The sequence below is a fragment of the Pituophis catenifer genome, unplaced genomic scaffold (assembly GCF_029215685.1).
Source record: "Pituophis catenifer annectens isolate HBS135680 unplaced genomic scaffold, rPitCat1.0.hap2 SCAF_15, whole genome shotgun sequence".
Classification (NCBI taxonomy): domain Eukaryota; kingdom Metazoa; phylum Chordata; class Lepidosauria; order Squamata; family Colubridae; genus Pituophis; species Pituophis catenifer.
Window position 1 is genome coordinate 5,055,090 of NW_027256895.1, and position 64,577 is coordinate 5,119,666.

The 64,577-nt window shown below is 46.5% G+C and overlaps 2 protein-coding genes across 4 annotated transcripts; both read left to right on the top strand.

Moving 5' to 3' along the window:
- The first annotated feature begins 969 nt into the window (after positions 1-969).
- CUNH14orf93 (chromosome unknown C14orf93 homolog) lies at positions 970-29,853 on the top strand. The gene is made up of 7 exons (XM_070954453.1): positions 970-1,008; positions 9,171-9,768; positions 11,388-11,654; positions 12,606-12,667; positions 15,233-15,336; positions 16,089-16,201; positions 29,452-29,853. The coding sequence occupies exons 2-7, from the start codon at positions 9,262-9,264 to the stop codon at positions 29,851-29,853; spliced, it is 1,455 nt and encodes a 484-aa protein (XP_070810554.1). The 5' UTR covers positions 970-1,008; positions 9,171-9,261.
- Positions 29,854-36,891: 7,038 nt separating this feature from the next.
- On the top strand, positions 36,892-58,709 carry HAUS4 (HAUS augmin like complex subunit 4). Of its 3 annotated transcripts, none has more exons than XM_070954326.1 (10): positions 36,892-36,948; positions 38,610-38,657; positions 38,776-38,918; positions 44,479-44,595; positions 46,768-46,908; positions 47,641-47,737; positions 50,164-50,309; positions 51,800-51,930; positions 53,869-53,937; positions 58,448-58,709. In XM_070954326.1, exons 2-10 carry the CDS (start codon positions 38,633-38,635, stop codon positions 58,623-58,625), a joined length of 1,047 nt encoding a protein of 348 aa, XP_070810427.1. In that variant the 5' UTR covers positions 36,892-36,948; positions 38,610-38,632; the 3' UTR covers positions 58,626-58,709. The 3 variants fall into 3 exon arrangements, with proteins under 3 accessions (XP_070810427.1, XP_070810429.1, XP_070810428.1); XM_070954327.1 differs by lacking the exon at positions 36,892-36,948 and adding an exon at positions 37,316-37,735; XM_070954328.1 differs by lacking the exon at positions 46,768-46,908.
- Positions 58,710-64,577: the final 5,868 nt, after the last annotated feature.

Sequence of the window (64,577 nt, forward strand, 5' to 3'; positions counted from 1 at the left end):
GGGGTGGGGGGTTTGCCCTGGGTTCAAAGCTCCCCTTGCAAATAGGTCTCGGCGTACGGCTGCAATTGAGCCCCAGATTTCTGTCGTTCGGTGAGTTTTGCCCCCTCTTACGACCTTTCCTGCCACTGTCGTTAATGTGAATCGCTGCCGTTGATAAGTTAGGAAGCCGGTTGTTCGGTGATGCTGGAAAGGTCGTAAGTGTGAAAAACGCGTAAGTCACTTTTTTTCAGTGCCGTCACAACTTTGAACGGTTGTTAAATAAAGTGTTGTAAGTTGAGGACTACCTGTCCAGGTAGCAGTTCATTTAGCAACCGTTCAAAGTTACAACGACACTGAAAAAAACGACTTATGACCGTTTTTCTCATTTACGGCCATGGCAGCATCCTCACGAGTCACATGATCAGAAGTCAGATGCTTGACCATCGACTCGTATTTACGACGGTTGAGGTTTCCCCGGGGTCACGGGATTCCCCTTTTGCAGACCTTCCGACCGGCAAAGTCCACGAGGAAGCCAAATCCGCTGAACAACCGTGTACTGACTTAACGACAGGCAGGGATTCACGGAACGCCTGTGTCAAGAAAGGTCGTAAACATGGGGCAAAACTCACTTAACAACGGTCTCGGCAACAGTATATTCCGGCCTCGATTGTGGTCGTAAGTCAAGGATTCACTTGTAGTACTGCTGGTTAGAGCTAGCAAGGGAAGCAATCTAAAAAGCACCCAGAATTAGAGGTGAAATGTTCGTGTCAAGGAGAAGAGAAAAAAAAAAATTGAAGGTGCCCAGATTTGGTAGACATTCCCTGTAGGGGCCCTGCTTAGGAATCCGTGTGCAGCTCTGGCGTGTAATTGTGTGTGCGCGCGTGCAGGAGACTGGCCAATCAGGGCAGGAGGGGGGAGAGCACGGGGGTGTGGCGGTTGGCAACAGGATGTACAACGCCCCCTCCTTCTCTTTTTTTTTTGCACACATATGGACACGCAGGCGAATACAAAGAGCTGTACGACCTTCGCGTATCCTTTGCCCAGGGATGCGTGTGCATGCATGCATGTGGGGGGAGGGGACGGGATCAAGGGGGAAATGGAGGGGGGGATGATGGGAAGGAGAATCCTCCCCTGTCTGCCCTGTTTTTTGGCCTTGCCAATAAGAAAAACAACTAGGAAGCAGAATGAGGGCAGGGGAAGAATTGGCAGGAAAGGTGTACATATGTGTGTGTGTATATACATACATACATACATACATACATACATACATACATACATACATACATATATATATATATATATATATATATATATATATATACATTTGCAAAATGGCTAGACAGGTTGACGTGTACCAGAGAAAGCAGGAAGCTAACCAAAAGGGGGAATTTGGAAGCAATAAACCGGCCGTGCGTAGAAACTCGATCTAAATAGGCATTCGATAGGATAGACGGAACTTGAATTGCCTTGTTGGGTTTCTTGAAAAAAAAAACAAAACGGGGTGCAGGAGATCAGGCTCTGCAGAACCTTTCCTCGTGAGCGTGCAAAAGATTTGTGGTGGATCTGCAAGGATTCTTCCGAATGGGAGAAATTGATCTCCTAAGGATAGATCGATCAATGTCAGGGACGCGGTGGCTCAGCGGCTAAGACGCTGAGCTTGTCGATCCAAAGGTCGGCGGTTCAGCGGTTCGAATCCCTAGTTCCGCGTAACGTGGTGAGCACCCGTGACTTGTCCCAGCTTCTGCCAACCTAGCAGTTCGAAAGCTCGTAAAAAAATGCAAGTAGAAAAAATAGGGACCACCTTTGGTGGGAAGGGAACAGCGTTACGTGCGCCTTTGGCATTGAGTCATGCCGGCCACATGACCACGGAGACGTCTTCGGACAGCGCTGGCTCTCCGGCTTTGAAACGGAAATGAACACCGCCCCCTAGAGTCGGGAACGACTAGCAAGGGGAATCTTTACCTTTTAAGGATAGGATCGTCGGGGTACCAGGCACTGTTCCCCAAATGCTAGAAAAGCGAGGAAAAAAAGTCAATGATAGCAATAAGGCCCAGGGTAAGATTTTTTTACGAACAACAGCAAAGCAATGAAGAAATTTTGGGGCGATATTTCATGAAATCTCCCTTTTGGGTTTTCATTTTGGATTGGCGGGAGGCGATCTTGGGCTTATTCAGTATTATAATTGTCATTTTCATCCTCAACTCCTCAGCCCACAAAACTACCAAACTTTAAACCAGGGTTTCTTTCTTAGGCTGCTTATTCTAGCCCCTCCAGAAATCCAGAAGCCTGGTTAACAGAGCTTTTTCCGAGCTTGGTTTCCATCGCCCGTTAAAAGAATAAATAAAGGTGTTTTTAAGTGGAGGTAACCTGCAGGGAAATGGCAATCTTTAGCCGTAGGAAGCGGCGCCTGAGTGATGAAGGGGGATTGACAGGGAGGGTCCGTATGATTTTATGCGGCAGGATTTTTTGTTGTAAAAAAATGGGGAAGGGGTGATTTGAGGCCTGGAGCCAGAAACCCCCCCCCAAAAAAAGAGAGAAAGAAATAAGCGAATGGAGCTTACAGGTGCAAATTACATTTTAGGGCTTGAAAGCTTTACTTGGTATCCCTCAGGGACTCTTCAGAAATGGGGGAGATCCACTGAGGGAGATTGCAAAGCGGGAAAAAAAACCCCCTCAAAATCATGAATTTAAATAGGATTTATTCATCACGAGCGTCTTTGGCTCATTCTGGGATAGCAAAGCAAGCCCCCCCCCCCGGGGGGGCCGTGGAAAGATCCTTCGCTAGAAATCAATCACTTTGCAGCAACCAATCAAGGCAGGATTTGGTCAGAATAGAGCTGGATGCAACCTTGGAGATCTGGCTTGAGAACCTTTGGTCGTGAGCGTGCAAAAGATTTGTGGTGGATCTGCAAGGATTCTTCCGAATGGGAGAAATTGATCTCCTAAGGATAGATCGATCAATGTTAGGGACGCGGTGGCCCAGTGGCTAAGCGCTGAGCTTGTCGATCCAAAGATCGGTGGTTCAGCGGTTCGAATCCCTAGCGCCATGTAATGGGGTTAACCTTTTTGCCGTTGCATGCTGAAAGCGGGGAGGGGGGAGAGCGCACACGTGTTCCCACACCCATAATTCAGTGACACCCCGAGCACCATGTCCCCTCGCACATCCGCACGCAACTCCCCCGTGTTCCCCCTGCTTTTGGTACGTGACGGCAAAAAGGTTACCGATGGGCCCGTTTTTTGCCCTCCTCAGGCTCCAGACGCTTTCTTGGAGCCTGGGGAGGGCGAAAACAGCCTTCCCATCCACCCACCCCCAGAGGCAGGAAATGGCCCGTCTCTCGACTTCTGGTGGGCCCAGAAAGGCCGGAAAATCAGGCGGCTGCCGTGCACATGCGCACTGGAGCTGAGGTAACGCTTGCGTGCCCACAGATATGGCTCCAGTTGCCACCTGTGACACAGATGCCATGGATTTGCCATCATGGACCTATGCCATTTCAGACAGTTGGCCGTCCAATCTTTTCTTAAAACATCTCCAGCGATGAAGCAGCCACAACATCTGGTGGCAAGCTGTTCCACGGGTTAATTGTCCTCACTGTTTGGAAGCTTCTCCTTAATTCTTGGCTGCTTGATGAGTTTCCATCCCTTGTTTCTTATCTTGCCATCTGGTGCTTTGGAGAATAGCTTGACCCCCCCCCTCTTCTTTGGGGACAGCCCCTCAAATACCGGAATACTGCTATCATGTCACCCCCTAAGTCCTTCTTTTCTCTAGACGAGCCATTCCCAGTTCCTGCAAACCGTTCTTTGCATCTCCAGGCCTTTAAATCACCTCAGCCGCTCTTCTTTGCACTTTTTCCAAAAGCCTCAACATTTGTTTTGTAAGGCGGTGACCAACACAGGTGCGGCCTTACTAAGAATTTACAACGCGGTACTAATACTTCAGGCGATTTAGATTCTGTGCCTCTGTTTATACAACCAAGGACTGTGTTCTGGGGTTTTTGGCCATTTGTGGAAATGTTGCACGGACCCTGGTCTGCTTTATTTCTGATGCAGAATAGAATGGAATGGAATGGAATAGAAAATATGGAATGGAATATATGGAATAGAGAATAGAATAGAATAGAATAGAATAGAATAGAATAGAATAGAATAGAATAGAATAGAATAGAATAGAATAGAATAGAATAGAGTAGAGCATACAGAAGAGAAAAGAGAATAGAGAATAGAATATAGAATGGAATGAAATGGAATAGAATAGAACATAAAATATGGAATGGAATATATGGAATGGAATGGAGAATAGAATAGAAGAGGAGAGGAGAGGAGAAGAGAGAATAGAATATAGAATAGGATGGGATGGAATAGAATAGAATAGAATAGAATAGAATAGAATAGAATAGAATAGAATAGAATAGAATAGAAAATATGGAATGGGATATATGGAATGGGATAGAGAATAGAATAGAATAGAATAGAATAGAATAGAATAGAATAGAATAGAATAGAATAGAATAGAATAGAATAGAATAGAAAATATGGAATGGAATATATGGAATGGAGAATAGAATAGAATAGAATAGAATAGAATAGAATAGAATAGAATAGAAAATATGGAATGGAATATATGGAATGGAATGGAAAATAGAATAGGATAGAATAGAATAGAATAGAATAGAATAGAATAGAATAGAATAGAATAGAATAGAAAATATGGAATGGGATATATGGAATGGGATAGAGAATAGAATAGAATAGAATAGAATAGAATAGAATAGAATAGAAAATATGGAATGGAATATATGGAATGGAGAATAGAATAGAATAGAATAGAATAGAATAGAAAATATGGAATGGAATATATGGAATGGAATGGAAAATAGAATAGGATAGAATAGGATAGAATAGAATAGAATAGGGGAATATAGAAAAGAGAATATAGAAGAGAAGTGAAAAGAGAAGAGAGAATAAAATAGAGAAGAGAATAGAGAATAGAAGAGAAATAGAAGAGAGAAGAGAAGAGAGAAGAGAAGAGAAACTTTTACCTGTTATCTTATATATCCTTGACAAAATAAAATAAATAAATAAAAATAAAGAATTGAGAATAGAATAGAATAGAATAGAATAGAGCAGAGCTGGAAGGGGCCTTAGAGGTCTTCTAGTCCAGCCCTCTGGCTCAAGCAGGAGAAAGGAGGAGGGAGGGGGAGCAACTAGGAAAAGCATCTGAGCCTTGAACTCATCGCTTGCAAGTTGGAACCCTCTGGCCGGCTCAAAGCAGCAGAGAGAAGCCGAAAGTCCCGGATTGCAGAGGCAGCCTTGGGAAAAAGAAAAAGAAAAAAAAAGCATCCAGCCTCGCGAACCTCCCTCAGGCGGCCCCTTTTTTTCCCCTTCTTGGGCTTCCCATTTTTCTCCCCTCTCCCCTTTTCTCGTCTCCGAGGCAAGGCGCCAGGTCTCGGAGCCAATCAGACGCGTCCGGCTCCACCGCGCCGGCCAATGGGAAAGAAAAAGGGGCGGAGAGCAAGAAGCCCTTCACTTTGTGTACACGGCGGCTGGGCGGGTTCGTATGCGCGCGCGCGCGCGCGCTTCTTGCTTCGCTGTACACGCGGGATGGAACGTTGGACGCCGCGGCGTTCCATTTCCCAGGCTTTGAAGTCGGAACCCGGGTCGAGCGCGCGTCGTGTGAACGGGTCGACCGGGATGGGTTTTTTTTGTTTTGTTTTTTTGTTTTTTTGGGTTTTTTTTCTGACAGAACAATCACAGCTTGCCTTTCAGAAGCTGTGGGAAGCTTCATCGTTGGAAGATTCTCACATGGTTGTCCCCAAGGTGCTTTTTTCAGAAGGCAACTGGACATTTCTTGGTGGGTTTTTTTCTCTTTTTTTTTGTTGAAGACTTCCATCATGGGGAAGGCTTTCAAGAAGAGACTGGAGTGCCGTCTGTCAGAAAGAACGTAGGGTCTCCCGGCCGGCCGGCCGGGTTGGACTAGATGACCTCAAAGGTCCCTTCCAAGTCTGTTGGTTGGTTTTGTAAAGCTGTCTGTGGATTTTTAATCCCAGTTACACACACACACACCGAAGATGGACCTAGCATTCCCACGACCTCCAGTGCTTCGGGAAGCCGTTCAGGGGTTCTTTTTTAGAGCCCGTCTTCCCCGATTTAAGATTTGTTTTCACCGCTGTTAGTTTAGACCGCAGCCTGCCGTGTCCGCAGCCAGGAAAAAAATCGGTGAACCCGGGAGTCAGGTTGACTTGATCAAAGGAGAGATTCAACCTAGAAATGAGGAGAAATTTTCTGACAGGGAGAACAATCGACCGATGGAATGGAAGTTGCCTTCGAAAGTTGTGGGAAGCTTCGTCCCCGGAAGCTTTCAAGAAGAGACTGGACTACCATCTTGTCAGAAAGGGTGTAGGGTCTTCTGCTTGGGCAGGGGGATGGGGTTGGACTGGATGACCTACAAGGTCCCTTCCAACTCTGTTATATATCATGCAGGCGAAAGGTAACGGGTCTACCCTTCAGCCAGTTAGTTACGGCCTGGAGATGTTTTACAAGATTAGTGAATAAGAGGCAACTTAAATTGGGGCTGCTCTTCTCACAGATTCACTCAAAGATCGCTCACTAATTGAAATGTTTTCAATTCTCTGGCGCTTTTCATCAAAGCAGGGAGAAAATAAAATCACAGGAGAGAGAGATGGGGAGAGAGAGAGAGAGAGAGAGAGAGAGAGAGAAAAGGAAGAGAAAGGAAAGGAAAGGAGAGAGAAAGAAAGGAGAGAGACAGAAAGCAAAAGAAAAGGGAGAGAAAAAGGAAAGGGGAGAGAGAGACAAAGAAAGAGAGAAATAAAAAAGGAAGAGGAAAGGAGAGAGAAAGAAAGAGAAAGGGGAGATAGGAGAAAGGAGAGAAAGAAAAACAAAAAGAGAAGAGATGGGGAGAGAGGGGAGAGAAAGAAAAACAGACGAGAGGAGAGAAGGGAGGGGGGGAGAGAGAAAGAGGGGTGAGAAAGAGAAAGAAAGGGGAAAGAAAGAAAGAGGGGAGAGAGAAAAAGAGAGAGAGATAAGGGTCAGAGTGATCCTGAAGGCACAGTAAAGGTAGTCCTCAATTTACAACTATTCATTTAGTGACCAAAGTTACCATGACACTGAAAAACGTGACTTAGGACTGGTTTTCGCACTTATTAGCAACTGGCGAGAAAGGTAATAAAATTTTGGCCTCAGTTGTGGTCGTAAGTCGAGGACTATCTGTACAGGTAGTCCTCGACTTAACAACAGTTTGCTTAGTGACCATTCAAAGTTACAACGGCATTGGAAAAAAGAGACTTATGACCATTTTTCACACTGATGACTGTTGTGGCGTCCCCATGGTCATCTCATCAAAATCTGGATGCTTGGCAACTGAATCATACTTATGACAGTTGCAGTGTCCCGGATCATGTGATCAACTTTTGCAATCTTCTGAGAAGCATGGTCAATGGAAAAACTAGATTCACTTAACAACGGTCTTACTCATTTAACAATTGCAGTGATTCACTTAACTAGTGGGGCAAGAAAAGTTGCAAAATGGGGTAGAACTCAACTGGGCCCAATTGTGGTTGTAAATCAAGGACTACCTGCATTACCTTTGAACTACAATGCCCATAATTTTGCTAATATCAAGCTGGGGCAGCCAGATTTATTCAGAATACATTGTAGTCCTCGACTTACGACCATCATGGAACTCCAACATTTTGGTTGCTGAGCGAGACTGTTGTTAAATGAGTTTTGCCTCATTTAACGACCTTTCTTGCCACCGTTATTAAGTTAGGAACACGGTTGTTAAGTGAATCCGACTTTCCCCATTGACTTTACTGGTCAGAAGGTCACAAAAAGGGGATCACGTGACCCCGGGACGCTGCAACCATCATAAATATGAGCCGGTTGCTAAGCGTCTGAATTTTGATCATGTGACCAGTGGTCATTAAGTGTGAAAAACGGTCATAAGTCACTTTCCCCCCCAGTGCTATAGTAACTTCCAATGGACACTAAACGAATGGTTGTAAATCGAGGATTATCTAAATGTGCTAATATGGCAGACATTTAATCAAAGCTTTATCCGGGTTTTCTGATAAGTTTCGGACTGTCCCGGAAGCTGCCGAATATTCTGTTAAGCGGGAAAATGCTTGTTTTTGAAAATCCCACTTCTCGTTCGGTAGTTCCTCCGCCGTCTCCCTCTCTGCTCTGAGTTAATTGCGAGAGTCCATTGACAAGACACTCAGGAGGCCATGAATAAAATTTACAAGAGGTCAGCAGTGAGTTAATAGAGTTTCCGATGCTGCGGAGTGAGAGCCAAGACGACACTACAATTCAGGTGAAACGGCAAAGCGAGAGACGCTGAAGGATCTGTTTTGAAGGAGTGTTTTCGGCTTTGAAGAGCCACTGAATCAAGCCTTAAGATGGAGGTGGCTTCAGCCACTTTATTAATGTTGATTAATTTATTTCTACGCCGACTTTTATTATTTTTACAAATAGCTCAAGGCGGTGAAACATACCCAACGCCCCTTCCTCCACCGATTTTCCCTACAACAGTAACAACCCTGTGAGGTGGGCTGGGCTGCGAGAAAGGGCGTGGCCCAAAGTCACCCAGCTGGTGTTCATGCCTACCGCAAGATTAGAACTCAGAATCTCCTGGTGATTGGGCCAAAGTCACCCAGCCAATTATCATGACTAAGGCAAGACTAGAACTCACAGTCCCCTGGTTTTTGGTACAGTCACCCAGCCAGCTTTTGTGTCTAAGGTGGAACTAGAATTCACTGTCTCCTGGTGATTGGTTCAAAGTCACCCAGTGACTTCATAATTAAGGCAAGACTAGAACTTGCCATCTCCTGGTGATTAGTCCAAAGTCACCCAGCTGACTTTCATGACTAAAGCAGGACTAGAATTCACAGCCTCCTGGTAATTGGCCCAAAGTCACCCAGCTGGCTTTCATGCTAAAGCTGAACTAGAACTCCCAGCCTCCTGACTTCTAGTCTGATGCCTTCACCATTAAACCAAGCTGGTTCTCTTTTGCTCCATTTGGCTGGTTTTTGTGTCTGCCTGGCTGGCAGAAATTGGTTAGAGATCCTGATTCGAAATCTCGGGGCTGTTCCAGAAAAGCCACTTGGCCAAGTTGCATGGCCAACGCTAAGCTACGCTCATCCAGCTACTTTATTTTCCTTGATTCGTTCCTTCCGCAGCCTGGTGTCTACAGGCCGAGCCGCATCCTGAGGTTTTCCACTCCGCACCGGGGTTGTCCTCCCTTGTACTGTCTCTGAGATCCCGGTCTTGATGTCGTTCAGCGCCACCATCTTGTTCTCTCCGCCCCACACTAATGAAGCCAAATGCTGCTGTTGCACTTGCAAGCAGGAGCCAGGGGCTCCTGTCACGGCCCCACCACCCCCGCCTCCGTCGTCCCCTCCTTGCACCCCCATCACCATCACGGGTACGGGGCTGACGGTCCAGTCCTCGGAACAGCTGCTCCACGTCATCTACCAGCGGGTCGAAAAGGCAGTCAGCTTAGCCGAACTGGCCCTCAGCTTGGCGAAGGCCAACAATGAAGCCCTGAGACGTCTCGAGGAAGACGTGGCGGGCCTGCGCCAGGGGCCTGTTGTGGCCCTCAAAGCCAGCCCCCTGCAGGTCTCTGAGGAGCCCGAAAACGAGGAGGAATTGGAGGCTGAAGAGTTCGGGAATGGCGTCCAGGTGGTCATCGAAGAATTGAAGCAGTTGGGTGCCGCGTCAGCTGCAGTGGGGCGACTTGAACCTTTGGCCTTCTCGCCCGTGCCAGCCCTTGGCGGAGTACGTAGCCTAAAATCGTGGGCCTCCATCTCTCCCGCCCCATAAAAATCCACGCCATAATCCCGTCCCTCCAGTCGGGCACAGATGGCATCATGAATAGTTGATGGCATTTCTCCCGGTTCTTGCCAACCAGCTCTCCAGAGAGGGGTGGTCTGGGAGCCACGCCAAATCTGGGCTGGAGAGGCTGCAGCAAGAACTGAAAAGAGTGGCATAGTTGGCAGCGCCATCCCAAGCCGAACTGGAACTGGGTTTGGTGCTGTTCGGGGCAAATGAAGAATTTGGACCAAGCTGGGGGGCGGGTAGGGTGGGGGTGGGGGTGACAGCAAAAGAGTGCAGAAAATATTCCAGCGGGATGAGGAAAAACGCCTCCCGGCCTCCGGTGCTCATTTGGGCCTGGCACGATTTTCATTCGCGGGCAATCCGAAAAGGTTTGCTTTGTAAATGCGTGCTCAGAGCATTTAGCATGTAGATTTTGCATTTGTATTCATAGTCCTCGACCTGCGACTGTAATTTCTATTGCTCAGCAAGCTGGTTGTTCAGCGCCCAATTTTACGACCTCTTTTCACAGTTGTTAAGTGAATCTGCTGCAGTGGTGGGTTCCTCCAGGTTCGGCCCGGTTCCGCCGAGCTGGTAGCGGTGACGATATGACATCACCGAACCGGTTCTGCCCCCCCAACCCCCCCTGCATTATTCTTACCTTTTATTTGGCCCCACACCCAATCTATTGCTGCCTCCTGAGTCCCAGCTGATGGCTAGAGGGAAAAAAACTGTTTAAATCTTGCCCCGGGACTTCAAAGGGCCGCCCTACAGCTGATCAGTGTTAAAAGAAAACAAATGAGACCGGTGCCTGCAAAAATAAATGGGTAGATCGGTACAGCTCTGCAAGCAGTTAAAAGCCTGGTAGACCAGTACCTCTGCTAAATCCTAAAGAATTGTCACATGATCATCAAGCCACGCCCACAAAATAAGCCACGCCCACAGAGCCGGTAGTAAAAAAATTTAGAACCCACCCCTGATCTGCTGCAATTGTTAAGTGAATCATGGTCATTAAGCAATCCCGGTAACCCCACTGATTTACTTGTCGGAAGCTATCTAGGATGGTTACAAAAGGCAATCACAAATGACTGGGGTGCTACAACAGTCGTAAACACATGCCAGTTGCCGAGTGTCCATACAGCTAGCGCTCGACTTACAACAGTTCGTTTAGTGACCGTTCAAAGTTACAACGGCACTGACAAAAGTGACTTAGGACCATTTTTCACAGTTACGACCATGATGTCCTGGACATCAAAATTCAGATGCTTGGCAGCTGGTTCATACTTATGACCGTTGCTTTGTCCCAAGGTCACGGGATCCCCTTTTGCGACCTTCTGACAAGCAAAGTCCATGGGCAAGAAAGATCGTTAAACAGGGCAAAACTCACTTAGCACATGTCTCCCCTTAACAACAGAAATCCTGGCCTCAATTGTGGTTGTAAGTAGAGGATTACCTGTACTCATACTCATCAACTGTCTTGCTTAGCAATGAAAATTTGGGGCTCCCTCGTGGTCATAAGCCGAGGACTTCCAGCAAAGGTGATACTTGTTTGCAGACGTGTATAATTGTCCCTCTCCCGCCAGGTAGCCGAGGAATGTCCTTCAGGAGACGCCCCAATGCCGCCGGTCTATGTTCCTCCTTCCTCTCCTACCCCACAGATGGCCCATCAGCCAACTCTCCAACCTCTGGATGAGCCCCTCTCCTGTCCAGAGGGGTCCCCCAGCAGTACGATGCACGAGGAGGCCACGAACGGCGAACCCCATTTCTGTGTAGGCTTCGCTGGTCTCCCTTGCAGGAGCAGAAACCGCGGGCAGAAGAACGCCAGGCGCAAAAGGGATCTGGTCTTATCCGTGAGTCGATTCCCTTCCTTGGGGTGAGCTTATGACCCACAAGACACGTACCGTTCAGACCCAAAAAGCTTGTCTGAATTGTGTTTTTCATCACTTGGGACCAATGACATAATACCGTGTTTCACCGAATATTTGGACCAAAAGACCCATTAGGTCTTATTTTCAGCCGCCCACCCGCTCCCTCCCACCATCTGCTTGCTCGCAACCGCAACAGCTTACAGGACACTTTTCGCCTGGATGGAGAAATGACGGAATATTGGAATCTTTGAAGCTTTGAAGCAAGCAGTCAAAGTTTCGTCTCCCTCTGGGTGAAAAATGTTTAGCGATTTTCTCCGTTCCCAAGCGCCCCATAAGTGCCCAAACACTTTTCGCCCGGATGGAGAAGTGATGGAATACTGGAAGCTTTGGGACTTTTAAACGGAGCTAATCCCAAAAAGTATGCGATGGAGTCAGACGGAGGCTGAGGCGGGGGGAGGCAGGTGATCTAATGCGCCGCCCACTCTGTCCCACCGTCTCTCGGCTTCCCCGCGGCTGTACCAGGGCAGGCGCCCGTGCAGGGCGTCGGAATCGCCTGCCTCCACCCCCGTGCCTCTGTGTCCACCTGCTGCCAGTGCCACTGCGCAAGCCTTCCACAATGCTCCCATGAGCCAGGTAGCCATGCAGCACATCTGGATCGGTTGTCTTCCCCCCCGCTTCTGCCTCCGCGCTCGGACTTATCTGCGCTGCGCCAAGGGGCCGATGGACTGCAGCAGCTGCCAACCACCGTCGGCCCTCGCATGCTCTCCGCCTGTTATGCTGGCCACATCGATCCCCAGGTTTATTTTTGGGGTAGGGTTTATATTAGGCCCACCCTAAAAATCAGGCTATGGCTTATTTTCAGGGTGGGTCTTCTTTTCGGGGAAACACGGTAGTTCAGCCGATCCTCACATTCTTCTCTTTTTCCCTTGGTAGAAATTGGTCCACAACGTTCACAACCACATCGCCAACGAAAAACGGTTTGACGGTGCGGAAAGGTGAGGAAAAATCAGGCGTTGCTAACTACAAGTAAAAAGAGTCGTGGTGGCGCAAGTGGTTAGAATGCGGTATTGCAGGCTGACTCTGCCTGCTGCCAGCAGTTTGATCCTGACCGGCTCCAGGTTGACTCAACCTTCCGTCCTTCCGAGGTCGGTAAAACAAGGACCCATGTTGTTGGGGGCAATAGGCTGACTCTGTAAACCGCTTAGAGAGGGCTGTAAAAGCACTGTGAAGCGGTATATAAGCGCTATTGCTATTGCTACAGGTAGTCATGGACTTACAACCATGTGTTTAGTGACCGTCCGAAGTTACAATGGTCCTGGAAAAAGGGATTTAGGACCGTTTTTCACACTTACGACCATTGCAGCATCCCCGTGGTCACATGTTCAAAATTCAGACACTAGGCAACGGACTCCTATTTATGATGGCCGTATGATGAAAGTAACGAGTCCATGAAGCAAGGAACAAAGCATTGAGTCCACGAAGCAGGGAAGAAGAAAGCAGTCCTGCAAAAGCCAGACTTGTATAATGACACACAAATGTCATTAATTCAGTACTTGTTCCCGACAAATGCCCCTCCCCACAACATCCCCTTAAATCTCAGTCCCCAGGCGTGCCTCCCAAGTTGTCGGGTCGGCCTGCCCTGTTCTCGCCTTCCCTCCTCTCTCCATGCTTGTGGATCAGGAGGGGGAAGTCCTTGCTCATCTCCTGAGCTCCATCGCTCCTCGTTTCCACTCCTTGCCCTCTCTCGGTCGTCCCTGCTAGCAAGCCGTCCCAATCCTGAGGGGCCCTGGGATGCCTCGTCCTGCTCCTTCTCACATTCCTCCAAAGCCATCGAAGCTGCCCCCTCGATCTCCCTCGGCTCCAGCTCCGGCTTGTCCTTCGCAGATTCAGGCTCCAACGGGGGCATGACATACTGATAGTGTGGTGTTTTTTTATCACTTGTGAATGCTGTGGGTCACAATGAGTGTTTTGTTGTTGTCTAATGCACAAGCCCAGCAAACATTTTTCTTCCATTTATCTGGCTGCCTGCTTCCGTTAAGAAAATGGATCCCGTAATCCGTTGTTATCAGCAGAGTCTGATTTATTGATTATGTCCAAAAAGCATTTTATCAAAGGAGAGCAGTCCTTTCCTGTGAAAAATGTAAAAATTGCACAGTTAGTCCTCGACTTAACGACTACAACTGCGACCCAAATTTCCGTGGCTAAGCGAGACAGCTAAGTGAATTTTGCCCCATCTTACGACCTGGCTTGCCACGGTTGTGAAGTGAATCCCTGCAGTCAACTTAGTCATGCGGTTGTTAAGTGAATCGGGCTTCCCTGTTGCCTTCGCCTGTTGCAAAAGGGGATCATGTTAACCCTGGACGCTGTGACCGTTGTAAATATGAGTCATTTGCCAGGCGTCCCAGTTTTGGCCGCATGACTGCAAAGATGCTGCAATGGTTCCAAGTGTGAAAAATATCCATAAGTGTTGTGGTCCGCCAGCAGCCTGGGGAGCTGGCAGTGGAGTCGGACAGTGAGGACGCTGGGAAGGAACATGGGACAGTCCTGGAGTCTGGGGAAGGCCTGGATGAGGGCTCTGCGTCGGAGGCAGAGATGGGGCCAGGGCCATCTGGGAGTTATGCGCGGACTCTGGAGCCTCCAGAGTTGGACAGCAGAGGAACAGGAGGAGCCTGTTCCCAGTGCGCGCATGTGCAGAGCTGCCAGAAGGCAAGAGCAGCTAAAGCAAAAGGGATGACTCGGGAGTAAGGCCTGGAGATGATTGGCCCCTCCCATAAGGCTTAAAAGAGGAGCAAAGGCACGTGGGCCCTTTGCAGGAAAGCAACGTTGTTAATTCTGTTCCCAGTCGGCATCTCTGTTTGATTCTGGGCTCTGTGTGGCTTTGCCAAGTAGGTCTTTGGCAGCGTGTCAAAGGAGATAAAAGGTTGGTGATTATCCCGAAGGACTTCTCCCGAAGGACTTTTTGTAACTAATTGGGACTCAGCTGTGAATGAAAGTAATTCACAGCTGTTGCAATAAAAGAGCTTTTTGGGACTACTTGTGTGTTTTAATGACTCAGTAAGCCTAGGTCACAACAATGAGTCACTTTTTTCAGCGTTGTAACTTTGAACAGTCACTAAATGAACTGTTGTAAGTTGAGGACTAACTGTATTTCATTCCGTAAAGTCATGTCCTTTTCCTGTGCATTGTAAGTACAGTATTGGTCTTTTACTGATACTATTGTGATTTTATTCTAGAGTGCTGCTGTGGCCTAGAGGTGGAACTCTTGCCTCACAAACAGGAGGCTGTGAGTTCGATCCTAGGTAGAGGCAGATATTTCTCTGTCTGGGCATGTTGAGAATATATCTGCTGAATATATGTAACTCCGCATTGGCGACAGGAAAGGCATCCGGCCAGTAAGCATTCAGCTCCATTCAGTTGCCCAGACTCCACCTGCAAGGGATTAAAGGGTCGTTAAAAGGAGATGATGATGATGATTGTGGTTTTATGCTAATTTTTTTAGTACTATTTTTGAAGTTCCTCATTCTTAATCTGAATGTTTAACTCTCTTCCCTCTTGTACAGTATTAAATCATCCTGGAATATCTCGGTAGTGAAGTTTTTGCTGGAAAAACTCAAACACGAATTGGTCTCCAATCACCATAATTACACAGATAAGGAACTAAAAGGTGAGTTGAGGTATTTTTTTTTTAATTTTTCAATGCTAGAATGTACAGGTACTCCTCATCTTACGATGCTTCGTTTAGTGACCGTTGGAAGTTACAACGGCACTGAAAAAACAGGACCGTTTTTCACACCGTTGCAATATCCCCAACGATCACCTGATCAAAATTCAGATTCTTGGCAACCGGTTCTGATTTATGACGGGTTGCAGAGTCCCCGGGATCAGGTGATCCTCTTTTGCGGCCTTCCGACAAGCAACGTCAATGTTAAGCCGGATTCGTGGTGGTATACAGCCGGTTTGGACTGGTTTGGGGGAACCGATAACGGAAATTGCGGATGGGTGGGCCTGCCCCGCCTCTATGCCTGGCCAAATTCACTTAATAACGGCAGTCAGTCACTTAACAACTGTGGCGTAAAACGGAGCAAAACCTCCCTGAACGCCTTGCTCACTTAGCAGCGGAAATCTGGGCCTGGAATCGTGGTCGTACGTTGAGGACTGACTGCATTCCAAATTTATCCCCCTTGTCCCACTGAAGAAAAAAAAAAAATTAACATCTCTGTCCTTCGCTAAGCCGAAAAATTTCTTCGGCTTTAGCAATAGCTGCCGGCGTTTAGTCCGCAACTGATGGATGATATTTGAAATGTTGAATTGTGTACGCAGAAACGCATTTATAGCAGCCTCTGGCTATTCTAGCCCCTAATTCTGGATTGCTGATTTCTGCACACTTGTGCACAGACAACATTTTCTCCTCTTTAGGTGCTTGCGTGGCCTACTTTCTGACCAAGCGACGCGAATATCGGAATTCTCTTAATCCCTTCAAAGGGCTTAAGGAGAAAGAGGAGAAGAAATTACGCAGCAGGCGGTATCGGGTAAGCCTTGGCAATTCCACATGTTTTGGGTATGTCTAGTCTCGTGTAAAGAAGGACTTGGGGTGTGTGTGTGTGACATGATAGCAGTTTTCCAATATTTGAGGGGCTGCCCCAAAGAAGAGGGGAGGATTTTCCACCTGTTCTCCAAAGCACCTGAAGGAGAAGAAGCAACGGATGGAAACTAATCAAGGAGAGAAGCAACCCAGAAATTAAGGAGAAATTTCATGAAAGAACAATTAATCCGTGGTTAATTCAGTCGTTGTGGGTTCTCCATCATGGGAAGTTTTTTTTAAGAAAGACATTGGAGAACAATTTGTCTGAAATGGCATAAGGTGTTTGAGTAGGGGGTTGGACTAGAAGACCTCCAAGGTCCCTCCCAACTCTGTTATTTTATTATTTTTGTTCACCTTTAAGCCTTTTTACACATATATATTACATCCAGTTCTGGTAATCCCCAGTGGTGGGTTCCTCCCGGTTCGGCCCGGTTCGGCCGAGGGTCTGAAACGCTCTTAGGGTCTCCTGCTTGAGCCGGGGGTTGGACTAGAAGACCTCTAAGGTCCCTTCCAGCTCCATTCTGATTGAATTTCCATTGCTGAGCATGAGAATTGTTGCAAGTGACTTTTGCCTCATTTTACGACCTCTCTTGCCACAGTCGCCGAGTGATTGTTAGGGTAGTAACCCGGTTGTTAAGCGAACCTGGCTTTCCCCGCTGACTTTGTTTGTCAGGAGGGTGCCAAAGGGAATCATGTGACCACAGGACACCTGCAACGGTCATAAATACGAAGCACTTGAACTTTGATGCCGTGATCACAGGAACGCCGCAAAAGTTTGTGGAAAATGGGCCTAAGTCACTTGCTTTCAGTGCCATTGTAACTTTGAACAAGTGGTGGTATTTGGCTAGTTCTATACAGTTCAGACAAACTGGTAGCGGTGGCGGAGGGAGGCTCCACGTAGTCACGTCCCATTTTTTACGATCTGCGTATACAGCACGCTCACCAGTGGTGGGTTCCTCCTGGTTCGGCCCGGTTCCGCCGAGCTGGTAGCAGTGACGATATGACGTCATCGAGCCAATTCTGCCCCCTGCCCCCCACCCCCCCCGCGTTATTCTTACCTTTTGTTTGGCCCCACCCCCAATCTATTGCTGCCTCCTGAGTCCCAGCTGATCGTCTAGAAGGAAAAAAACTGTTTAAACTCTTGCCGCGGGGCTTCAAAGGGCCGCCCTACAGCTGATCAGTGGTAAAAGGCAGTTTGGTGGTAGACCGGTGCCTCCAAAAACAAATAAGTAGACTGGTGCCTGCAAAAATAAATGGGTAGACCAGTGCCTCCAAAAACAAATGAGTAGACCGGTGCCTGCAAAAACAAATGAGTAGACCGATGCCTCCAAAAGCAAATGAGTAGACCGGTGCCTCCAAAAACAAATGAGTAGACCGGTACAGCTCTGCAAGCAGTTAAAAGCCTGGTAGACCAGTACCGCTGCTAAATCCTAAAGAATTGTCACATGACCATCAAACCATGCCCACAAAATAAGCCACGCCCACAGAACCAGTAGTAAAAAAATTTAGAACCCACCCCTGGTCATCACACTATAAAAAAGATGTTGAGACTCTGGGAAATGTGCAGAGAAGAGCAACCAAGATGATTAGGGGCAGCGGTGGGTTTCAGATATGGTTACCACCGGTTCGCCACACGCTCGCTTCGCACCCACAGCTTCCGCGCCCACAGCTTTCGCGCATGCGCCCAGCCTCGAAAACGTGGTTAAATAGGACATCATAGCGACAGGGCAGGTGGGCAGACCCACCCGAGATCTCAGCTACCGGTTCGGGATAAATACCACCTCTGATTAAGAGACTGGTGGCTAAAACATATGAAGAATAGATGCAAGAACTGGGTTTAATCTAATGAAGAGACAGACTAGGGGTAACATGATAACAGTGTTCCAATATTTGAAGGGCTTCTACAAAGACGAGGGGGGTCAACCTATTCTCCAAAGCACCAAAAATATAAAAAGAAACAAGACAAGGAACAATGGATGGAAACTAAGCGAGGAGAGAAGCAACCTAGAACGAAGGAGAAATTTCATGAAAGAACAATTAATCAGTGGTTAATTCGGAAGTTGGGGTTCTCTATCACGGGAGATTTTTTAAGAAGACATTGGAGAACACTTTGTCTGAAATGGCATCAGGCTGTTCTGTCCCCGTCCCACACGCACACACACCAACAGACGTCCAAGAGTTAAAAACCAAACCAGCCGACAAAATCCTTTTCCTTATGATAACGGAACTTGGCAGCAACCTAGTGGCTGCCTGCCAAGAGTTTATTACTCGCGAAGGGAAGAGATAACTTCTCTCCGCTTCTGGTACATCAAAGTAAAATGTTCAATAATTACAAAGTAACTTAAGTCCAAATATAATCCAGCAAAGTCTATAGCAAAAGTCCGGCAATGCAGAATGGCGTGGAAGCTTTCAGCTTTGTTCGTCATAAGGTTTGACTGGCCACCACGCTCCTTTTTATACCCTGTGGGGTGTGGTCCAGTGACTCAGCCTAATCTCGGGCACGCCTTTTCTTCCGTTGCACGCACTTATCTCTGCCACGTTGTCGAGGATCCAGCCAAGACTCATTACCCTCATCACTGTCCATCTGTGGCTGCATGGACGTGCTTGGCCCCGGCCCTATCTCTTGCCCTTCGGCGGACATCGAAGGCATTGCCAGAGAGGAGGGCCCTGGAGAGGGAGGCCTTGACAACTCCTCTCCTTCACTCTCGGAGTCCTCTCCTGCCGATGACACAGGCTCAGGTAACGGAGCCACAGCACAGACCCTCAATTTGAATAGGGGATTGGACTAAAAGACCTCCAAGGTCCCTTGCGACTCTGTTATTCCATTATTTTTATTCATCTCTATTCTATTATTATGTTATTCCATTATCTTTATTCCCCTCTAAGCCTTTTTACACATATATCACACCCAGTTCTGGTCACCACAATATAAAAAAGATGTTGAGATTCTGGAAAGAGTGAAGAGAAGAACAAAAAGGATGATTAGGGGACTGGAGGCTAAAACATATGAAAAACGGTTGCAGGAATTGGATAGATCTAGTTTAAGGAAAAGAAGGACTAGGGGGGAATGATCATAATCATAAGTTTATTTGTCAAGCATATATAAGATAACAGGTAAAAGTATAAACATAATTTGAATACATGAAAAGAGTAAGTAAAAAGGAATATTAGGACAGGGACGGTAGGCACGCTGGTGCACTTATACACGCCCCTTACAGACCTCTTAGGAATGGGGTGAGGTCAACAGTAGACAGTTTAAGGTTAAAGTTTGGGGGGTTTGGGGAAGAAACTACAGAGTCAGGTAGAGCATTCCAGGCATTGACCACTCTGTTACTGAAGTCATATTTTCTGCAATCGAGTTTGGAACCTTGAGTTTTTTGGGCCCCAAAAGCCCCCAAAACGGCCCAGTAAATGCCTTGGAAAACAGCCCCAAAACGACCCGGAAAACGACAGGTTTTTTTGCCGTTTTTCGGGCCATTTTCAGGCCGTTTTTCGGGCTGTTTTTTACCTGAAAAATGGCCCGGAAAATGACTGGAAAAACGGCCCCAAAACTCTCCAAAAAACTCCCTGGTTTTCGGCCATTTTTTTGGCCGTTTTCAGGCCATTTTCCAGCACTCCAGCACCCGCGAAGACTAGCTGACTGGCGTGCGCATGCTTGTTTTTTGGCCGTTTGGGGGGACCAGTTTCGGACCGTTTTCAGGCTGTTTTTTGGGCCGTTTTCAGGCCATTTTTCTGGGGTTTTTTGGCCTGAAGGATGGTCCAGAAAATGCCCCCCAAAATGGCTCCAAAACAGCCCAGAAAACACCTCAGAAAACGGCCCCAAAATGGCCCCGAAAACGGCAGGTTTTTTTGCCATTTTTCGGGCTGTTTTCTGGCGCTCTGGTGCCCGCGAAGACCAGCTGGCATGCGTGCTGGAAACCAGAAGAGCAACTGGCGATGGCGCACATGCCAACAGAGAGGGCTGTGCATGCCACCTCTGGCACGCGTGCCATCACAGATATAGGGGAATTCTCCTTCTAGACTCCATAAAATGTTGGGCTCTTTTTCAACTCCAGCCTTAACCGTATTTATTTTCAAATGCAAACTTCTATTTTTACGACCTCTCTTTAATTGTATTTACCGAACTGTTGGCTCCATTATCTGCCAGGGCTGATATACAATGAGGCTGGCAGTCTATCAACATTACGGTGAGATTAAGCCTCACTGGATTTAATTTAGATTTAAGTTTTAGTCACTCCGCTTTGCAGTTAATCGCAGTGTAAACATGCAAGTAATCCTCGATTTACAACAGTTCATTTAGCAACTGTTCCAAATTACAATGGCATGGAAAAACGTGACCTACAACCATTTTTCACACTTACGACCGTCGCTGCATCCCCGTGGTAACACGATCCCCTTATGCAACCTTCTGACAAGGAAGCCAGATTCACTTAATGACCCTTAATGACTAACTTCACAAATGCAGTGATCCACTTAACACCGCAGTCATAAAACGGGTCAAAGCTCACCTAACAAATGTTTCACTTAGCAACGTCAATAAAGAGGAATGGTGTCGTATTGTATCACACCAGGGGCCGATCAAAATTGTGCTGCCTGCTGCCTGAGGAATTCTGGGAATTGGAGTCCAGGCGACATAAAGTAGCCAAAGTTGAGAAACATGGCCTAGACCCGTGATGGCGAATCTATCACACGTGGAGCCATATCTGTGGGCACGCATACGTGCTTCGGCCAGCTGATTTTCAGGCCTTCTGCAGCCACCGGAAGTCAGGAAAAGGGCTGTTTCCGGCCTCCGGAGGGCCTCCGAGGGGGGGGGGGGCGACTGTTTTCACTATATTGTAATGCTGTCTACATGGGGCTCCCCTTGAAGAGCACTCGGAGGCTCCAGCTGGTCCAGAATGCGGCCGCGCGGGTGGTTATTTATTATTTATTTATTTATTTATTTATTTATTTATTTATTTATTTATATTTTTATACCGCCCTTCTCCCGCAGGACTCAGGGCGGTGCACAGTCAAAATAAAACATAGTATACAAAATTTAAAAACAATTTAAAAACAATTAAATAATTTTGGCCCAAATAATTTAAAACAACCCAATTAAAACCGAATCAATTAAAACTGAGACGATGGGATCAAGCCAGCCTGGCTAGATGGAATAAGTGTGTTTTCAGGGCCCGACGAAAAGTCCAGAGGTCTGATATCATGCGTATCTCAGGGGGTAGGTCATTCCAGAGGGCTGGTGCCCCCACAGAGAAGGCTCTCCCCCTGGGGATCGCCAGCCGGCACTGTCTGGCCGACGGCACCCTGAGGAGGCCCTCTCTGTGTGAGCGAACCGGTCAGTGGGGGGCTATTGGCGGCAGAAGGCGGTCTCGCAACCTGTTGTGCCCGCGTAATACCCCTCCTGCGCGAGCTGCACTGGCTCCCAGTGGTCTTCCAGGTGCGATTCAAGGTGTTGGTCACCACCTTTAAAGCGCTCCATGGCATAGGACCCGAGTACCTTCGAGACCGACTTCTGCCACAAACAGCCTCCCACCGGCCAGTTCGCTCCCACAGAGAGAGTCTCCTCAGGGTGCCATCGGCCAAGTTATGTCGGCTGGCGACACCCAGGGGGAGGGCCTTCTCTGTGGGAGCCCCTGCCCTGTGGAATGAACTGCCCCCGGAAATGCGCAAGATCTCCGACCTCCATGTATTTCGCTGTGCCCTCAAGACCCTGCTGTTCCGCCAAGCCGGGCTATCAATTTAATGATTTTTAAATTGGATTTTAAATATTGGGGGTTTTAAATTTCAGCCGAATTATGTAATAATTTTAATTATTTTTGATCTTTGTGTTTTTAATAGGCTGTACACCGGCCTGAGTCCTTCGGGAGAAGGGCGGTATAGAAATAAATTTATTTTTTTATCTATCTATCTATCTATCTATCTATCTATCTATCTATCTATCTATCTATCTATCATCTATCCATCCATCCATCCATCCATCCATCCATCCATCCATCTATCCCCAGGCTCCAAAAAAGCCTCTGGAGCCTGGGGAGGGCGTAAAACGGGCCTACCGTGCCCACCGTGCCATCGCATGCCAAAAATGGGAGGAGCGCGGGGGGCGAGCCGCATTGAATTATGGGTGTAGGCATGCACATGCGCGACCCCCCCCCCTGCGGAATCCCCGCTTTTGGCACGAGACGGCAAAAAAGGTTATAGAGATCACTGGCCTAGACGCTTGAAGTCAATGGGATTTTGAGCTAATAATGATTGTTCTTTCTTAATCTAGTGGATCTTCCATAGATAATTACCTATTTTGGATTCAGATCATTGCTGTTATCCATGCTTCCGTGTAACACGACAACAAGCTGCAGAGTCAAAAGAAAACCACAACGGTATCACATAAGTTGTGATATCTCTGTAGAGATGGCCTAGCATTTTTTTCCCCTCCTTGTCTCCCCTCCTTACCGATACCGGGGAGAAAGTCTATTTTCATCCTGGTTTATTTGGAGGTAAACAAACTTAATTCAGTAGGGTCTTCCTGCCAATTTCAGCTTTTTTCCCCCACCCAATAATTCATTTAACCCTCAGAATAGGATCATCCTCTTTTAACGACCCCGTAATCCTTTTTGGGGTGGAGTCTGGGCAACTGAATGGAGCTGAGTGTTTGCTGGCCAGATGCCCTTCCTGTCACCAATGCGGAGTTTTTCTCCCCCCAGCAGATATATTCTCAGTGTGCCCAGAGAGAGAAATATCTGCCTCTACCTAGGATCGAACTCACAACTTCCTGATTGTGAGGCGAGAGCTCCACCTCTAGGCCACCGCACCACTCAACCTGTAGAATAGGATAATTTTGTAAAAAATAATAATTCAACCGCCTCTTAATCATCCAATTCAGGGCCAGGAAGCAATAGCAGGCTTATAATACTTTTTATGTTGGAAAAAACAGCATAAAAATTCCAAAATGAACCTTTTACAAGACTAGACATGATTTAATTTTTATCCTTTGCTTAAACAAGCAAGGTCTTTAATCGGAAAATGTCTCTGGGATCTTTTTTTACGGTTATCATCTTGTTAAGTTATGAATGGACGTCTCTGAGAAATAAATTTGATTTTTTTTTTCCAGAGTTAATCTGCCTAAGATGACAGGCGAGAGGCTTTCGGCTTCTTAAAACAACCTCCGCTAAAAATATTATTTTCCCAAGCAGCAGCTCACCTCCCGATTTGCTCCCAGAATTCCCTGCTGTCTGAGGAATTCTAGGAGTTGGAGTCTGGGAGCTGGAGTTGTGAGGTGATCAAAATTCAGACACTTGGCAAGGGGCTCGCATTTATGACGATTGCAGTGTCCTGGGGTCATGGGATCAAAAGTTGTGACATTCTGACAAGCAATGTGAACGGCGTAGCCAGATTCACTTAACAACCGTGTTCCTAACTTGCAAAAATGGCAAGGATTCACTTAACAACGGTTAAGGCTCAATTCTGGTCGTACGTTGAGGGATACCTGTATTGAATCTTAATGGCCCCTCCCAGATCAACACTTAACAACTATCTTGGTTCAATTGAGGTTGTAAATCGAGGAGTATCTGTATACAGGTAGCCCTTAACTTACAAGTGTTCACTTAGTGACGATTCAAAGTTTGCTGGAAAAAGTGACTTATTGTTGTGACCTAGGCTTATTGAGTCATTAAAACACACAAGTAGTCCCAAAAAGCTCTTTTATTGCTATGTGAGTTAGGACCATTTTCTCACGCTTTCAGCATTCCCATGATCACATTCTCAAAATTCAGACGCTTGGAACTGGCTCGTCTTTACGATGGTCGCAATGTCCCCGGGAATAACTTGGTCCCCTTTTTACGACCTTCTGAGTAGCAAAGTCAAGGGGGAAGCCAGATTCACTTAACAACCGTGGTCCTCACTTAACAACGGCAGTGGCCGCTGGGGCCCGAAAAGTTATCAAATGGGGCAACACGTAAAAACCGTCTCACTTAACAGAAGGGTTGGGTTCAATTGGGGTCGTAAGTCGAAGGCGGTCTGTATATTTCATTTTAACGGCCCCCTCCCAGATCAGGAGAGTTTAATTCCCCAAAGTGCTGGTAGACGGTCAGCAGAGAAAAACTCCCGAAACATGACAAACCCTCTGAAGCTAACTCAAAGATTCCTTTAATTAGGAGCGCCGGCAACCCCATCCAGCAAAAAGTTTCTCTCTCACCTCAGGCTAACAAATCCGTCTGTCCAGAAGATGAATACTTGTCTGCCACATCTATTCTTTTTTTTTTTTTATAATACTTTATTGATTTTTAAAAAGTTTTTTTAAAAAGAAAATATCAAATCTCAGTTAACATCTGAGGTGTCGTGTGGTTACATATTTACATTATGTACATATCAAGTATCTTCAAATCTATCATTATTAGAGATAGACATATCCTTATAGTCTTGTTCTATTATTCCACCATTTGTACCACCTTTCCCATAATGCCTTAAATTTTGAATTCTCATCGTCTTTAAGAACACTAGTTAATTTTGCCATTTCTGCGCATTCTAGGATTTTATTTATTATTGTCATCTCTGGAGGAGTTTGTTTATCCTTCCAGTATTTTGCAAAGGTTAATCTGGCCGCTGTTATAACATGTATAATTAATTGTATCTTGTCCTTAGAGAGTCCATCTCCCATCATTCCTAATAAAAAGATTTCGGGGGAAAGTTTTATATCTTCTTCCACTATTTCTCGTAGCCAAATTCGTACTTTTGTCCAAAACTTTTTTGTCTCCGGGCAGGACCACCACATATGAAAGAAGGTGCCGACTTCCTTTCCACACTTCCAACAAATTGCTGAGGCACTGGGAAATATTTTTGCTAGTCTAGCTGGGGCTAGATACCATCTGTGAAATATTTTATAGTGGTTCTCCCTGTAAATTGCTGATTTAGTAAGATTATAATTTCTATTCCAAGCCTCCTCCCAGTCATTGAAATTTAGTCTATAGCCAATATTTTTTTCCCAAATGCTTAGTTGATTCCTAGCTATTCCTTCTGCTCTGCCCTCGCCTAATAAGAGGTTGTAGAATCTCGCTAGCATTTTCTTTTCAATCCCCAACATAATTTTATCCAAATTGTTGTACTTCGTCTCTATACCAAATTGATCCCTATCTTTTTGATATCTAAAGCTTATCTGCATGTAGCTCCACCAGTCTAAATTGAAACCTTGATTACTTAGTATTTCTCGTGATCTAAGAATACCATTTTCATCTAATATATCTTTGTACGTGCCAAATTTCAAAATATCCCTTTTATTAGAAGTAGTCAAAGCCTCCATAACTGAGAGCCAAATCGGTACTTTCGTATAAAATCTTTGTCTAATTTCTTCCCATGTTTGAATCAGGGTCTCCCTTAATTTGTGTCTATGGAAATATGAGTTCTTTTTATTCTTTGGGCCCCATAAATAAGCGTGCCAGCCTGCCTGTAGATTGTGGCCTTTTAACGTCAGGATTCTCTTATTTTGTAATGAAACCCATTCTTTGATCCATACTAATTTGGCCGCTTTCTGATAAACTTGCCAATCGGGTAATCCGAAGCCACCCATGCTTTTTTTCCCTTGCAGTGTTTTATATGCAATCCTTGCCTTCTTCCCTTCCCACAAAAAGTCTCGCACCTTCCTTTCCAGATCTAGGAAATATTTTTTATCTATGTTCACTGGAATAGTTTGAAATAGAAATATAAACTTGGGGAGAATATTCATTTTAATTGCTGAAATCTTACCTGTAAAGGACAGTTTTAACTTCTTCCATCTGTCTATGTCCTGCTTTATTTTTTGTAGTAATGGACTGTAATTATCCTCTTTTAAGGAGGAATACCTTGCAGTAATCCATATTCCCAAATATTTTATTATTCATCTCCGCCCCCTGCCTTTTATCCCCAGAGCTAGGGTGGTACTTCGATAGCAGCGGTGGCTTTTCCGTCCCAAGGACCAGCCCAACGATGCCCTTGAAGTGATGTCCCGGTGTCTGGAGGCCGTGCGGATCTGGATGGGGAGGAACAGGCTCAGGCTCAACCCATCCAAGACCGAGTGGCTGTGGTTTCCGACGTCCCGATATAGTCAGTTGACGCCATCATTCACCATTGGGGGCGAATCGCTGGCCCCCACGGAGAGGGCTCGCAACTTGGGCGTCCTCCTGGATTCACGGCTGTCTTTAGAAGAGCATTTGATGGCCGTGACCAGGAGGGTTTTTCATCAGGTTCGCCTGATCCGCCAGTTGCGTCCCTTTCTGGATCAGGACTCCCTACACACAGTCACTCATGCCCTCGTCACCTCCCGCCTGGACTATTGTAATGCTCTCTACATGGGGCTCCCCTTGAGGAGCACGCGGAGGCTCCAACTGGCGCAGAGTGCGGCCGCGCGGGGTGGTTATGGGAGCAACGTGGCGCTCCCGTGTGACACCTCTCCTGTGCGAGCTGCACTGGCTCCCTGTGGTCTTCTGGGTGCGCTTCAAGGTTTTGGTTACCACCTTTAAAGCGCTCCATGGCTTAGGACCTGGTTATTTACGGGACCGCCTACTACCACAAATAGCCTCCCACCGGCCGGTACGCTCTCATAGAGAGGGTCTCCTCCGGGTGCCGTCAGCCAAGCAGTGTCGACTGGCGGCCCCCAGGGGGAGGGCCTTCTCTGTGGGGGCACCCACTATCTGGAATGAGCTCCCCCCGGAGATACGGAGGATCCCAGATCTGCGTACCTTCCGCCGTGCTCTTATGTACTGAGCAGGTTCCCCAGGTTGTGCCCCCTATTGGAACGGATAGTAGGGTAATGCTTTGTGATTGGTTAACCACGCTGACAGCCGGTATATAAGAGCTGTCAGCGATTATTCGAGTTGAGTTCTGAGTTCTGAGGAGATCGTTCAGAGTCTCCTGTTCAAGTTAATAAAGAAGTTACCTCAGAGGTTAATGTCGTGTGAAGAGACTATTTGTCAGTATTTATTAATACCACTTCAGTCAAATGATTATCCAACCTCTTCTTAAAAACTTCCAGTGTTGGAGCACTCAAAACTTCTGGTGGCAAGTTGTTCCACTGATTCATTGTTCTCTCCGTCAGGAAATTTCTCCTTAGTTCTAGGTTGCTTCTCTCCTTGATTAGTTTCCATCCTTTGCTTCTTCTCCTGCCCTCAGGTGCTTTGGGGAATAGCTTGACTCCCCCTCCTTTGTGGCAGCCCCTGAGATATTGGAACACTGATATCATGTCTCCCCTAATCCTTCTTTTCATCAAAATCGACGTAATCAGTTCCTGCAACCGTTCGTCATATGTTTTAGCCTCCAGTCCCCTAATCATCTTTGTTGCTCTTCTCTGCACTCTTTTCTAGAGTCTCCACATCTTTTTTTACATCGTGGCGACCAAAACTGGATGCAGTATTCCAAGTATGGCCTTACCAAGGCATTATAAAGTGGTATTAACACTTCACATGATCTTGATTCTATCCCTCTGTTTACACAGCCTAGAACTGTGTTGGCTTTTTTGGCAGCTGCCGCAGACGGCTGGCTCCTATTTTAGTGTCCCCAAGGTGGTTTTTCAGGAGGCAACTGGACTTCCTTGTTGTTGTTTTTTTTCTTTTGAAGACCAGGAGCACTACTCAGGTAACCCTGAGGACACAGATAAACCTCCAAGTGCTTCAACGACCCTCTAAAAAGGATGCAAGTGAACAGCTGTCTGCAAGGAATATCAATCCTTCCATTCCTCACCATCCTGTCAGAGCCGAAGAAGCTTCTTGGATGAGAAGCGAAACGTCTTCAAAAGAAAAAATAAGAAAGTCCAGTTGCCTCTTGAAAAACCATTTTTGGGACAAAGGTGACCTGGATGACTGAGACTCTCTACAGACTTTTTTCTCCTATTTAAGCGATTGTCCACTAGGTCTCCAAGATCCTCCTCACAGTTACTACTAGTGAGCGAGGTAGCATGTCAAGGTAATAATTTAAGAGAGCTGACCAGCTGGAGCAACGGTCGGAATGACTCCGCAGGATTTTTGGCTGTTATCCCTTTAAGAGCCTGTGTAATATAATAATAATAATAATAATAATAATAATAATAATAATAATAATAATAATAATAATAATAATTATTATTATTATTATTATTATTATTATTATTATTATTATTTTATTTCTATACCGCCCTTCTCCCGAAGGACTCAGGGCGGTGTACACCCTATTTAAAAAAACAGACAAACAGCAATTTAAAATTTAAAATAATTAAATAAATTGGCTCAGATTTAAAACCCCCCAAAATTTAAATACCCCAATTTAAAACTATTATGTTGATAGTCCGGCCTGGCAGAACAACAGGGTCTTCAGTGTGCAGCAAAACACCCGGAGGTCGGAGATCTTACGTGTTTCCGCCCTGCTCTGGTGGCTCAGCAGACTAATTAACATCCACTTATATCTGCTGCCTGCAATTACTGCAAGTTCAAATCTCGCCAGGCTCAAGGTTGACTCATGCTTCCATCCTTTCTAAGGTAGGTAAAATGAGGACCCAGATTTTGGGGGCAATAAGCTGACGCTTTTATTTTATTTTATTTTATTTTATTTTATTTTATTTTATTTTATTTTATTTTATTTTATTTTATTTTATTTTATTTTATTATTTTATTTTATTTTATTTTATTTTATTTCCAATTTATATACCGCCCTTCTCCCTGAGGACTCAGGGCGGTGTACAGCCAGAATTAAGAACATGAAATACAAATATTAAAAACAATTAATATATATATAAATTTGGCCCCAAAATTAAAACTCACAAACCAATTAAAACATTTAAAAATTTCTTCTTAAACCAGCCCGGCTTGCTGGAAAAAAGTAGGTTTTAAGGGCACGGTGGAAGGCACTGAGGTCTTGGATGAGTCTCCGGAGAAGGGCGGAGAAGGGCGGCATATAAATAAAATTAAAAATAAAATAAATAAAAATAGAGTGTTCGCAGTTCGTGGAGTTTCTTCCCTGCTGTAATTGCTGTTTGTTTAGCTACTGCTTGTAGCACATGTATGTATAGTATCCCTATATTCCTAGTGTAGATAAAGACCGCTATTTGATACAAACCACTGTCGGTTGTTCTTGCTGCTCGGTTGATACACGTGATAGATCTGCGCAAACTCTTGACATAACACCTCTACTGTACCTGTGCATTGTGTTTTTCTTGCCGAAATAAATCGGAATCTCCTCTTTTTTTTCTTTTTTTCCTCCCTTTCCAAGCTTTTCGCCAACCGTTCGGGGGTGGCCCAGTTGTTGGGCTCGGAAGAGCAGCGATTGTGGCGAGGGGTCACCGAAGAGCTGATGTCGGATGAGGAAGACAGCGCCCGCGAAGCCGGCGTGTGGGTGGCGCGGCCGCCCCGCTTCCGAGCGACGCCTCTCAGCCAGCTCTGCTACCGTCTGGATGCCAACTCCAAGCACGGCACCAAAGCCAATCGGGTCTACGGGCCGCCTTCCGAACGCCTCCCCTCTGCCGAAGTCCAGCTTCTGCCCCCGCAGCTCTACAACCCCCACTTCCAGGAGGAAGACCCCAAAACGGGCACCCTGGCCCACGTACCCACCCACAAAGCTTTCGATCCCGAGCTCAGCTCCTTTGTGGAGATCAAAGTAGAAAAGGACCAGTAAGGACTCTCGGGCTCCTTTGTACGACGGCCCGCTGAATAAAAAACACCAGGAAAGGAGCTGGGTTGTGTATAGGTAGTCCTCAACTTACAACCATTCGTTTAGCAACCGTTCGAAGTTACATGGACCCTGAAAAAAAAGTGACCCGCCTCCAAATTTTGATCAGCTGACTGTGGAGATGCCTACAGTGGTTGTTAAGTGTGAAAAATGGTTGTAACTCACTTTTTTTTCAGTGACGTCGTAACGGGTGAAATGCTCCCTGATCGGACCAGATCGCTTGATCCGGTAGTGATCTTGGCCGGTGGTTCGGCGATCCAGTAGCGATGGCGGAGCATAGCTCCGTCCACCCGGCCGGGTGTCATTATTTCCTGGTTGTAACCAGGAAGTAATTTTTTTTTACCTTCTGCACATGCTCAGAAGATTTTGCACATGCGCAGAAGGTTTTTGGCATGCGCAGAACATTTTGCACATGCGCAGAAGGTCTGCCCGCGCCTGTGATGCGCTTGCTTGCTTCCGAACCGGTAAGGAAGGTAAATAGATTTCACTCCTGTGTAGTAACTATGAATGGTCACTGAATGAGGTGTTGTTAAGTCGAGGACTCTCTGGGCGGGCGGTTAGTGACTGTTCAAAGTTACAACGGCCCCGAAAAAGGTCCCTCATGGCTCTTTTTCACATTTACGACCTGGGCAGGATCGCCGCGATCACCGGATTCAAAGATTCTGACGTTTGACAACTGGTTCAGACTTAACGACGGTCGTTGCAGTATCCCGGGGTCACGTGATCCCCTTTTGCAACCTTCCGACGAGCAAAGTCAATGGGCAGGAAGCCAGATTCGCTTAACGACCGGGTGGCTAACTTAACCACGGCTGCGATTCACTTAACAAGAAAGGTCGTAAAACGGGGCCAAAGTCCCTTAACAAATGTCCCGCAGAGATTTTGGACTCCATTGCGGTCGTAAACCCGGGGAATACCTATCTATTTGTGCCTCCTGAATGGTAGCTGTGACAGATTTTGGACACCGATGGACGATCGTCAATGAGTTGCAAATCCTTTTGGCTGCATTCCCGTAGATCTCCGTTTGATTTGCAGAAAGATTAAATCAGTTGTTTATAAGAGAAAAAAGGATCCGCTTAAAATCATTTCCGTGTTTCCGGCAGTCAGACGGGTGTCTTGGTGAGCCCTGGCTGCCCCCTGGTGGTTCTTGTCAGTACTACAAACGGAGGAATGGTCCAAGTGTATGAAACGGGATGTCCTTAACTTAGGACGGTTCGTTTAGTGACCGTTTGAAGTTACAAGAGGCACAGAAAAAAGGACCGACCGACAGCCGGCTTCTTCGCACTTACAACCGTCGCGGTCAGACGATTGAAAATTTGGGCACTTGACCAGGGTGGATTTGATTTAAATCGAGTCGATTTAAATCATGATTTAAATCATGATTTAAATCACTAGTAAAAAGACTTGATTTAAATCAACTCGATTTAAATCATATTTTTTAAAGAGCAACTGTCATCTCTGCTATTCCTTTGACCCGCTGTTGACTCACCGATAGTCCCAGTGTTGCAGAATATACAGCCTTGTGCTACATAACTAAACTCCATTTCATGCTGAATAAACTACATTATTTATGTATCTTAAATAGAAAACTATCTTACGATAGATTTTTACCCCAAAAGTTTTTTATTAAAATAAATTCAATAAAAATCAAAAAAATCTGATTTAAATAAAAAAAAAACCGATTTAAATAAAAAAAAATCCGATTTTTTTTATTTTTTAAAAAAAATCATTTATTTTTATCCACCCTGCACTTGACAAAGGGAATGTATTTAACAGAATAACGGAACTGGAAGGGACCTTGTAGGTCATCTAGTCCAACCCCATTTGCGACCTGGTCAGCCAGCTTCTGACAAGCAAAGTCAATGGGGGGAATGCCAGTTTCAGCTAACGACGGCCTGGTTCACTGCCGTGATTTGCTTATAGGTCATAAAATTAAACATGACACACTTAACAACCTCCTTGCTTAACAACGAAATTTCCGGTCACCGTTTTGATCATGAGAAGGACCTGGACCTTTTGTTCGTGATTGTTTTCAATGTTGAAAAAAAACCCAACAAAAATCTTTTTTCTTTCATCCTGCGGCTCTCATCCCTCCGTATCTGTGTTTCTTTTCTTTCTTCGTTCTTTTCTTTTTATATTTACTTTCCTTGGTGAAAATTAGAAAATATTTCTGGATCATTGGAGAGGTATGGACATCCTGGATCGATATTTCGTTGGTGGGAGAGCCTGTTTAATCTGGTTTTATTTACTTGTTCAGTTTATATCCCACCTTTATTATTTTTATAAATAACTTCAGGCGGCAAACACACACCATGTTCCTTCTTCCCATTATTTTCCTCAGAACAACTTTTCAATGTTGAAAAAAAACCCAACAAAAATCTTTTTTCTTTCATCCTGCGGCTCTCATCCCTCCGTATCCGTGTTTCTTTTCTTTCTTTGTTCTTGTCTTTTTATATTTACTTTCCCTGGTGAAAATTAGAAAATATTTTTGGATCATTGGAGAAGTATGGACATCCTGGATCGATATTTCGTTGGTGGGAGCCTGTTTAATCTGGTTTTATTTACTTGTTCTGTTTATATCCCACCTTTATTATTTTTATAAATAACTTCAGGCGGCAAACACACACCATGTTCATTCTTCCCGTTATTTTCCTCAGAACAACGACCTTGTGAGGTGGACTGGGCTGAGGGGGAGGGAAAGGGACTGGCCCAAAGTCAACCAGTCAGCTTTCGTGCCTAAAGTGGGACTAGAACTCACTGTCACCTGGTGATTGGCCCAAAGACACCCATCCATCTTTTATCTCCAAGGCGGAACTAGAACTCACCGTCTCCTAGTGATTGACCCAAAGTAATCAGCTGGGTTTTCATGCCTAAGGCAGGACTAGAACTCACCGTCTCCTGGTGTTTGGCTCAGTCACCCAGCCAGTTTTCATCTCTAATGCGGAACTAGAACTCACCATCTCCTGGTGATTGGCTGAAAGTCATCTAGCCACCTTTCATCTCTATGGTAGAACTAGAAGTCACTGTTTCCTAGGTGATTGGCCCAGTCACCCAGCTGCATTCCATGCTTAAGGGAGGACTAGAATTCACTGTCTCCTAGTGATTGGCCCAAAGACACCTAGCCACCTTTTATCTCCAAGGCGGAACTAGAACTCACTGCCCGTCTCCTAGTGATTAACCCAAAGTATCCAGCTGGGTTTTCATGCCTAAGGCAGGACTAGAATTCACCATCTCCTGGTGATTGCCCAAAGTCACTCAACCACCTTTCCTCTATAAAATGGATTTAGAACTCACTGCCACCTGGTGATCGGCCCAGTCACCCAGCCGGCTTTCATGCCTAAGGTGGGACTAGAACTCACTGTCACCTGGTGATTGGCCCAAAGTCACCCAGCTGCCTTTCATGTCTAAAGCAGAACTAGAACTCACTGTCACCTGGTGATTGGCCCAAAGTCACCCAGCTGCCTTTCATCTCTATGGCAGAACTAGAAGTCACCGTTTCCTAGGTGATTGGCCCAGTCACCCAGCTATATTCCATGCTTAAGGCAGGACTAGAATTCACTGTCTCCTGGTGATTGGCCCAAAGTCACCCAGCTGCCTTTCATCTCTATGGCAGAACTAGAAGTCACCGTTTCCTAGGTGATTGGCCCAGTCACCCAGCTATATTCCATGCTTAAGGCAGGACTAGAATTCACTGTCTCCTGGTGATTGGCCCAAAGTCACCCAGCTGCCTTTCATCTCTATGGCAGAACTAGAAGTCACCGTTTCCTAGGTGATTGGCCCAGTCACCCAGCTATATTCCATGCTTAAGGCAGGACTAGAATTCACTGTCTCCTGGTGATTGACCCAAAGACACGTAGCCACCTTTTATCTCCAAGGCGGAACTAGAACTCACTACCCGTCTCCTAGTGATTGACCCAAAGTATCCAGCTGGGTTTTCATGCCTAAGGCAGGACTAGGACTCACTGTCTCCTGGTGATTGGCTTAAAGTCACCCAGCTGCCTTTCAACTTTAACGCGAAACTAGAATTCACCATCTCCTGGTGATTGCCCAAAGTCACTCAACCACCTTTCCTCTATAAAATGGATTTAGAACTCACTGCCACCTGGTGATCAGCCCAGTCACCCAGCCGGCTTTCATGCCTAAGGTGGGACTAGAACTCACTGTCACCTGGTGATTGGCCCAAAGTCACCCAGCTGCCTTTCATGTCTAAAGCAGAACTAGAACTCACTGTCACCTGGTGATTGGCCCAAAGTCACCCAGCTGCCTTTCATCTCTATGGCAGAACTAGAAGTCACCGTTTCCTAGGTGATTGGCCCAGTCACCCAGCTATATTCCATGCTTAAGGCAGGACTAGAATTCACTGTCTCCTGGTGATTGGGCCAAAGTCACCCAGCTGCCTTTCATCTCTATGGCAGAACTAGAAGTCACCGTTTCCTAGGTGATTGGCCCAGTCACCCAGCTATATTCCATGCTTAAGGCAGGACTAGAATTCACTGTCTCCTGGTGATTGGCCCAAAGTCACCCAGCTGCCTTTCATTTCTATGGCAGAACTAGAATTCACTGTCACCTGGTGATTGGCCCAAAGTCACCCAGCTGCCTTTCATGTCTAAAGCAGAACTAGAACTCACTGTCACCTGGTGATTGGCCCAAAGTCACCCAGCTGCCTTTCATCTCTATGGCAGAACTAGAAGTCACCGTTTCCTAAGTGATTGGCCCAGTCACCCAGCTATATTCCATGCTTAAGGCAGGACTAGAATTCACTGTCTCCTGGTGATTGGCCCAAAGTCACCCAGCTGCCTTTCATCTCTATGGCAGAACTAGAAGTCACCGTTTCCTAGGTGATTGGCCCAGTCACCCAGCTATATTCTATGCTTAAGGCAGGACTAGAATTCACTGTCTCCTGGTGATTGGCCCAAAGTCACCCAGCTGCCTTTCATCTCTATGGCAGAACTAGAAGTCACCGTTTCCTAGGTGATTGGCCCAGTCACCCAGCTATATTCTATGCTTAAGGCAGGACTAGAATTCACTGTTTCCTGGTGATTGGCCCAAAGTCACCCAGCTGCCTTTCATCTCTATGGCAGAACTAGAAGTCACTGTTTCCTAGGTGATTGGCCCAGTCACCCAGCTATATTCCATGCTTAAGGCAGGACTAGAATTCACTGTCTCCTGGTGATTGGCCCAAAGTCACCCAGCTGCCTTTCATCTCTATGGCAGAACTAGAAGTCACCGTTTCCTAGGTGATTGGCCCAGTCACCCAGCTATATTCTATGCTTAAGGCAGGACTAGAATTCACTGTCTCCTGCTGATTGACCCAAAGTCAACAGCCACCTTTTATCTCCAAGGCAGAACTAGAACTCACTGTCACCTGGTGATTGGCCCAAAGACACCCAGCCACCTTTTATCTCCAAGGCGGAACTAGAACTCACTGTCACCTGGTGATTGGCCCAAAGACACCCAGCCACCTTTTATCTCCAAGGCGGTACTAGAACTCACTGTCACCTGGTGATTGGCCCAAAGACACCCAGCCACCTTTTATCTCCAAGGCGGTACTAGAACTCACTGTCACCTGGTGATTGGCCCAAAGACCCCCAGCCACCTTTCATCTCTAAGGAGGAACTAGAACTCACTGTCACCTGGTGATTGGCCCAAAGACACCCAGCCACCTTTTATCTCCAAGGCGGAACTAGAACTCACTGTCACCTGGTGATTGGCCCAAAGACACCCAGCCACCTTTTATCTCCAAGGCGGTACTAGAACTCACTGTCACCTGGTGATTGGCCCAAAGACCCCCAGCCACCTTTCATCTCTAAGGAGGAACTAGAACTCACTGTCACCTAGTGATTGGCCCAAAGTCAACCAGCCACCTTTTATCTCCAAGGCGGAACTAGAACTCACTGTCACCTGGTGATTGGCCCAAAGACACCCAGCCACCTTTCATCTCTAAGGAGGAACTAGAACTCACTGTCACCTAGTGATTGGCCCAAAGTCGGCTTCTGTGCCTAAGGCAGGACTAGAATTCACTTTCTCCTTCTGAGGGGCCCCCAAAATCATCCAGTTTTGACACCCCTGCCCTAGACAGAACTAGAGCTCCCGTCTCCTGGTTTCTAGCCACTTTCTGACTTTGAAAACAAGGGTCTTCGCATGAGCCAAGCATCATCTATTCCAAAGAAGGCAGATTAAAAAAAGCTCTCCAGCTACATCCAGTCTCTCTCGAATTAATCTGTGTTTATTTGATTCTTTGCAAATTCATCCACCAGAAAAAGCAAAATACTCCCCAAAATCCAGGATTTTGGGGAGATCAGGAAGAGCATTAATATTAATTAATATTAATTATGTAATATTAATTAATATAAGTAATATTAATTCGAATGGAAATTACTCTCCATGCAAAAATTCAGATTTTCCTGCGCAGAGAAATTTCATCTCTTAAAATGTCTCATTCATCCCTGCCAAAGCCCATTGCTGGCTGGGGATGATGGGTCTTTTTTGCATCTAGACGACGGAGGACAGAGCTCCCAGGTCCCAGCGGCGAAAAAAATCCCGATGCTCATTTAAAAAGCCAAAGAAAGAATTTTTTTTTTAAAAAAAAAAAATCCGGATTATTATTTTTTCTTTTGCAAGCCGGATCTGATAAGAATTGAACGGCGGGCGCCCGGTTGGAGAAGGCGAGCCAACTCCACGCCGAAGACTAAGGAAAGAGTCCGACAGCGCCCCCTTTGGATGGCTGGAGGGAAATAAACCCGGGCGCTGACCAATCAGGATGCTTTTTTTTTTTTAAAAAAAAAAGACGCTCGGAGTCCTTCCTTCGGCTCCGACCCGCCTTAGTTGCCCAAGGCCACGCCTCCCCTTCTCGTTCGCCCATTGGCCCCGCTTTCCCTCGGCGCCACCAATCCCCTCCCCGCCAGCCTTTCGGTTGGAATTCTCGGCGCGCGCGAGGCGGAGCGCTGGGGGTGGGGGGGGAGCGTTTCATCGAGCGCGCGGGGCAAAAAAAAGAAAAAAAAAAAAGGGCGGGTAGAGCGGCCACGCCCTCCCGTGACGTCACAGGTTGGCCTTCCAGGGCTTTGTTAGGGAAGGGAGGGGGGTGTCCTGGGGGGGAGGAATTTGGGGAGTGGGGGGGGGAAGATGCACGTTGGGGGGGTTGTTAATCTTGAAATCTAATATTTTTTGGCTTTGCAATTGCTTTGCAGTTCCGGTGGGGGGGGGAGTAAGGAGAGCTTCACCGGTTGCATTGCTGCCTGCTGCTTGGCAGGGTATTATAGCAAAGGACCAGCTAGGAGAGGGAGGGGGGGGCTTTGGGAAATGGGGGTGAGAGAGGATGCAAGGGCTTGCTGAAGGTTATTGGGGGTGGGGGAGAGATTTTCCTTGGGGACAGGGGAAAAAAAATCAGAATAAAGGCCCCCCCATTTGCCCTACACAGCGGGTTGGACTAGATGACCTCGGGTGCCCCTTGGCAGCCCTGGGATGCTCTGATCTCTGTTAGGATTGGCAGGGAGGGTGAACTTGCCTGGGTTGGATCTCTGGGGTGGCAGTTTGTTTTTTAATTGCCACTGATTTGTTTTTATTCTGCCCTTACTAATTTTATAAATGGGACTCAAGATGGCGAATGTACCGAACGTTCTTTCTTCGGCCAGCCCTAGAAGGCGGGCTGGGCTGAGAGGAACTGGCTCAAAGTCACCCAGCTGGCTTTGGTGCCTAAGAAGGGACTAGAACTCCCAGTCTCCTGGTGATTGGCCCAAAGTCACCCAGCTGGCTTTCCTGCCTAAGAAGGGACTAGAACGCCCAGTCTCCTGGTGATTGGGGCAGAGTTACCCAGCCAACTTTCATGCCTAAGGTGAGACTAGAACTCACCATCTCCCGGTGACTGGCCCAGAGAGTCACTCAACTGGCTTTTGTGTGGAAGGCGGAATTAGAACTCACCATCTCCCAGTGATTGGCCCAGAGAGTCACTCAACTGGCTTTCCTGCCTAAGGTGGGACTAGAACTCCCGGTCTCCTGGTGATTGAGCCAGAGTTACCCAGCCAGCTTTCATGCGTAAGGCGGGACTAGAACTCACCATCTCCTGGTGATTGGCCCAGAGAGTCACTCAACTGGCTTTCCTGCCTAAGGCGGGACTAGAACTCACACTCTCCTGGTGATTGGTCCAATGTCACCCAGCTAGCTTTCGTGCCTAAGGCGGAACTAGAACTCCCAGTCTCTTGGTGATTGGCTCAGAGTCAGCAAACTTTCATGCCTAAAGTGGGACTAGAACTCCCAGTCTCCTGATGATTGGCCCAAAGTCACCCAGCCGGCTTTCATGGTTAAAGCCAGACTTGAACTCATGGTCTCCTACTTTCTAGCCTGGTGCCTTAAACTAGCTATCCTCCGTACCATGTGAGAAAGGAGAGGCTTGGCTCAAATTCTGAGGGAAACATCAACCCGTCATCCTCTCCACAAAACATGGCGTCACCCCCTCTTTATAATATAAGATTCCGCCTCTTCTCCAACCGGTAGCCCCTTCCAGTGGGCACGAGTTCGAATCCTAACCCTCCCTTTCCCCTGGTGAATTAATTAATCCGGAGGGCAGCAGGTTGAATTAAAAAAAAAATCTGATATGATCATTACATGCTTTTTATAAATCCGTACACCCGAAAGGAATCCGCCGGATTTATTTTTTTCTTCCATCAGATCCTGCTTCCGATTTTATTTCCTTTTTTTTTTTTTGGCAGTTTCCCCCGAGGAACGGGAAGGAATGGCGACTTCGGAAGCTGCGAACGGTAATTTCCTACAACCAGGTCATCCCCCTCTGGCTTTTTGGGAGGGAACGTTAAAAAGAATTTAAAAAGGGGGGGAAATTAGCTTTATTTCCTCCACCCCCTATGTCTGTTTCCGCAGATTGTAGGAGCCAGCTGCCCCCGTGCTCTTTGACGGATGATGATCTCTCGGCTCATCCTGGCTTGGCTAACCTCCTTACGGGTCTGAAAAAACACATCGATCCTTCGGGGATGACCATCGCTTTGGCCCAACCGTTGGAAGAGGTGAGATGAGAGATGGCTGGGGGGGGGGGGTTGAGGGGAGAGCAAGGAAGTGGATAACAGTCGGCATACAGGTAGTCTTTAAGAAATTAATAGAGTTGGAAGGGACCCTTGTAAGGTCATTTAGTCCGACCCCCGCCCAAGCAAGAGACCCTACACCCAGGATGACGAGCCTACGGCACGCGTAGCCATATCGGTGGGTATGTGAGCTCAGCTCTGGCGTACATGTGCGCGCTGGCCAGCTGATTTTCGGGCCTTCTGGGCCCACCAGAAGTATATGTTATGTATATGTATATGTATATGTATATATGTATATGTATATAAATACAAATTTGTTACATACATATTTTACATTTTATCTTCTCCCCTATTTGTGTTGTTCTTTATTTCTGCTCTCAAGCCATTCGTACCATTTGTTCCAAATTGTAATAGTAATCTCTTCTTTTTCTTTCATTTCTTTTGTTAACTTGTCCATCTCAGCATATTCTAAAACTTTTTTTTAATCACTTCTTCATCTGTCGGTGTTTTTTTTAATTTTTATTAAGTTTTTAATTAAAGACAAAACACAAAACACAAAACCACACCCAGTGTATAATACAAAATAGGGAGAAACGGAGGAATTTTTCCTTCATCTTCAGGTCTTCCAAAATTCTCTTTGCATTGGCACTGGCATTATTTCTTCCAAGTTCCCGATTGCGTAGTCCACAAATGGTTGCCATATCCTCCAAAATATATTTTCTTTCAATAGTCCTTTTTTAAATTTTATATCACACGTTAACTTATCATTAAGAGCAATTTTCCAAACTTCTCTGAACCATTCATTTATTTTGTACTCAATATTCAATTTCCAGCATCTTGCGATCACAATTCGTCCCATAATGACCAATATCCTTACAAGCTCTCTTTCATCAATTGTTAACACCTTGTCATTCAACTTTAATATGAGGATGGTATCTACTCCCAACTTTACCTTCTTTTTAATTATTTTACTAGATTCTTCTTCTATTCATAACCAAAAATTCTTCACTTTACAACATCCATACCACATGTGTTCGTATGTCCCATTCTCTACTTTACATCTCCAACATAACTTGCTAGCACTTTTATTCATTTTATATAATCTTATTGGGAACAGGTACCATTTCCAGATAACTTTATAACTATGCTCCTTTATTCTTATTGATAAGGTCCTCATTATTCTACTATTCCAATTCAAAATCCATTCCTGTTCTGTAATATCTGTTTCTAAATCTTTTACCCAATCATCTTTCATCACCATTTGTAAATTACTATCCAAATTAATAATTTTATATACCTTACTAACCAATCCCTTAATTCCAATTTCTTCCATTCCTAATTGGGATACTATTTCTTAAAATTCCGGTTTTTAACCTTTCTGCCCTCGTTTTATCCTTATATTTCTTATTCCAATTATTAACCTGTATCTTCTCCCACCAATTCAATTTCCACCTGTTTCTTCCTGTTTCCATTTTTGTGCATATGTTATTCGAGCCCAAGCTGCTGTTAATGATCTGTAAAATCAGATATTTTATTTCTTTTGTATATGTTCTCGTAAATATTCCTAGTAGAAATGGAAAATTAGGATCTAAATCAGTGTTTTTCGACTTAAGACGCTTGAAGACGGGTGGACTTCAAATCCCAGAATTCCCCAGCCAGCTAGGCTGGCTGGGGAATTCTGGGAATTGAAGTCCATCCCTCGTCAATGACCAAGGTTGAAAGAGATGAGGTAGAACTTAAGGAAGATCCTAAGGGGAACGGGGGATTATGTTGCATTGCAGATCTTAAGCTTAGAATGAGCAAATGGATCACATATTCCCCGCTCGGCGTGTGAGAAATCCCGTCGATCGTCTCTGCAGTACAGAGAGATTAAAACAAACGCCGCAAAGGAAAATATTTACCCATGTAAGCTGCGGGATTCGACTTCTCTTGAGGCGGACGTATGTTTCATTTATGATAGCACGTGACGTACATACAGCAGCTAAGCCAGCCACGCAAGAAGACGGCGGAAGTCATCGGGGGAAATCGTGCGTTAAACGCTCGATCCGGTTCCTGAGGACGGACAAAATAATCTGTGTGTCTTTTGTCCAGCGTGTTTATTCAGTTCAGAGATCTTGTCAGGTTTTGTGAATCGGGTAGTTCCGTTCTTTTCTGGATTAAAAGTCGGGGGGGGGGGCATATTTGGACTCAGGATATTCAGCAGGGCTGAAATGAAGTTAATTCTCCCACTGGCACTCCAAGAAAACTTGAAAAAAAGAGGTGTTTTGGTGTCTGCTTGCTAAATAGTCTGTGTTCAGTGTCCCTAAACTGAATAGTCTATTACAGCTTCTATACATTGCCTGCCTGCCTCTCTCTCTCTCTCATCTATCTATCTCGGTCATCTATCTATCTCTCTTTCTCATCTATTATCTTTCTCTCATTTATCTATCGATCTATCTCTATCTTTCTCTCTCTCTCTATATATATATATATATATAATCTATCTCTGCCATCTATCTATCTTTCTGTCTGTCTGTCTCTATATCTCTCTCTCATCTCTCATCTATCTTTATCTCTCTCTCATCTATCTATCTATCTATCTATCTATCTATCTATATCTCAGCTATGTCTCTCTCATCTATCTTTATCTCTTATCTATCTATATATCTCTCTTTCTCATATCTCATTTATCGATCGATCTATCATCTATCTATCTCTATATAATATATCTCTGTCATCTATCTGTCTGTGTCTCTCTAATCTATCTCATCTCTCATCTATCTATCTCTCATCTATCTATCTTATCTCTCTCTCTCTCCCTCTCTCTCTCCCTCTCTCTCTCTCTCTCTCTCTCTCTCTCTCTCTCTATATATATATATATATATATATATATATATATAAAATCTATCTCAGTCATCTATCATCTATCTTTCCGTCTCTCTCTAATCTATCTAATCTAATCTATCAATATCTGTCTATCTATCTACCTACCTACCTACAACAACAACCTTGCAAGGTAGGTTTGGCTGAAAGAGCGTGACTAGCCCAAGGTCACTCAGATGGCTTTGTCCCTAAGGCAGGACTAGAACTCATGGCCTCCTGCTTTCTAACCTGGTGCCTCAGTCCCTCTCTCTCTCTCTTTCTCTTTCTCTCTCTCTCTCTTCCTCTCCTTCTCCGTCTCTATCTACCTCTATATCTTCCTATTCATCTCTATCTCTTTCTGTCTATATCAATCTATATCTATATCTATCTACCTACAAACTTAGATAGGTAGATAGACAGATGTAGATCGATATAGACAGAAAGAGATAGAGATGAATAGAAAGAGACGTAACAGTAGACAGGTAATCTACCTATCTACCTGCCTGTTCCCCCTCCCCTGTTTCTGTCTTTATTACTCTCACTCTCTCTCTATCTCTATCCATCAATTTATATCTATCTACATCTGTGTATAGGGGACGCGGTGGCTCAGTGGCTAAGACGCTGAGCTTGCCGATCGAAAGGTCGGCAGCTCAGGGGTTCGAATCCCTTGTGCCGTGTAACGGGGTAAGCTCCCGTTCCTTGTCCCAGCTTCTGCCAACCTGGCAGTTTGAAAGCACGTCAAAAATGCAAGTAGATAAAATAGAGACCACCTTTGGTGGGAAGGGAACAGCGTTCCGTGCCCCTTTGGCATTGAGTCATGCCGGCCACATGACCATGGAGACGTCTTCAGACAGCGCTGGCTCTTCGGCTTTGAAACAGAGGTGAGCACCGCCCCCTAGAGTCGGGAACAACTAACACATATGTGCGAGGGGAACCTTTACATCTGTGTATGTCTCTTCCTATCCATCTCTCTATCTCTTTCTGCCTATATATTTGTCTATGTACCTATCTAAGGTTGATAGGTAGACAGACAGACAGTTATGTATATATAGATTGATATAGACAGAAAAAGAGAGATAAGTGGATAGAAAGAGATGTAGATGGGTAATCTCTCTCTCTCTCTCTCTCTCTCTCTCTCTCTACATATATACACACACACACACACACACACACACACACACACAGAAAGAGAGAGAAAGAGAGACAGGTGGGATTCTACCGGTTCGGGTGAATTGGTAGCTCCGACGATCACCAGGGAGCGAACCGGTTCTCCCCAACGATCAGATGGGCCTGCCCGCCCGCGCTATTTTCCTACCTTTTATCTTCTCAGCTGATTTGCGTGGCAGAACGGATTGCCGCGCGAATCAGCTGTGTTACTCCTCCGAAGAAACCCTGAAGTGAAGATTTGTTCGAAATGCGCAGGCACGCGCAACCTGCATCAGGTGCGGGCGCACACAAAGCGTGCGATCACCGAACCGGTTGTTAAACTGGGACGATCCCACCACTGTATGTATGTGTGTGTGTGTGTGTCTATGTGACTATGTATATGTATGTATATGTGTATGTGTATATATGTTTGTTTATGTATGTATGTGTATGTATGTGTGTGTATATATGTATGTATGTGTATGTATGTATATGCATATGTGTGTATGTATGTATGTATACATATATGTGTGTATATATGTATACACACACATACATATATCTATATATCTATAGATATGTACATATACATATCTATCTTACCTACCTATCTACTTACCCATCTATCTATCTATCTATCTTACCAACCTACCTACCTACCTCTCTATCTATCTTACCATCTTACCAACCTCTCTCTATCTCTCTCTCTATCTTACCATCTTGCCTACCTACCTACCTACCTACCTATTCATCCATCCATCCATCCATCCATCCATCCATCCATCTATCTATCTATCTTACCATTTTACCTACCTGCCTACCTACCTATCTCTTACCTACCTATTCATCCATCCATCCATCCATCCATCCATCTATCTATCTTACCATTTTACCTACCTACCTACCTACCTATCTCTTACCTACCTATTCATCCATCCATCCATCTAGCTTACCATCTTACCTACCTACCTATCATCTACCTACCTACCTACCTACCGATCTATTTATCTATCTAATCTTACCATTTTACCTACCTCCTACCTATCTATCTTACCTACCTACCTACCTGCCCGTCCGTCCGTCCGTCCGTCTGTCTGTCTGTCTGTCTTACCAACCTACCTACCTACCTCTCTATCTATCTATCTTACCATCTTACCTACCTCTCTCTCTCTCTCTATCTCTCTATCTTACCACTTTACCTACCTACCTATCATCTACCTACCTACCTAGCGATCTATCTATCTAAACTTACCATCTTACCTATCTATCTATCTATCTATCTCCCTCCCTCTCTCCCATGTATATGCACGCCCCACACTCTAAAACAAGAAGTGATAGCCAGCCAAGCTCCAGAAAAAAAAAAACCAACCTGCTGTTTTGCGGTCAAAAATGGTGGATCCTCATGTTGACATGATTATCTGGGCCGGAGCCCGGGGACTGCCTTCGCTTGCCGTTCCCGCCAGCGGCTCTTTAATGTAATTGAGCAAGTGCCCGTTGCCCTTATTAAAACCTTTTTCTCCTTCCCCCCCCCTCCCTTCCTTCCCCTCTCCTCTCGCAGGCCAGGAAGGAATTGCAGATGCACCGTGCCAACTGGTTAAAATGGGAAGCTTTGCATCGGCTTTTGCAGGAAGCTTTGCTGAAGCCGGGAGCCGATCCGTCCCTCCAGGATAAAAAAGTAAGATCGGGGAAAAAGAAACACGGCAAACCAAGCCGGCCGGGCGGTTGGCGAGAGCGAGGGAGCGTTTGAACCGTTCCCTTGGCAAGGCGGTGCCAACTAAAACGGCCGGCGGAGAGCAGATTTGGTGGTCTGCGGAATCTCAACGGAGCGGAAAAGCGGAATAAAAATTAAATTGGTTTGGCCGGAGGGATTTGCTGTCAACTCGGTAATTACGTTCTGTTTAAACTGGAAACCCGGCACATAGGTAGGATAAGAAGCCTAACAGCGGGGTCCTTGACTTACGACTGCAATTGAGCCCGACGTTTCGGTCATTGAGCGAGACGGGGAAGGGAGTTTTCACCCCATTTTACAACTTTTCCATAACGTTAAGCAAATCGCTGCTGTTGGTCAAAGTTAGTCGGCCCAGTTGTTAAATGAAACCTGGCTTTCCCCCTTTGTCAGAAGGTCTCAGGAGGAGGAGGAGGAGGACGACTGAGAGGGTCCTTGGTGCTCTCTGAGCTTGCTGGTTTTCTTGCAGACGTTTCATTACCCAACTAGGTAACATCATCAGTGCAAGTGATGATGAGGCGGCTTGTCCTGTTGAGTTTTGGTGGGAATGTTCTTAGGGGTTCCTTGGTTAGGAACTTTGATATATATCATGTAAATATATATCCTCCTCCTCCTCTCCTCCTCTCCTCCTCCTCCACCTCCCCCCTTCTTCTTTCTTCTCTTCTTCCTCCTTCTCTTCATTCTCTTCCTTTTCCTTCTCTTCCTCCTCTCCTTCTCCTTCTCTTCCTTTTCTTTCTCCTTCTCCTTTTCTTTCTCTTTCTCCAGCTTCTTTTCTTCCTTCTCTCCTCCTCCTCCTCTTCCTTTCCTTTCTTCTCTTCCTCCTCCTCTTTTCTTTCTCCTTCTCTTCCTTCTTTTCCTCCTCCCTTCTCTCCTCCTCCTCTTCCTTTCCTTTCTCCTCCTCTTCCTCTTCTTCTCTTTCTTCTCCTCCTCCTTCTCTTCCTTTTCTTTCTCCTTCTCCTTTTCCTTCTCCTTCTCTTCCTTCTCTTCCTCCAGCTTCCTTCTCTCCTCCTCCTCTTCCTTTCCTTTCTTCTCTTCTTCTTCCTCCCTTCTCTCCTCCTCCTCTTCCTCTCCTTTCTCCTCCTCCTCCCCTTCTTCTCTTTCTTCTCCTCTTCCTCCTCCTCCTTCTCTTCCTTTTCCTTCTCCTTCCTTCTCTTCCTCCACCTTCTTTTCTTCCTTCTCTCCTTCTCCGCCTCTCCTTTCCTTTCTTCTCTTCCTCCTCCTCCTCTTTTCTTTCTCCTTCTCTTCCTTTTCCTTCTTCTCTTCCTCCTCCTTCTCTTCCTTTCCTTTCTCCTCCTCCTTCTCCTCTTCCTTTCCTTTCTCCTCCTCCTCCTCTTTATCTCCACAAGCCTCACTCTCTTGTACTACTGATGCTTTTTTATTTTAATAATTCAATGCCTGCAAAATAACAACCAAACTCAGAGACCACCGGGAACCCCACAATCCTCCCTCTCCTCTTCTCCACAAACCCCTTTCCCTTTTAGCAGTGATGATGTTCTCTAGTATGGTAGTGAAACATCTACAAAAAACAAACAAACCCGCCAAGAGATCATCAAAGACCCCTCATTTCAACCCTGGGCTACAAATACTCTCTTCCATCGATGACCTTTTGAGTTGCGGTCCCAGAGGCCTGTCGAACGGCATCGAGCCAAGTTTGTTTTCTCGGCCGTCGGGATAAAAATTCGGGCCAAACCTCCCTTCGAGCATCCCTTGAAATCCCTCTGCGAGAAAAGCGAGGATTACAAAACAACAGGATTAAAAAAATAAATAAAAATAAAATAAAAATATAATCGATGGCCTTAATTCAGAGCCATTAATAATTGATGGCCATAACTCAGAGCTACGGCCATCAAAACACAGCTCGACCGGTCATTATAATGAAACAAGGCCGCTCGGCGGCGCGTTCGCAAAGCAAAAACCCAGGCCCCATTGTGGTTTTTTTAAACCTAACGGCCAACTTCACACAAGGCTCCATCGGATTTTGTTTTGTCTTTGGCTCGGTGACTCAGCCAGCCAGAGATTTTACGGCTTAAAATGTGTTGTCTGGAGGGAAGGTTCTGGTTGGGTGAAGTTTATTTATCTCTCTTTTTTTTCCCCTCTAAATCTTCTTTTCCTGCCCTCAAGTTCCTGGAAACCCTAGAACAGCAGCTGCTAGTAGCGGAGTTGAAACGGATGCTTGATCTCCATTCGTCCCTGCCAAACGCCCGTCCGTCTGTCTTAGGCCTGGAAACCCGACATTTAACCGAGTTTCTCCCGCCTCACCAAGTAAGGATCCACCCGTTCCTGCCCCATCCGTTGTGGAGAGAGGCTGCTCTGTTGAAACGGCGAAAAAAAAATCAAATTTTCTGTGCTATGCAGGCAGTCCTCGAATTACGACCAGAAATGAATGTTCCGTTACGACCAGAATTGAATGTTCCATTGCGAAGCGAAGCCTGTGGCGAAGTGAATTTTGCTTCCGTTTCACGGCCTTCCTCACCGCCGTTCTTAAGCGAATCCCGACAGCGTAAGGATTCGCTTAAGTTAAGTTCTTCAGTTAAGAACACGGCCGTTAAGAGAAATATCTGCCTCTACCTAGGATCGAACTCACGGCCTCCTGATTGTGAGGCGAGAGCTGCACCTCTAGGCCACCGCACCACTCTCACACGACTCTCGATCACGCGATCGAAAAATTCAGGTGCTTGGCAACCGACTTGTATTTACGACGGTTGCATTTTCCCTGGGCTCACGTGATTTCCCCCTTTTTACGACCTTCTGACCGGATTCACTTAACAACCATTGTTCCTAAGTGAACCACCGCAGCGATTCACTGAACAACGGTGGCAGGGAAGGTCGTCAAACAGGGCGAAACTCACTTCACGACTGTCTTTGTTTAGCCACGGAAATTTTGGGCTCGATTGTGCTCGTACGTCGAGGACTATCTCATCCTGGAGAGAACAGGTGATAAATTGAAAGTCTGTCAGAGGAAGGAATATATTTCTCTTTCTGTATTCCCTCTAGGACCTGGAACAAATGCAGAAACACCTCCCAGCCGAGGTGGAGAAGTTTCTGAAGGCCAAATGTTTGGACGTGCTGAGTTATTATCGTCCCGAGAGTGGTAAATTTGGAATTATAGGTCACATGGGGTGGTCTGGTGGTGGGTGCAGGCCAGGATGCCAGGTGTGTGTATGTGGGGAGGATTTTTTAAAAAACGGACAAGAAAAACTAAATGTACAAATACAGATTAACCGATAACCATTTAACAATGAGCCTTGGTGGCGCAGCAGACTAAAGTACTGTTAAGTAACACCAGCTGCCTGCAATTACTGCGAGTTCGAATCTCGCCAGGCTCAAGGTTGACTCAGCCTTCCATCCTTTCGAGGTAGATAAAAATGAGGACCCGGTTTGTCAGTCATAAACTGACTTTGTATAAAAAAGAACACCGCTTAGGGAGGCCCCCGAAAGCCCTACTAAGCAGGTATATACAAAAGTATGAAGGCTATTGCTTAACGCATTGTAAGCCGCCCCGAGTCTCCGGAGAAGACCAATAAATCAAACCAATAAATAAATAAATAAATAAATAAACAAATAAACAAATAAACAGAATTGGAAGGGACCTTGTAGGTCATCGAGCACAACCTCCCGCCCAAGCAGGAGACCCTACACTAGGGCTCTGCAACCTTAAATACTCAAAAGAGCCATTTGGGCCCGTTTCCCTCAGAAAAGAAAACACCGGGAGCCACAAAACCTTGGTGGGCGTGGCCAACTCGACGTCACTCATTTCCACCAGTCACATGACATCCCCGTAGCCACGCCTACCCAGTTGGTCATTGGGGCAGAGAACCAGTTGTTAAAAAACGCTGGAAACGACAAAATCCTTTTTTTTAAAAAAAAAAAAATTGATTTATATGCCGCCCTTCTCCGGAGACTCAGGGTGGCTTACGATGCGCTAAGCAATAGCCTTCATCCTTTTGTATATTTATACAAAGTCAGCTTATTGCCCCCACAACTGGGTCCTCAATTTTACCTACCTTAGAAAGGATGGAAGGCTGAGTCAACCTTGAGCCTTGGCGAGATTCGAACCCTGCAGTAATTGCAGGCAGCTGGTCTTAATAACCAGCTTAATAACAGGGTGCCTTAGACCACTGTACTACCAAGGCTCTTTTGACATATCTCTCTCTCTCCCCTCCTTCCCTCCCTCCTTCTCTCTCTCTCTCACTCTCTGTATCTCTCTGTCTCTGCCCTGGCCGCTTCTCCATCCCCCGCTGTCGCCCTGACCTTCTCAGGCCAGGTGCGGAGTGACTAGGAGGGGAGGGCGAGGAGCAGAGCCAGCCAGTGGTGGGAGCCACAGCTGAGGGACCAAAGAGCCACATGCGGCTCCAGAGCCACAGGCGCTGATCTTTGCACTACACCATTTCTGACAAGATGGCAGTCCAATCTATTTATTTATTTATTTATTTATTTATTTATTTATTTATTTATCTATCTATCTATCTATCTATCTATCTATCTATCTATCTATCTATCATCTATCTATCTATCTATCTATCTATCTATCTATCTATCTATCGAACTTCTATACCGCCCTTCTCCTTTCGGACTCAGGGCGGTGAACAGCCAAAATAAAAACATTTATACATAACACTACAATTAAAAATAGATTTAAAATAATCACATAAATTTGGCCCGTAATTTAAAACTTGTCAATATAAAATCCGCATTAAAATTTTAAAACCAACTATAAAATCAAGACAGACCGGCTAACTGAAACAAGTAAGTTTTTAGGGCCTGACGAAAAGTCCGGAGGTCGGAGATCACTCGTATCTCCGGGGGTAGATTGTTCCAAAGGGTAGGTGCCACCACAGAGAAGGCTCTCCTGGGGGTCGTCAGCCGACATTGTCTGGCTGACGGCACCCTGAGGAGGCCCTCCCTGTGGGAGCGAACCGGCCGGTGGGAGGCTATTGGTGGCAGAAGGCGGTCCCGTAAGTACCCCGGAAAGCCTCCAGGGATGAAGCTCCCACAACTTCCGAAGGCAACTTCTGTTCCACTGGTTGATTGTTCTTCCTGTCAGAAAATGTCTCCTTATTTCCAGGTTGAATCTCTCCTTGTTCAGCTTCCATCCATTATTCCTTGTTTGGCCTACAGATGCTTTGGAAAATAGCTTGACCCCTTCCTCTCTGTGGCAGCCCCTCAAATATTGGAAGACTGCTATCATGTCTCCCCTAGTCCTTCTTTTCATTAGACTAGACATACCCAGTTCCTGCAACCGTTCATCGTCTGTGTTACCCTCCAGTCCCCTCATCATCCTGGTTGCTCTTCTCTGCACTCTTTCCAGAGTCTCCACATCTTTTTTTAGAGTGTGTTGACCAAAACTCAACCAATACAATCAAGATCAAGGGAGGTACTAACACCACTCTAGAAAGCCTTAGTAAGACCACACTTAGAGTACTGCATCCAGCGATCCGTAGCAGACTCACAGAATCAGTAGCAGACTTCAGAGGATTTCACCGCTGATCTTGTCCCTTCCGAATTTGCTTCCGGCAGATAACGTCGGAGCCGCCGCCCAGATGATTATGCTGGGCGCCTTGCCGGAGTGTCTAGTCACCGAGAAGCAGCATCTGAAGGAGGCCAGAGCTCAGCAAGAAGAACTGGTCGGGTATCTGGAGCAGCAAAAAGCGGCTTACCCCCAGGTAGAGGGTGCAAATATATATATATATATGTATTTTCTGGCCTGTCCCACAATTCCGAGATTAGGGTAATCTTTTCAACAGCAGCCTTTTGAAGTCTGCCATCTGCGTTCGGGTTTCTAAAAGAAACCCTGGTTGCATTTTTGAAAAAGCCGGGGATGGTTTGATCCCAGATAAAATATCTTTGGCTCCTGTAATCCTTGCTGGGAAATCCACCCGCCGCACCTCAGTCAGGAGTCTGGGAGCATCTGGTACCGAACGAAACAAACGATGCTCAAAGGGCTGAAGCTCTTCTCATTTCGTCAGCACGGCGCCTGCGATTTGAGATTTTGACTTCGATTGGGTTTTTTCTCCCACTTTTATGATTGCTTGTAATAACTCAAGGCAAACATACCAGATACCCGTTCTTCCTCCCGCAACAGTTTTTACCCAGAAGAACTCTGTGAGGTACGCTGGGTTGTTTAACGTGGGACTAGAACTCACAGGCACCTGGTTTCTAGCCACTATCTATCTATCTATCTATCTATCTATCTATCTATCTATCTATCTACCTACCTACCTACCTACCTACCTACCTTCCATCCATCCACCCACCTATCTATCTACCCTACCAGTATCTATCTATCTATCTATCTATCTATCTATCTATCTATCTATCTACCTATCTATCAACCATCTCTTTTTCTTCCCTCTCTCCCTCCTCTCCCCTTCCCTCCCTTCCTTCTCCTCACCGTCTCCTGGTGATTGGCCCAAAGTCACCCAGCTGGCTTTCATGCCTCAGGTGGGACTAGAACTCCCCGTCTCCTGATTATTGGCCCAAAATTACCCCAACGGGTTTCATACCTATGGCGGGACTAGAACTCGCTGTCTCCTGCTGATTGGCCCAAAGTCACACAGCCAGCTTTCATGCCTAAGGTGGGACTAGAACTCCCCGTCTCCTGATGATTGGCTCAAAATCACCCAGCTAGCTTTCATGCCTAAGACAGGACTAGAACTCCCCGTCTCCTGATGATTGGCCCAAAATTACCCTGATGGGTTTCATACCTAAGGCGGGACTAGAACTCTCCGTCTCCTGGTGATTGGCTCAAAGTCACCCAGCCGGCTTTCATGCCTAAGGTGGGACTAGAACTCACTGTCTCCTGGTGATTGGCCCAAAGTCACCCAGCTGGCTTTCATGCCTAAGGTGGGACTAGAACTCAGAGTCTCCTGGTGATTGGCCCAAAGTCACCCAGCTGGCTTTCATACCTAAGGCGGGACTAGAACTCACCGTCTCCTGGTGATTGGCCCCGCATTTAGCCACTAAACCGAATCGGTTCACATGGCGCCTCTAAGGCGTGAATTATCGTGAGAAGAGGCTGCCGTTCCAGGAAAGGGTGCAGTGGTCCCACAAGATAGACTTGTGCAAGGGATGAATGGCCGTATGATAACTTCAGAGTGTTGTGCTCCTCCTTTTGTGATTGTCTCTTTGCCTTTTTGTTCCTCGTTTGTTTCAGGTCCTGCTGCGTTGTTTGGCTCTCCTGAAACGATTGGCCCGTGAGTTCCGCCTTGGGGTCCAGTCTGAACTGGACCAGGTCAACACCCAGTATATGGAGATTAAATGCACTGCTATGTTGCTCAAGATACGGTGAGTTTCCTTTCCTGAAATTGGGGGCCCAAAAACGGTCGGCTCCTGACGCCATTTTTCTCAAGGGAACTGTTAAGGATATTGTTGTGTTACCAACCAGCAGAGTAAGTGCACAGAGAAACGGTACTGAGAGCAATGAATACAATACATACAAACTGGCTTAACAAAGCATTTACTTCGTAGTGAAAAACAATTGCATAGTCTTTCAATCAACCCAAGTCTTTAGCCATTCAAATCAATCCTGAGTTACAGAAATCGTCTCACCATACAAACAGCAGTAGGTAATAAACAGCAATTCAACGCTGGTAACGAATCACGATGGTAGCAGATCCATCCACGTCTTCACACACGACAGTAACAGTTCCAACCAACAAAGTCAAGGCAATGATGAGAGCAGGTCCAACAATGACTATAGCTCGGCTTCCTTCTTATGTACAGTTTACACTAGTAATTATCCACTTAAGATAAGTGAAGTCAGCAGTGCAATGACTCAACAGTACAATTAGGATAATTGCAGTCAGCAGTCAGTCAGCAGTCATTAGTCATTACAATGACTCAGCAGTACAATTACTCAGCATTACATCTTACAGTTACAGAATACATTTAAAGTGATAGAACACATATATTGCCTGAACAACCTGTTAGGCTTACACCATATCCTAACAGAAAACACTCCTGATAGACTTTTCTTCCAGTGCAGTGGTGGCGAACTTATGGCAGGCGTGCCAGAGGTGGCACTCAGAGCTCTCTGTGGGCACGCACACAGGTTGTCGCCCCAGCCCAGTTCCATCGCGTTTGTCCCATGGCGGGGGGGAGAGTGGAGGGAGGGAAAGAGAGAGAGAGAAGGGAAGAGAATGAGAGGGAGGGAGGGAAAGCGAGAGAGAAAGAGAGGGAGAGAAAGGGAAAGGGGAGAGAAAGGGAGGGAGAGAGAGGGAGGGGAAGAGAGGGAGAGGAAGAGAGAGAGGAAGGGAGGGAGGGAAAGAGAAAGAGGGAAAGGGAAGGAAGAGAGAGGAAGGGAGGGAAGGAAAGAGGGAGAGAAAGGGAGAGAGTGAAGGGAAGAGAAAGGGAGGGAGGAAAAGAGAAAGGGAGAGAAAGGGAAAAGAGACGGAGGGGAAGAGAGGGAGGGAAGGAAAGAGTAGAGAGAGGAAGGGAGGGAGGGAGGGAAACAGGGTGAGAAAGGGGAAAAGAGAGGGAAAGAGGAAGGGAAGGGAGGAAAGAGGGAGAGATGAAGGGAGGGAGAGAGGGAAAGAGAGAAAGAGGGGAAAGGGAGAGAAAGAGAAAGAGGGGGAAAGGAGGGAGGGGAAGAGAGAGGGAGGGAAAGCAAGAGAAAAAGAGAAAGGGGGAAAAGGGAGGGAGGGGAAGAGAGAAAGGGGGAGAGAAAGAGGGGGAAAGATAGGGAGAGGGAGGTAAAGAGAGAAAAAGAGGGAGAGGGAGGGAAAGAGAAAGGGGGGAAGAGAGAGGGAGGAAGGGAAATAGAGAGAGAGAGAGGGGAAAGGGAGGGAAAGAGAGAGATGATATTACAAAACTTTTCCTTTTTTACTGTTGCTAAACGTAATATTTCAAAAGCAGACCAAAAAAACCTCCGAAGAGGCATCCAAGTGCATTTATCGTGTTTTTTTCTTAGAACAATTAGCCGAACTCTGCCTTGTTTACCATCCTTTTAGGTCGTAAAACCTCCTTCTTGAGGTTAAATTGCCGTCTTGGCAATAAGCAAATGGGTTTGGGGGTTGCAGTTTGGGCACTACGTCTCTCCAAGGTTCGCCATCCCTGCTCGAGCGGGCAACTTTCTGTATGTTGCTAATGAGAAGCTCAAGGATGGTTGGTTTGTAGAAAATCTTCTCCAGAGGGAGCGGCCGGTGGCAAAAGACCTTCTCTTTCTGGTAGGAATAGAAATCTACCAATCCCCACTCCAAACTCTTTTCCAACCTCATCTTCTAGGTTCGAGGAGCTGAAGATCCTGTCGGAAACTTACACACCTGAGATAGTGAATGTGCATCGGACGATCAGGTGAGCTGAGAATAGAAAAAATGGAATGGAATGGAATGGAATGAAGCAGCGGTGAAATCCAAATTTTTTTTACTACCGGTTCTGTGGGCGTGGCTTGGTGGGTGTAATGGGGCTTGGTGGGCGGGGCAGGGGAAAGATACTGCCAAATCCCCATTCCCTCCGCACTCCTGGGGGAAGGATACTACAAAATCTCCATTCCCTCCCCACTCCAGGGGGAGGATACTGCAAAATCCCCATTCCCTCCCCACTCCTGGGGGAAGGATACTGCAAAATCCCCATTCCCTCCCCACTCCTGGGGGAAGGATACTGCAAAATCCCCATCCCCACCCCACTCCAGGGGAAGGATACTGTAAAATCCCCATTCCCTCCCCACTCCAGGGGAAGGATAGTGCAAAATCTCCATTCCCACCCCACTCCAGGGGAAGGATACTCCAAAATCCCCATTCCCTCCCCACTCCTGGGGGAAGGATACTGCAAAATCTCCATTCCCTCCCCACTCCTGGGGGAAGGATACTCCAAAATCCCCATTCCCTCCCCACTCTTGGGGAAGGATACTGCAAAATCCCCATTCCCTCCCCACTCCAGGGGGAGGATACTGCAAAATCCCCATTCCCTCCCCACTCCTGGGGGAAGGATACTGCAAAATCCCCATTCCCTCCCCACTCCTGGGGGAAGGATACTGCAAAATCCCCATCCCCACCCCACTCCAGGGGAAGGATACTGTAAAATCCCCATTCCCTCCCCACTCCAGGGGAAGGATAGTGCAAAATCTCCATTCCCACACCACTCCAGGGGAAGGATACTCCAAAATCCCCATTCCCTCCCCACTCCTGGGGGAAGGATACTGCAAAATCTCCATTCCCTCCCCACTCCTGGGGGAAGGATACTCCAAAATCCCCATTCCCTCCCCACTCTTGGGGAAGGATACTGCAAAATCCCCATTCCCACCCCACTCCAGGGAAAGGATACTACAAAATCTCCATTCCCTCCCCACTCCAGGGGGAGGATACTGCAAAATCCCCATTCCCTCCCCACTCCTGGGGGAAGGATACTCCAAAATCCCCATTCCCTCCCCACTCCTGGGGGAAGGATACTGCAAAATCCCCATCCCCACTCCAGGGGAAGGATACTGTAAAATCCCCATTCCCTCCCCACTCCAGGGGAAGGATAGTGCAAAATCTCCATTCCCACACCACTCCAGGGGAAGGATACTCCAAAATCCCCATTCCCTCCCCACTCCTGGGGGAAGGATACTGCAAAATCTCCATTCCCTCCCCACTCCTGGGGGAAGGATACTCCAAAATCCCCATTCCCTCCCCACTCTTGGGGAAGGATACTGCAAAATCCCCATTCCCTCCCCACTCCTGGGGGAAGGATACTGCAAAATCCCCATTCCCACCCCACTCTGGGGCCAGCCAGAGGTAGTATTTGCTGGTTCTCCAAACTGCTCAAAATTTCCGCTACAGGTTCTCCAGAACCTGTCAGAACCTGCTGGATTTCACCCCTGGAATGAAGGGACCTTGGAGATCTTCTAATCCAACCCCCTGTTCAAGCAGAAGGCCCTATATCAGGGGCAGTGGTGGGCTGCAGCTGGTTCAGACCAGTTCGGGCGAAGCGGTAGGTCCAATGATCAGCTGGCCCCACCCACACGCCCCCGCTCTATCCTGGCCTTTATTTCCTTCTTTCTGGCTGAGCGGATTTGCGCAGCACAGCTGATTTCCGCGCTTCCGCTGTTTCTACTTACCGGGTCTGCCATAGAAGGTAAGCAGCTGACCTTCAAATTGCTGTATCTTGAACGCTGCGCGCAAGTGCGCGCTCACAGAACTGGCTGTTAAACCAGTTGCAGCCCACCACTGACCAGGGGTGTCAAACTCAAGCTTAGACCTCGCCCATGGGACCGCCTAGGAAACACCAAAGGACCGGCCTGCGATGCCTCTGCCAGCAAAAGCAGAGCACGCAGGTTCTCCCCCCCCCACCCCCAGCTCTGTTTTATCTGGTAGAGGCCGTCTAAGGTGGATGGTGCCACAGCAGAGGGTCCAAAGAGCTGCATGCAGCTCCGGAGCTGCAGGTTGCTGACACCCGGACTAGAACATGGGTGTCAAACTCAAGGCTCGCGGGCCTGATCCAACCCACAGGTTGCTTACATCCAGCCTGCGGGGCCGCGATGGGAACAGCAAAGTGATGTCCCAGTGCCTGGAGGCTGTGCGGATCTGGATGGGGAGGAACAGGCTCAAGCTCAACCCTTCCAAGACTTAGTGGCTGTGGCTCCCGGCATCCCGATATAGTCAGTTAACTCCATCACTGACTATCGGGGGCGAGTCTTTGGCCCCCGCGGAGAGGGTGCACAATCTGGGAGTCCTCCTGGATACCCAGCTGTCCTTGGGGGAACATCTGACGGCTGTAGCCAGGGGGACCTTTTGTCAGGTTCTCCTGATTCGCCAGTTGTGGCCCTTTCTTGATCGGGATTCCCTGTGCACAGTCACTCACGCCCTTGTCACCTCGCGCCTGGACTACTGCAACGCTCTCTACATGGGGCTCCCCTTGAGGGACACCCGGAGGCTCCAGTTGGTCCAGAATGCGGCCGCACAGGTAATTACGGGAGCCGCCTGGCGCTCCCACATAACACCCCTCCTATGTGAGCTGCACTGGCTCCCAGTGGTCTTCCGGGTGCGCTTCAAGGTGTTGGTTACCACCTTTAAAGTGCTCCATGGCATAGGACCTAGTTATCTTCAAGACCGCCTGCTGCTACCGACGGCCTCCCATCAACCTGTGCGTTCCCACAGAGAGGGCCTCCTCGGGGTGCCATCAGCCAAACAATGTAGGCTGGTGACCCCCAGGGGGAGGGCCTTCTCTGTGGGGGCACCTACCCTCTGGAATCAGCTGCCCCCAGAGATAAGGAGAATCCAAGACCTCGGTGCCTTCCGCCATGCCCTTAAAACTTTCTTTTTTCAGCAAGCCGGGCTGGCTTAACATATTTTTTAACATATTTTTAATTTTTTTATTGGTTTGTTATCTTAAATTGGGGCCAAATTAATATATATCCTTTTAATGGCTTTTTAATGTTTGTATTGTATGTTTTTACCTGGCTGTACACCGCCCTGAGACCTCGGGAGAAGGTGCAGTATATAAATTCGAAATAAAATAAAATAAAAAATAAAGGATTGGCCCACGATGCTCTGCCAGCGAAACAAACTCCAAACCGCATTTGCAACTTGCATTTGAGGATGCGAGAAGGGACAGGAAAGGAAAAAGGGAAAGAAGAAAGACAAAGAAAAAGAAAGGGAAGATGGGACGACGGCAAGGAAGGGAAAACAAATAAAGAGGGGAAGGAAGAAGAAAGGAAAATGAAGAGGTTAGGAAAAAGGAAGGAAGGAAGATTATAATGAGAGTGAGAGAGTGTCTGAGGGTGCCCCAACACGAGTGAAGTCGAGCTAGCCATACCCACTACGCACTCCCCCTCCCGTGAGGTCAAACACAACCCTCAATGAAATCGAGTTTGGCACCCCTCCCCGATATCCTTCCAGTCAAATCGGGTGAAATCTACTTACCTTCCCAACTGGTTCGGAAGTGCACGCGCAGAGGGTAAAAAACAGGTTACTTCCTGGTTAAAACCAGGTAACGACGACCGGGAGGGTGGGTGGAGCCTCGCGCCGCCATCGGCTACCGGTTCTCCAAACCACCCGCCGCCATTGCTACCAGTTCTGCCGAACCGGGAGCATTTCACCCCTGAGTCAAAAGTCCGATCTCTTCTTAAAAGTGATGAAGCACCCACAACTTCGGGAGGCAAGCCTGATTAATTGTTCTCGCTGTCAGGAAATTTCTCCTCCGTTCCAGATTGCTTCTCTCCATTGCTTCTTGTCCTGCCCTCAGGTGGTTTGGAGAATAGCTTGACCCCCTCTTCTTTGGGGCAGCCCCTGAGATATCGGAACACTCATGAGTGTCTCCCCTAGTCCTTCTTTTCGTCAAAGTAGACATACCCAGTTCCAACAACAACCTTTTTGCTTGGGAGAAAAAAAAAATGACTTTATGGTGGCAGGTGGAGCAGTGAGGTGAGAATCCAGAGGGTCCCACGAATGTAGTTAGAAGTGAATGCGGGTAGCAGTCCTGGATTTACGACCACAGCTGAGCTCCAAATTTCTGTCGCTAAGTGAGACAGATGTTAAAGCGAGCTTTGCCCCATTTGACGACCTTTCTCGCCGTCGTTAAGGGAATCACTTGCCGTTGTTCAATTAGTAACACGGTGCATAAGTGGATCTGGCTCCCCCATGGACTTCGCTTCCTGAGAAGGTTGCAAAAGGGGATCACAAGATCCCAGGACCCCCTGCAACCATCGTAAGTGCGTGCCGGTTGCCAAAACATCTGCGTTTCGATCACATTAATCACCTCTGCAAAAACTATCCTAAGTCACTTTTTTCGGGGGCCGTTGTCCCTTTGAGCGGTCGCTAAATGGACTTGCCGTAAGTCGAGGACTACCTATGTACGTTTTATCCATTCTCTCATTCTTCTCCAGGGACAAACTGCAGGGTGGCTTGAGCCAGGAAGAACAAGACCTAGCCACTTCCCGCAAGTTCCTTTCGAATTACGAGATCCTGGGGCCGGAATTTGAGGAGTTAGTAAAAGAATACACCCGGTTGCAAGAAATTATTCAAAACCGTCGGTGGGTGCTGACCGAATTGAACAAAGACTGAAGGAGGCGCCCCGCTCGCACATCTCGCAACTGCGGACAGTTGAAAGAGGATGCGCAATAAATGCGTCGCACAATAAAAAATCAAAACGTCTGGATTGCTATCTTCTTCTTGTCACGACATAGACATGATTTTGAAATCCTTGTGTTCTGACCCGATGTTCTGTCCCCGTACCACGCACACACACCCACAGACGGCCCGGAGTTAATAAGCCACACGACAAAACTCTTTGATGATAAAGCTGGCAGCAACCCAGTGGCTAGCTGCCAATTCAGACTTTACTCACACAAAACAAAGATTAGACTGCAAGCATTCCGATAAAACAGGCAGAGTGTCAATAATACAAGGATTAGTCCAAATGCAGTCGGATAAAGCAGGCAAAGTCCAGTAACGCAGAGATCATGGAGTATTTCCAGTTTTTGCTCGTCACAAACTGAACCGGCCACCACACCCACATTTATACCCTGTGGGGTGTGGTCCAGTGACTCAACTAATCTCTGGCACGCCTTCCCCTCTGCTGTGCACGCTTCTCCCTGCGCCTCTGTCGAGGGTCCAGCCAGCACTTATCTTCCTTGTCGCTGTCCACCTGTGGCTGAGGGGACGTGCTTGGCTCTGAGCCTATCGTTTGGCCTTCGGTGTCGTCCGGAGGAATTGCCAGAGAGGAGGATCCTGGAGAGGGAGGCCTTGCCAACTCCTCCCCCTCACTCTCAGAGTCTGCATCTGTCGATAGCCCAGGCTCAAGCAATGGAGTCAGAAAACCCAGCTCCCCAAACATGACAAACACTCTGAAGTGAATGCAAAGATTCTAATTAGTGCCGGCAACCCCGGCAAAAAAGCTTCTCTGTCACCGCAGGTTAACAAGTCCGTCCGTCCAGAAGGTGAATAGTTGTCTATCACATCTATTCATCTCCGCTCCCGGCCTTTTATCCCAGGGTGGGGCTTCGTTAGCAGTGGTGGCTTTTCCGTCCTGAGGGTCGGCCCATAGATTTCCACTGCTCTCCTCTCCTCTGTCTTCTGTGCATCTGCGCGTCAGGCACTGGACCCAGCTGTTCCTCCTCTTCCTCATCAGCCACTTCCAGACCTGGGGGCTGTTGACTCTCCATCTGAGGGCTGACGGATGGCCCAAGCTCTGCCTCTGTATGTCTCTCTGCCAGTTCCATTCCCTCTTCCCCCTCGGAGCTCTCAGATTGCCTTAATTCTGACTCCTACGCCGCCGTCTCCTCCTCTGATTCGGCAGCTGGAGGAGCCGGCGGCTGACGGGCTACAACATCTTGTTTCGCCCTGCTAAAACCTGATAGTCAAGGATGCCAAGATCTAAGCTGGGGTTTCTCGAACTAGGAAAATTTAAGATGTGCACATGCTGGCTAGGGGATTCTGGGAGTTGAAGTCCAAATGTTCTAAAGCCGCAAAAGTTTGAGAAAACACCGATTTAACCTAGAATTATTTACACGTCCACCTTCTTTACTTAATTCAGGAAAAATGCCGTTTTATTAAGACAGCACAAAACAGTGTTTCTCATCCTTGGGAACTTGTAAGAGGTGTGGACTTCAACTCCCAGAATTCAATGCTGGCTGGGGGGATTCTGGGAGTTGAAGTCCATCTCTCTTAAAGTTCCCAAGGTTGAGGAAAACTGGCCTAGAGTACCTGCCAGCTCTTCACATTCCTTCCCAGTCCTTAGCTTGAAAAAGAAGCACAACATTTTGGGGCCCACCGTTCCTGGTTGTGAACCGTAGTCCAGGAGACACACGAATGGAAACACACAAAATTGCTTTAATTAAATGACAGCTAAAACGAGTGGGATTCAGCCGGTTCGAGAAAACTAGATGCTAATTTTACATCTGGTTCGCCGAACCGGTAGTTACAAGGACTGGCAACTACCGGTTGCCAGTCCGGAAATGGGTCCATTTCCGCCCCTCCCAGGAGTCTTCAGGTGGCCCGTTTTGGATGCGAGGTAAGTGCAGGCCCGTGCGGAGGCTCTGGGAGGGCGAAAAACGGGCCTACTGGAAGTCCAGAAACAGGCCTGTTTCTGGCCTCCGGAGTCCGGGGGAGCCATTTTCACCTTCCCAGAGGCTCAAGGAAACCCTCCAGAGCCTGGGGAGGGCAAAAAACATGCCCACCGGAAGTCCGGAAATGGGTCCATTTCTGGCCTCTGGAGGGCCTCTGAAGACCGTGCGAGGCTGTTTTTGTCCTGGAGGCTCAAGGAAAGCCTCTGGAGCCTGGGGAGGGTGAAAATGCCCCACACACCATGGTGCATGAGGCCGAGTAGGCCATGCCGCATGGTCACACCCATCCAGCAACCGAGCAGAGAATCGGTTGCTAAAATTTTTCAATCCCACCCCTGAGGTAAAACGATGACATCCTAGTATTTGGTGGGGGCTTGTGTGCTACGGAGGTAGGGGGTGGGGGGAATTCTTTGACATATCCCCGCATTAAAGCATTTTTTCCCAGTCTACATTCTCTCCATAGGGAATACAACTCCTCACAGAATTCCCCAGCCATCATGGATGCTCAGAGGATTCTGGGAGTTGAAGTCCATATTTATACAGAGAGGCCCAGAGTTGGGACAAGTTGTACTACAACGGGTTTTCAAGCTGCATTACTGTATTTAATTTTGTATTTTTTTTAAAAAAAAAAATTGATCAATTCATGAGACAAAACTCTACTGCAGTGTTTAAATTTTTTTTTTCCCTCTTCCAACATTAAATCACTGAGTGTCCCAAAAGTACTTTTCATTGTCTGGATTAAATTTATCAACATTGACTATATGAAACATTAAAATGGACGCATTTGTTGCTAACTACCGCTTTGAATAGTTCAACGGGATGGAGATAGGGGGTTAAGAAATACGAAAGACATAAATAAATGTTAATATTGTATTATTTTTCGGTGCAGGCGGGTGCACACGTGAGACAGTTTGAGGAGATTTGCAAGGGGCCTCAGACCACACGTGAGAGAAACACTGATGCAACGATAGAAAATGGGAAGCATTTGAGTGAATTTTAATTTCTTAAAACGGAACCCCGTAAAATCCTCATGGAACTCTCTACGTTTTCCACAAACCCGGTTTGGAAACAAATCTGTCCTGCTTTGCTATTTTTGTTGACTGACAGCAGTCTGGCAATCTGGTAGAAAAATAACCTTGGAAATCCACTCTGGGCATTTTATTGATCGATCGGTCAATAAATCAGGCTCCTTTCGTTTTGCAGAATGTCACTTAAGCGGCTTTCCATAATCGCTGCAATTAATTTCATGAACTTGGCTAAAAGCTTGCTGTTTCTTTCTTTTTTTAAAAAAATGCTGATTAAAAGTTATAGCTTCTTGGTTTCTTAACGGGGAGACTGAAGTTTTGCAGTATAAATGAGGTTTTTCGGCCAGCAGGACTTTAAAAAAAAGGTTCATTATTAGAGGATGAAGCAGAATCGGCTTTTTCGGCCCTGAAATTTGGTAATGTTTTTTAAAAGATAGAATAAGAGGTTGACTCAGCTGACTTTGTATAAAAAAGAACACCGCTTAGGGGTGTTGTGGCTCTGTTACCTGAGCCTGTGTCATCGGCAGGAGAGGACTCCGAGAGTGAAGGAGAGGAGTTGGCAAGGTCTCCCTCTCCAGGACCCTCCTCTCTGGCAATGCCTTCGGTGTCCGCCGAAGGGCAAGAGATAGGGCCGAGGCCAAGCACGTCCACGCAGCCACAGGTGGACAGTGATGAGGGTAACGAGTCTTCGCTGGATCCCCGGCAGCGTTGCAGAGATAAGCGCACGCAACAGAAGAAAAGGCGTGCCCAAGATTAGGCTGAGTCACTGGACCACACCCCACAAGGTATAAAAGGGAGCGTGGTGGCCAGTCAAACCTTGTGACGAACAAAGCTGAAAGCTTCCACGCCATTCTGCATTGCCGGACTTTTGCTATAGACTTTGCTGGATTATCTTTGGACTTGATTGACTCTGTAATTATTGAGCTGTTTCCTTTGATGTACCAGAAGCGGGGAGAAGTTATCTCTCCTCTTCGTAAGTAATAAACTCTTGGCAGGCAGCCACTAGGTTGTTGCCAAGTTCCGTTATCATACGGAAAAGGATTTTGTCGGCTGGTTTAGTCTTTAACCCTTGAACGTCTGTTGGTGTGTGTGCGTGTGGGACGGGGACAGAACAAGGGGTGGCCGAAAGCCCTACTAAGCAGGTATATACAAAAGTATGAAAGCTATTGCTTAACGCATTGTAAGCCGCCCCGAGTCTCCGGAGAAGGGCGGCAAATAAATCGAACCAATAAATACATACATACATACATACATAAATACATACATACATACATACATAAATAAGGCTGTAAGGGACCTTGGAGGTTTTCTACTCCAACTCTCTGCTCAGGGCAGGAGACCTTATAGAACGGGTGACAAACTCAATTTCATTGAGGGCCACATCAGGACTGTGGTTGACCTCAGGTAGGCGGGTAGGTGTGGCTGGCTGGGTGTGGCCAGCTTGACGCCACTCCCCATGGCATCTGCTGGCATGTTTCCTCTTCGCATTGGGTAGACTGGGCCGAAGTAATGTGGATAAAAGAAAGGAATCATACAGAGTCAGATATATGAGCTCTAAAGGACCCTCTCTATTCACATTATTATAAGGAGAAGACGTGCTTAGATACATGAACTCTGAGAGACCCTCTCTATTCACATTATTATAAGAGAAAAGTGCTTGCTTGGAGATTACATTAAAAGCAGCTAAACCCCATTAAGTGGTAATATATCTTCTGATGAGACCTAGATGTCACGGAAGGACAGCCATATGGAAAACATCTGAGTGACCTCACTGTGAATGACACAAAGACATATATGTTACAAAGAGTTACTTAATCTAATAAACTTACCCAAGGACAGCAGTAAATTTCCCATTTGCAACTACAAGCACTTAAGAAAGGTTGTCTAACTAAAGATAATCTTATAAACTAAAATTAATGGTTTACTAATGGTTTAGTAATTAGGAAGTGTGTCAATTATCATATGACAGGTGTGTGCTAGCCATATATGGAGAATGTATGATCTCATGTTGACCATATATGGAAAATGCATGATCTCACCGAATCCTTTGTCTTAGAAATGTATAAAAAACAGTTGTATCAGAGTTCTTTCCTTGTTCAAAGCTTCAGGTACAAATCTGGCTCTGAACCTTGCGCAATAAAACTGTCTCTGGCTGACCCAGGAATGTTGTTTGGTCCCTTCATTCTACAAAAGAAGTGATGTGGGTAGACCGGGCCGTATCCAGATCCAGCCTGTGGGGCCTTGAGTTTGATACCACTGCTATAAACGTTATGACAAATGACTGTCCTATCTCTTCTTAAAAAGCTCCAGTGTTGGAGCACCCACAACTTCTGGTGGCAGGTGGTTCCACTGGTTAATTGTTAGGAAATTTCTCCTTGTTTCAACCTTGGATCTTCCCTTGATTAGATTCCATCCGTTGCTTCTTGTCTGGCCTGTAAGTGCTTTGGAGAATATGGACAATTCCATACCCTAAGATTCTGAAGAAAAAAAAAAACTGATTTGGAAAAAGGGCTTCCATGTTTAATTCAAATTTGGGAAAAACTGTTCAAAAGTTTTCAAAACTGATCGTTGTTTAGTTTGTAAGAAGTGCAATTTTATTGAGGGACTACCAGCCTGGAGTTATAGCAATCAAACAATGTCATCGTCTTTTAATGACCCCATAATCCTTTGCGGGGTGGAGTCAGGGCAACTGAATGGAGCTAGCAGTGTTTTACTGGCTGGATGCCCTTCCTGTTACCAATGCAGAGTCTTTTTTTTTTTTAATTTTATTCTTTACAACAAAATATTTACTCATACACAGATCGCGACGGGAGCTTTACAGAATATATTAACTTCAGTCAAGATATACAAATAAAAAATAAAATCTACACTAACCTTATCCTTTTTTTATTCTATTATTCAACCAAGTATACCATTGGTCCCAGCAT

Bases quoted from the DNA above. Each gene is read 5' to 3' on its own strand.
- CUNH14orf93 (XM_070954453.1), top strand. From the start codon at position 9,262: ATGTCGTTCAGCGCCACCATCTTGTTCTCTCCGCCCCACACTAATGAA. The intron at 11,655-12,605 runs GTGAGTCGATTC...TTCCCTTGGTAG, and splicing joins AAAGGGATCTGGTCTTATCC to AAATTGGTCCACAACGTTCA. The intron at 12,668-15,232 runs GTGAGGAAAAAT...CCTCTTGTACAG, and splicing joins CGGTTTGACGGTGCGGAAAG to TATTAAATCATCCTGGAATA.
- HAUS4 (XM_070954326.1), top strand. From the start codon at position 38,633: ATGGCGACTTCGGAAGCTGCGAACG. The intron at 38,919-44,478 runs GTGAGATGAGAG...CTCCTCTCGCAG, and splicing joins TGGCCCAACCGTTGGAAGAG to GCCAGGAAGGAATTGCAGAT. The intron at 50,310-51,799 runs GTAGAGGGTGCA...CGTTTGTTTCAG, and splicing joins AAAAAGCGGCTTACCCCCAG to GTCCTGCTGCGTTGTTTGGC.